The sequence below is a fragment of the Lissotriton vulgaris genome, chromosome 2_1 (assembly GCF_964263255.1).
Source record: "Lissotriton vulgaris chromosome 2_1, aLisVul1.2, whole genome shotgun sequence".
NCBI lineage: Eukaryota > Metazoa > Chordata > Amphibia > Caudata > Salamandridae > Lissotriton > Lissotriton vulgaris.
The window spans coordinates 689,552,893-689,624,981 of record NC_141687.1 but is presented as its reverse complement, the minus strand read 5'-3'; the positions used below and the strand labels follow the sequence as shown (position 1 = coordinate 689,624,981).

The window sequence follows — 72,089 nt, the reverse complement described above, 5'->3', positions numbered from 1 at the left end:
AGAGGATCACCCTGTTCATGCTCACAGAGGCAGAGATCCTACAGAGGTACAGGCTGGACTCAGACACCATTCTGGAGCTCATCAGGGACCTCAAACCACTGTTGGACCACCCCACCCCAAGGGCACACGCCATCCCAGCGCACGTCCAGGTGCTATGCAGCTTACACCTGCTTGCGTCTGGCAGCTATCAAAGTGGAGTTGCAGCGGTAGGAGAGGTGACCCAGAGCAGCCTGTCAAGGTTCTTACACACATTCCTTGACGCCATGATACACAGGATGGACCAATACATCTCTTTCCCTGCAACCCACGCAGAACTGCTACAAACTAAAGCTGACTTCTACCAGATGGCACAATTTCCCCAAATCATTGGCTGCATAGATGGCACGCACATTCCGATTTGCCCACCAGCTGACACAGAATACATATACCGCAATCGGAAGTCTACGCACACCATCAACGTTCAGGTGATCTGCAATGCGAAGTGCACCATCACAGACCTGGTAGCAAAATTTCCAAGGAGTACCCATGACTCCTCCATTTGAGACACATCATCAGATCCCCATAACACAAAGTAGCAAAGTGTAATTCATGTATGCATGTGAGTAATGTTACCCCTTTTCCTTCCAGGGGACAGTGCATATGGCCTCCGCTCTTTCATACTCACCCCCTACCTCAACCCCTCCACACCCAGCCAAAGGAGGTATAACCGGGCCCACAAAAGCACAAGGAATGTAGTTGAACGGACCTTTGGCATCTGGAAAAGTAGATTCAGATGCCTGCACAAGAGTGGAGGCGCAAGGCAGTATACCCCCATCACCTGCTGTAAGATCATAGCTGTCTGTGCAATGTTGCACAACCTTGCGGTGAAGAAGGGCACTGAGGTCGAGTTGTCTGACTACGAGGACCATGACGACGACAATGCTGTGCCACTAACACAGCCTGCTGGGGTGTCTACGCCAAGTGATGGCAGATACAGACGTGAGGAGATTACAGAAAACTATTTCTGAGTGAGTACAGATGCACAGACAGGTAAATGGTTGTGGGGAAAAGCAAATTTTAATAATGTTGCAACACCGTTACTGCACTGATGTGCAACAAAATAGAATGTAAAAGTAAAGAAAACAAATGTCTAAGGTCCGGGTTGCCTCACCCGCCCTGGCAAGCCTACTTCTTGGAGCGCTTGGCAGCCCCACTGGGGTGTGCCTCACCCCCTTCCGCATGTCCTGTGGCTTCTGCGGAGCACCTGGTGCTCCGGCGCGGCTCCGACGCAGCACTGGCCGGGCTGCTGCGGCTGCTGCTGTCCCCAGCATCCCCGAGGTCCAGGGCTGGATTGGCCGCAGTATTGGAAATTATCATTGCCTCCATGGCTGTTGTAATGCGGGCCATTCCCCTGGTGACCTCTGCGGTGTTGTGTGTCAAACTTGCCTCCATATTGGCACCACGTTGACACAGTTGCGCGGTTGCAGCAGCAAGGCGGCTATTGGATCGGTTTTGCACGCGGGCATCCCGCCTGCGCGAGTGCTCGTGCTCCTCAAGTCTTCCGCATAACTGTGTAATGGCTGTGGTCAGCCTGCCAAGACCTGCAGCAACCTCCTTGTTTGTGTCAACAAATGCCTTGAACCCTTTCACCATCTCGCCCATCTGCAGGTTGTGCAGGCGGAGCTGGCGCTGGCAGGCCATGATGGACTTTGCCTGCTGGTGTTGGATTTTGACCATGCTGCCTTCAAGCCCCTGGAAGACACTGCCCTCCCGTGCCGGCGCTGCAGTGTTGGAAATGGCACGCCTCCGGGTACTGCTGCTGCCGCCCTGCTGTGTGGGCTGGGGTGCCACTGGTGTGGGTGTGGTGGTGGCCGGGGCCTGAGCCGCTGCTCCCTGGATGGGGTTGAGTGTAGCCACAACCAGACTCGTGGCAGGAGGTGTGGTAGGTGCAGGGTGGGCCGTTGTCGGAGAGGCCTCAGGGGAGAACAGCAATGGGGGTGTGCCTGACATTTGTGGGGAGTGAAGGAATGCGTAGTCAATTACCAGGTCTCCCTCTTCTCCCTGGCCAATGGTGTTGTTCTCCTCCTCCTCCTCCTCCAGGGCAGCCTGACTTGTGCTAGGCCCTGCCAGCGCACTGGTAGTTGGTGCTGGTGCTGGTGCATCAGTAGCTTGTGTTCCTCCGCCTGATGGTGCCCCTAGGTATAAAGAAGCATTTGTAAATTGATTGCCGATGTATTACAGTCACTACAATTAAAGCATTGCACATGTCCTTGCATATCCTTTGAATGTGTTCCACTGTTTTCTATTTTGTGGTTCTGCACTGCCATATTTTGGAAACTTCTGCTGACTACATTTACCATGATGCTTTTCTCTTGTATGTTGGTTACAGTACTGGGCTGGGGTTTGGCTGTGCATTGTGTCTAAAGGGGAGGTGTCTGGTAGGGTGTGTCATGATGCGCATGCTTCTTACCTGTAGCTGTAGCTCTGGCTGAGCTGTCAGGGTCCCGATTCCTGTCACACACTCCCTCTCGATGGTGGTGGACACCAGTTCCTCCAGGTCCGTGAGGGGTGGCGCCGGCTTCTTGCCCCCACCAGTCAATCCAGCTTGCCTCTGCAGCTCAGCCATCTTGCGTTTCGTCAGGCTGCGGATGTCGTAAAATCATTTTTTAAGGTCATCAAGGGTCCTGGGGGTGACACCTACTGCGTTGACCTTCTCACCTATCTCACTCCAGAGCCTCCTCTTCGTGCTGTCCGGCACAGTGAGGGACAGCCTCCCGAAGAGCTGCCTGTGCACCCTCACCACCTCCTCCACCAACACCTGCAGCTCTGTGCTGCTAAACTTGGGCTTTCTCTTCTGGCCACCCTTCTGGCTCTCACTGGTGCTTGCCATCTTGGTATCCACAGTTCTCTGCCTCCTGCTCCCACTGCTGCTCACTGTGAGTGTTCAGCTCAGGCTGGCTCTCCAGAAAGTTCTTAATGAGCTGCACCTGCCTGGGTTGCCACTCCCTGCTTGGGTGGGGGAGGGTGGATCCACCTCATTGGCTGTATCGGATTTTACCGATTCGGATTTTACCGATTCGGATTTCACCGATTCGGATTTTACCGATTCGGATTTCACCGATTCGGATTTAACCGATTCGGATTGTTCAATGCATTCCTATGGGCTTTTTGGCCATGGGGGTGTATTCCGACCTCCGAATCGGTAATTGCCGAATCGGATTTTGCCGAATCGGTAATTTCCGATTCGGTGGTAGCCGATTCGGTACTTTCCGATTCGGTCCGTGCCGAATTGGTACGTTTCGAATCACAATACCGATGCCGACCGATTCAGTATTTTTTCGGTGTTTTTTTCCTACATCTCGTTTTCCGATTTCAGAATACCGATTCGGCCCGCCTCGGTATTTTGAAATCGGAAAAACCCATTTACCTACATCGGGCCCCTAGAGCGTTATGGCCCCCGTCCTTGTGTACCATTGCAAGAGTGTTTGGGGCAGATACAGTATTAGGGGTACAAGCTTGAGCAATAGGACCTAAAGAGGAGCTCCTAGCCATGGCTAAATCTTGAGACACCCTTCTGTCCATGAGTATGATCCCTTCGTCAATTAGAGCATGGGTGCGAACGATAAACTCATCGAGGGTACCAGTCAGCTTCTTTACTCCTGCAGCTGCCATGCTTCTGGTCTCTGGACAGTTCATGACAGACCCTATAAATACCCAACAATAGAGGCAAGTCAGGGCTCCCACTGTGCTCCGGGGCCGCTGATGTTTTAAGCGCCTCCGGGCGCCTTTGCAGACGTCACAGGGAGCGCCCCCGCTATGGCTCTTGGGGGTTGTAGTCCCCCCGCTCAGCGGCCGCTCTGGTGTAGGAAGGCGGCGGCGGGGGGGACTCGGTGTCAGGCTCCCGCTTCTCCCGGTTCTCTGGTCCTGGCTGCGCAGGCACGGCAGCAAACTCCTCCGGCAGGTAGGGTAAAGGCAAGTCAGGGCTCCCACTGTGCTCCGGGGCCGCTGATGTTTTAAGCGCCTCCGGGCCCCTTTGCAGACGTCACAGGGAGCGCCCCCGCTATGGCTCTTGGGGGTTGTAGTCCCCCCGCTCAGCGGCCGCTCTGGTGTAGGAAGGCGGCGGCGGGGGGACTCGGTGTCAGGCTCCCGCTTCTCCCGGTTCTCTGGTCCTGGCTGCGCAGGCACGGCAGCAAACTCCTCCGGCAGGTAGGGTAAAGGCAAGTCAGGGCTCCCACTGTGCTCCGGGGCCGCTGATGTTTTAAGCGCCTCCGGGCGCCTTTGCAGACGTCACAGGGAGCGCCCCCGCTATGGCTCTTGGGGGTTGTAGTCCCCCCGCTCAGCGGCCGCTCTGGTGTAGGAAGGCGGCGGCGGGGGGACTCGGTGTCAGGCTCCCGCTTCTCCCGGTTCTCTGGTCCTGGCTGCGCAGGCACGGCAGCAAACTCCTCCGGCAGGTAGGGTAAAGGCAAGTCAGGGCTCCCACTGTGCTCCGGGGCCGCTGACGCTGATGTTTTAAGCGCCTCCGGGCGCCTTTGCAGACGTCACAGGGAGCGCCCCCGCTATGGCTCTTGGGGGTTGTAGTCCCCCCGCTCAGCGGCCGCTCTGGTGTAGGAAGGCGGCGGCGGGGGGAACTCGGTGCCAGGCTCCCGCTTCTCCCGGTTCTCTGGTCCTGGCTGCGCAGGCACGGCAGCAAACTCCTCCGGCAGGTAGGGTAAAGGCAAGTCAGGGCTCCCTAACACAAGTGACCTAAGTTTTTGGGATGACCTGGCAAAGCAAATTGAGACTATTCCAGATTCGGCTGTGCACTTGCTGGCTGGGGATTTCAATTTACCATTTGACCCAATTCTTGATAGAGACTCACGGTGTACTTTTAGGCCAAACAAATCACATAAAGTGTTCCTTAACTTGTGCCATCGTTTTCACCTGGTTGATACGTGGAGAATACAGAATCCTACGGATAGGGACTACACATTCTACTCCTCCCCTCATGACTCTTATTCACGTATTGACTATGGGCCATATGTAGGTGGACAATTACCGGTTGGTAACGGCCGATTTCGGCCGTTACCGACCGGTATTTGTATTTCCAGATGTAGGTGGCCTGAAATTTAGGGATTCTGTATATTTACAGAATCAGAAAATTTACCGAATCGGTAAATGTGCAGAATTGCTAATTTGGGATGTAGGTGGCACTGGAAACAGTGCCACAGGCCCTGAGAAATTCGTTATTTACCATGAAATACAATGGCATGGTAAATAACGAATTTCTGTGTACATGCACATCTGTGCATGTACACCTGTGCCATGTGACACACATACATGCCCTTAGGGCACGTATGTTAGGGCATGTATGTGTGTCACATGGCACACAAGCCAGAATCAGGGGTGCAACAGGGTGTCAAAGTGACACCCTGTCCCCCTTGACAAATCGGTAAATTTACCGAATCGGTATTTACCGATTCGGTAATTGCCATTGATTCCTATGGGCCTCAGGGCCCATAGGGATCAATGGCAATTACCGAATCGGTAAATACCGATTCGGTAATTACCGGATATTACCGATTCAGTAATTGTTTAAGAATAATTACTTACATGGCATTTACCGAATTGTAAATACCGAATCTGTAAAATTCGGTATTTACGATTCGGTAAATGCCATTTACCTACATATGGCCCCTAATCTTTATTACTCAGAATGGGGTTTCAAGGATAGAGGACACATCTATTGAACCAAGAGTCATGTCAGACCACTCATGTATTTCCCTTTCCATCTCCAACATTAAACCCTCCCCACAACAAACATTTAAATGACGAAATTTTAAATAAAGACCAACACCGGATTGCTATTCAATCCGCCATTCGTTCGTATCTAGAACTAAATGTGAGAGGGGATACTTCAGACCTTAGACGTTGGGAAGCCCTGAAAAGTACGCTCAGGGGGATATGCATCAAAATCCACTCAGCAATAAACAAAGATCACAACGCTAAACTGGAAACACTAGAGCGTGAGATATCGGAGTTAGAAAACAGGCACCAGACAGACAGGGATAACGTGACACTAAACACAATGACTAATAAGAAATATGAATACAACAAACTGGTGAGTGAAAGGGCAGGTGTATGGCTGGACAGGAAATGAAGGTTTAAGCTTTGTGAATCCAATAAGGCGGGCAAGAGCCTGGCAGCCTACCTAAAATGTAAAGTTCAGAAGAATTCGATCAATGTCATTAAGGATACATCGGGGGTGGGGCACTCAGAACCACATGAAACAGCTGAAGTATTTAAAGACTTCTATGAAACCCTATACGCCAAAAATACATCTGTAGAAGAGGGGAAGATTCAGGACTACCTGAATGAATGTGACTTACCAAAGCTCTCCTCGGAAGAATAACGGCGTCTTAATGACCCGATCACGTCGACTGAAATAGAGAAAGCGATCAAAGGCCTAAAATGTGGTAAAGCGCCTGGCCCGGATGGCTTCACTGCTAAATTCTACAAATGTTTTGTCTCCTCTCTAGTGGACCCTCTTTTCCACCTGTTTCAAGAAATATGTAGCACGGGTGAAGTAAAGGGCACCCCGGCGGAGGCAATCATCGCGGTACTCCCAAGGATGGGAAAGATCCTTCCCTCCCAAAAAACTACAGACCCATTTCCTTAATTAATCTTGACTGCAAGATCCTAGCTATGATCCTCTCAGCCCGTCTGCAGCTAGTCCTTCCCACCTTAATCCACCCGTCCCAAGCAGGATTTCTAAAAAATAGACTATCTAGTGATAATACCAGGGTGCTGGCACACGTGCTGGAGAAAGCAAAATTTCTAGATACACCAATGGCGGCAATAACGTTAGATGACGAAAAGGCTTGGATAAAGTCGATTGGGCCTTTCTCGAAGCAGTGTTGCACAAGTTCAACTTATGCGTAATATTTATGAAACTTGTAATGTCCCTCTATGCTTGTCCTACTGCAAGGGTTAGAGCAGGTGCCTCTTTCTCCTCATCTTTCTGTCTGAAACAGGGAACAAGACAGGGTTGTCCTTTTCCCCATCCTTGTTTTTACTAGCAATTGAGCCGTTTCTATATCATATAAGGCATAACGATGCAATTGCCTGTATCCCATTCAACGAATGCACCGTAAAACAAACCGCATATACGGACGATGTACTCATTATGTCAGAAAGAGCGGATGAAGCTATTCCTGCGCTAATGAGTACTATCGATGACTACTCCAGGATCTCAGGATACAAACAAAACAGGGATAAAACGGAGGTCACACTCCTGAACAACATTGGAAATAAGGACATCCTTGGAACCTCTGGCCTCACCTGGCAACCACAATGCTTTAAATATTTGGGTCTTGATTTTGGGAAGGATTTAATATCAACCTTAAAAAAAAGGAACTAACGTTAAAAAAGATTTCCACATTGTTAGACGGCTGGTCACCCAAGTTTCTCTCTTGGTGGGGCAGGGCAGAAACTCTCAAAATGATGTCCACCCCACTGGTGAATTATTTAGCTAGCATGCTTCCTATGACTTTTACGGACGACTTTATCAAGAAGGTGGATAAGCTATTTGGTGAGTTTCTGTGGCGGGGGAAGAAAGCCAGGATATCATTGGAAAAGTTGCAACTAGCAAAAGAGAAAGGCGGCCTGGGCCTTCCCTCGTTCAGGAACTACCAGTCGGCTTTCCTCTGTAAACAGGGAGCTTTCTGGCTGGTAGACTCTCCATCCTACGTCCCAGTGTGGTTAACCATTGAAAAATCTATCATTGCACATGCACCCCTACCAACCCTCCTTACTATGGATTTAGCACACTTACCTCATTCCAAATACATCCTGTTGAACACTAGACGAGCTTTGCTAAGGCTTGACCAATCCCATAAAACTAACTCCACTATCAAAAAAACCACTTTGGTGTCACTTTGGAGAAACCCCATGTTCAAGCTGGACGGCAAAACCCTCTTCTGGAATCTGTGGGCTGAAAAGGGCATTAATATGGTTAAGGACCTCTATGATGATGCACAACCCATTCCTTTCTCGACATTACAGAAGACATATAATCTGCCCCCCATAGATTTTTATCAATTCCTGAAATTGAAATCTGTCATCTCTAAACGTAACCTTGCCACTGACTCACCTTGGCTCCTGACATGCCTACCTCATCTGATTCCTGCTGGCCACTTCGTGTCTAAAGTCTACAAGCTGCTCCTCCCTCTGCCCAAAAACTCCCACAGACTGGCGGAAGGTAAATGGGAATCGGAAATTAACTCAACGGGTATAGTAATAGACTTAGATGTCATACATAAAACCGCCCTGTCCAATAAGATATCTCCAATTCTTTGCCAGACAAAATACATGTTGTTGAACAGAACTTTTTGGACCCCACATAGGCTATTTGAATGTCATCTAAGAGACACACCCACTTGCTGGAATTGTCAGACAGCGATTGGGGATCTTGCCCATATGCTTTTTTACTGCCCTATATTACAGACATTCTGGGGGAAGGTCTTTGCTTATATCCGCCAAATTTTTAAGATAGACCCTGTGAAGGACTTCATTTACGTTATATTAGGTGCACTAGACCCTCAACTGCCGGACATTCATGACCGCCTACTTCTAGATCTAATGATGACACTGGCATGCAAGGTTATCCTTTGTAAATGGAAGAGCTCATCAGAATTCAATTTTGGAATGTGGCAAGAATGGCTCTCCTTTCTGAGAGGAGCTGACAATCCAGCTCTGCAAGCGACTACATGGAAATCCTCCAGCAAGAAATTATGGAAATCTCTAGATGCATCGTCTTTTCACTATGACCCTCTGTGATGTAATACTTAATATTGTAGCCTATTCATATGTGGCTGTTTATATAGTTCTCCACCTGATCACATTGTGCACACCTTACTTTCTGATAGCTTGGATGTAGTGCACCTGATACGATTGTCTTAATTTTTCCTTTGGTTTTCTGTAGGTGTCATTTAACAACATGTTTGAATCAATCTATGTAATTGAAGCTTTATTGTATTGTCGTTCCTTTCTTTTTTCCTAAATTCTCAATAAAAACGATTTGAAAAAAAAAAAGGTCAATGCATTTGTTCAGGTTGTTCGCTTGAAGCATCCTTGACAACCCAATCAATTTATATAATACCAACAATACAAATAACTAGTCATGTACTTTTAATATTGAGCTCAGGTAGCTGGCCAATTAGATTAACATGCAAACTAGAACACTAGTGAAGAATAAACCTTCACCTAGGGGTTATGGAAAAAACTTGAGTCCACTGTTGTTCCCATAACTAAGTGTAGAATCTAGGAAGCCAAAGCTGCGCTGGGTCAGTACATAACACATAACGGGATGGTGTTTTGCAGATGCACCCACTAGGTTAGAACTGATGGGGGATGAACCCAAGCCTGTGTTATTAATGTCAAGGTCCCTCTCTGGGATGCTGACACAAAAATAATATCACAAGCTGGAGGAATTCCCAGCATATGCAGCCTGATGCTGTCAACAACTTGCAGAAGAATCTGTAGCAGCAACAATAAATTAGTGGCACAAAAGACACGGACTGTGGAAAACCCGGTCTAATATTCAAAACACTCATGATGATGGGGTTGTATGACATTACAACGCGGGCTTTTACCCCGCATGCCGTTACAACGCTGTTTTTACAACGCAAGTCGTTACAACGACTTGCGCTGTAATCGCTGGATAATGGAATAGTTTAATTTTCTATTCCAACTCCAGCCCACATTACAGTAGGGAAGGTGTTGGAATAGAAAATTAAACTATTCCTTTTCCAACAGCGCCCTCCAGCGCAAGTCGTTGAAACTACTTGCATTGTAAAAGCAGTGCCGTAATGGCAGCGTGTGGTAATGCCCACGTTGTGATGGCTGTTCACCCTCATGATGATGGTGTCCTGGAAGAGTGGCCATATTTCTGAAGTCAGCCATGCACGTAAGGCCCTCGTATGCCCAATCAGAACTTGGCAGCTTGCAAGCTCCCTTTCAAACACCAACGCAGGTGCCTTAAAGCAAGCTGACGGTATTCCCTTATATCTTCCGTCACACTAGCAAGCTGTTCAACAAGCTACTTTAAACACAAGACAAAATTACAAGGATGGAATTTCATTTGGAGCGCCCAGAGCTTAGATGGCCCTAGGCCAGGCCAGTGGGCTGGAGCCCTCCTGCCCTGGTGGAAGGCATCAGAGGAGAAGAGCCAGGTCTTGCCCCTGTGCCATCAAAGAGACTCATGCGACACCCACAGGGGGTGCACGCGTAGAAGCCAGAGCGGGCCAAGAGTGGCTTCCCCTCCTGCCCCCTGAACATTTTTTAATGGCTTTGAAGGGCACGGCATCTCTGCCAAGAGGCGTTAGGTTTCCCCTGTGGGTCCTGATCCTTCTTATCCAGGCTGCCCTGCTAGCGAAGCTGGGCAGCACCTTAGTGACTCGAAACCCAAGGGGGCAGGGATCTAGCGGAGGAGGGTCCAGGTGGCATGACCTTTGGAAGGGTTCAAGCACAGGGAAGCACTGCATTTTGGTGTTCTTCAGGGTCATGCTGGGGGAGTGTGGGTTCTGTCTTGTGCGGGCTTTCTGTCGCATTGTCCCAGAGGGGCTGGAGTTTGCCCACCCGGTCCCTTTGGGTCCTCCTGGGCAGTGAAGCCTATCCCATGCCTGGTACTCACCCAATCATCCAGCAATCGCAGACCTCTCTGCTGGCTTGGGCACGTAAGGGGAGGGCTAAGCCCCGTGCCCGAATTTCCGTTTGGGGTACAGACAAGGATTCGGGCGCTCAGGCCGCTCCTACGTTAATTATCCTTCTGTAGGTTCACGTGCTGAAATCTTGTTATGCCTTTTACTTCCTCTAGACTGGCAAGTTTGATTGTCTTCTGGGCGCTTCTCTAGGGCTGATGTTGACCCCGGCGGAGCAGACCCGAGGACCTCACAAAACCATTGAATCTTTAGTAGCAATAAGTGTCGTGTACAAAGGACAGGGACTTAATCAATACAAGCTTATGACACACACTTACTGGGGAATTCTCGTTCATGGGAAATAGTTGCAATCCCCAATAGCTATCACAAGTGGGGATCAACAGATTACCCACAACTGTGTGCAAAGTAATGACACATGTAACTAGTTAGTATGGAGAAGTCTCACCTGTTAAATAAACATAAATCGTGTCACCAGCTATGAACGGCCATGCACTACCAGCCACAGACTGGAGAAAGAACTATCATTCTGTCAATCTTTTTCATGTCTGGACCAGTGATGTGTTGAGTGCATTTTTTCATTTATGGTCAGAACTATGACAGTATCTGATACTCTTCCAACCTACAACTTTTATGCTTGAATAACAAAAGTATTCTTGGCAAATGCTTTTGCTTTGGTTCGTTTGGAGAGGGAGAAGCAACATAGTTCACTCGCAAATCGCTCTGTCAATGTACAGAAAATTACCGCAATTTCTTCCAGGTCTTGAGGCCTCCAGTATGGGGTCTGCCTCGCGTCAGCTGGGGTTCCGTAGTCACTAATTTTCTGTACATTGACAGAGCGATTTGTGAGTGAACTACGTTGCTTCTCCCTCGCCAGGTCACAATTTAAACAAGTAACGTCGATTCATTTTGACACAAGACAATTACAGGGCGGATAACCCAGCCAAGTCTCTGCCATCTCAGGACTAAAAGCTTTTCGAGCTGTAATTTTGGAAACAGCAGCCTCAAAGAAAGGATGTGTATTATAGCACCTCGTCCTACGTTGCTTTGCTAAGCAATATTAGAAAATAGACAGATTATCTTCCGGATGAATTCAGAATACAATTACGAACTGCAGAGTCCCATTCATATTCAATTTAACCTAAGGGGCAATATATCAGGTCCCCTGTAATGACAGACGACTAAGAAAGGTCATGAAAAAGGTGGAATTTATCAGCCCCTACCACCGAAATGCGTCAACGCACCTCCAGTACAATTCAAGTCTCCATCACTTATGTTTATATACAAATATTGTAACGATAAAACATAGGTGCTAGTATCTGGGAGCCACGAATGTACAAATTGTATTTAACAATTTTTATGTTTTACAGTTTATGTCTGTCTTTTCAACTGTGCAGGTCATAGTTGACTGTGTAACTTTTAACCATTTATTTAGGTTTTTGTCTAGTATAGTTATTAACTGTTTTTAATTCTTCATGTAAAATAAATGATTTGTACTCTATTCATTTGTGTTTATAATACAATTAATGTAACTGTGAATAAGTAGGCTTTGTGTTAGCTAATTCCTGTGACACTCTCAAGGGAATCCATTGCTTGACTGGTTTGATAACCTCATTTTCCTTGAGTTCTTTAAGGGGTACCTCTCACTTATATATACTCAGTTCTGAAAAACCAAAAAATAGACCTGGAGTCCTATGCCTATTCCTATTCCATTATTCCTACCTAAAGTATTCTAATGACCCACCTACTTTGAAAACTAATTTATTCACAATCAGTGCTTTGGAGCACCTAGGAGACTCAGTCAAGAGCATTAAGGGGGTGCCAAGAGGCAGAGACTGAGACAGGCAGTAGCTCACCTTTTGGCAGACCAACAGCACAATCCCAAGAGGCAACAATAGGCTTTTTAACTCCAGAAACTTTAATATACACTATTGGAGCTGGAATTACGGTGGATGTTAGACTTGCCCTCCAATGGACCCTCCTTAAAGGATTTAAAGTGTAATCATTTCCATTACAGGGCCTCAAAAGCGTCCTTTATCGTTATTTTAATCAGTACCACAAGTTGGAAGTAGGTAATTTGCACGCTTGCTGCTTTCCTGGGATTTGGAAGTTCGTTCTCAGGCTGCCTCTCTGGAATCTAACCCTGATTCTTCATTACGCATAGTCACCCTGGTATGCAGAGAAAGTATCATTGAAAGTTAATAGGGCATACATCTGAATGTATCGTGACTGGGACATGCCACAGGCCTGAGGTAATCTAGAGTCAGCAAAGCAGCTGGGCGAACCGATATTGGTCTTAATTTAATAAATGCAAGCTTCCTTGAAGGTCAGCACTCGTCGGCATGTATTAGCTCTAGAATTATGACAGTTATCCAAGTAAGATGAAGTGATCAAAGGAAACATAATTGACTTAATGAGCTATTCACAGTTTTACTGTTCAGCCATGTGTATTTACATGTGCATGACTTTTGAGAAAACATATGCTACTGGCAAGATCAACCAGGTAGCTGCACCTGCTGGCCGAGAGGAGGAGCCTTGTGCCCATTCTGACTCAGCCTTTTCATCCTTCAGGCACCTGCTGTAGGAAGCCCTGCTTGCCAGCAGGCAACTGGGGACTTCCACTCGAGGGCCTCCTGGACCTCTGACCCGGGGCCAGGTCATAGCTTTTCCTACCGGAACGCCGCTATTCCACCAGCAGGAACCCCACTAGGCCTCACTAGGCCACACGGGACACCACTATGGGGGTTGGCCCTCGTGGTAACAGCCTGTCCCTGCACCCTAGGGCATATTTGTTTTATATATACATATCTGTTTTTCCCCTGGAGAGCAGTCACGCCCCCCCAGGTGACTAGAAAATAATTTTAAAAAAAAGTTCCAGATACATTGAAATTGCCAGGGGGTCGGCACACAGGCCGACCTCCTGTGGGAGGTAATTTCTTTTTTGCACGTGTGTGGGTTCCCTGGGGGCTGTGATCAGCCCTCCAGGGAAACTAGACATGTGCAAAAAAATCATATAAAACCTCTGACCCTGCTCACAGGCAGGTCGCTTCCCACGCCACCACACGGCTGCCAGCTGCCTCGTACCTGCTCTCTGCCGCCTGCCTGTTTTCCCGCAGTATCCCGCTCCTTCCCGACGCTGCGTCCCTGTGGCCCTGCCCCCCTGCTCCCCATTGGCTACCCCGCTCCCGCCTCCCAGCTGCTACTCCCTCCCTCTAACCCTCTTAAGGATGCCACGCAGTGGCGTAGGACCGACCTCTGACCCTGCTCGCAGGCAGGTCGCTCCCCACGCCACCACAGCCACCAGCTGCCTCGTACCTGCTCCCTGCCGCCCGCCAGTTTTCCCACTGATTCTCACTCCATCCTGCCACTGCGTCCCTGTGGCCCGCCCCCCTGCTCCCCATTTGCCACCCAGCTCCCACCTCCCAGCTGCTCCTCCATCCCTCTTGCCCTCTTAAGGAGGCCGCGCAGTGGCGTAGGAGCGACCTCTGACCCTGCTCGCAGGCAGATCGCTCCCCACACCACCACACAGCCACCAGCTGCCTCGTACCTGCTTCCTGCTGCCCGCCTGTTTTCCTGCTGATTCTGACTCCTTCCTGCTGCTGCGTTGCTGCGGCCCCGCCCCCCTGCTCCCCATTTGCCACCCGGCTCCCACCTCCCAGCTGCTCCTTCCTCCCTATCCCCTTCTTATGGAGAATGTGCAGCGGATGTGCAGCGGACGCGCACAGCAGGCACGCCAAAGGCAAGCCCGTCTGTGCCCATCCGCGCCTGGCCCGCGCCCAGCGCCAGAACCCCTGGACCCCGCGAACACCACAACACCAGACTCCGCTACGACGCCAGCACCCTCTACGCACTCAACGCCGGCCGAAACCACACCTGCTTCCAAGCCGCCCCGGAACAGACTCAGGGACCTTTCTCCTGCCACACCTGCAGCTTCACCTGTGACAGAACCACCAAACCTCCAAGGACTGGACCCAACCCCCTCCGCTGCATTTTCCTCAACAAATGCTCCACACGCAATCACACTGTTGAGCTCTGGGATCTGCTCGGCACCTCCACCCCAGACGTGGCCTTCCTGACCGAGACCTGGTGGATCGACTCCTCGGCGCCCAACATCGCCATAGCCATCCCGGACGGCTACAAGATCACCCACAGGGATCGCACCAACGGAATCGGAGGAGGAATAGCCATCGTCCACAAGTCCAACCTCAAGGTCGCCACCCACGCAGACGACACCCTCAACACTGCCAAACACCTGCATTTCCGGATCCACATTAACACCAACACTACCCTCAGAGCAACACTCATCTACAGACCCCCCAGACCCCGAGCTCAAATCAGCGACTCCATCGCCGACCTCGCCACCACCCACGCACTCGCCTCCATAGACTACATCCTCCTCTGGAACCTGAATTTCCACCTCGAGAACAACAACGACGCCAACTCTGCCACCCCGATCCACAATCTTGCCGACTTCAGCCTCAGACAACTCGTCACCGAACCCACCCACCCCGCTGGCCACACGCTGGACTCCGTCTTCTCCAAAGGCACCCACGTCCCCTTCGACCACACCACTGAACTCCACTGGACCGACCACCGCTGCATCCATTTCACCTTCAATAAACCAACCACGAACCACCGCACCCAACAGCTACCTCGCCGCTGCTGGAGCAAAGTCACCGAAGACCAGCTGATCACCACCCTCGCCCAAAACCCACCCACCGACCCCACCAACCCAGACACCGCAGCCCGCAACCTCAGACAGTGGATCGACGACTGAGCCAACACCCTCGCCCCACTCAAGAAACCCTCCAACAACACGCCAGCAAGAGAGCCACCTGGTTCACCGACGAGTAACTGGAGAAGATATGGCTCCACAAACACACTCCAGACAACCACGCAGCCCACAAGGACGCCACCAGCAGACATCACCACCTCATCATATTAGCCAAGAGATCCTCCTTCAAAGACCGCCTGGATAACAACGCACATGACAGCAAAAAAGCTTTTCAGCATCGTAAAGGAACTCTCCAACCCCAGCGCCAACGCCAACGACATACCGCCCTCACAAGAACTATCCAACTCACTGGCCATCTTCTTCCACCACAAGATCGCTGATATCCATGACAGCTTCAACACCATGACCACCCCGACTACCCCAGACCCCACCTCCCCTGTGAACACCACCAGCGCCAACCGCCTGACCTCCTGGTCTAACATTAACGACAATGAGACATGCAAGGTCATGAACTCCATCCACTCAGGATCTCCGTCAGACCTGTGCCCACACCACCTATTCAACAAAGCAGACGCTGCCATCGCACCCCAATTACGGAAGGTCATCAACATCTCCTTCGAAACAGCAACATTCCCGGAAAGCTGGAAACACGCTGAAATCAACGCCCTCCTCAAGAAGCACAAGGCGGACCTCATGGGCCTCAAGAACATCTGGCCCATCTTCCTTCTCCCGTTCCCGGCGAAGGTCATCGAGAAAATCATCAACATGCAACTGGCCCACCACCTGGAAGACAACAACATCTTGGACCCGTCCCAGTCCGGGTTCAGACAAAACCACAGCACAGAGACAGCCCTCATCGCCGCCACAGACGACATCAGGCCCCAATTAGACAAAGGGCAAAACATCAGCCCTCATCCTCCTGGACCTGTCAGCCGCCTTCGACACGGTCTGCCTCCCACTCTAAAGACACGCCTCCTAGAAGCCAGAATCCAAGAGAAGGCCCTTGACTGGACCTCGTCCTTCCTCTCCCACAGAACCCAGAGAGTCTGCCTCCCGCCCTTCCGATCCGAGGCCACCGACACCATCTGCGGCGTCCCGCAGGGCTCATCCCTCAGCCCAACGCTGTTCAACTTCTACATGGCCCCCCTCACGCATGTGGCCCGCCAACACGACCTCAATATCATCTCCTACGCTGACGACACCCAGCTCATTCTCTCCCTCACCAAGGACCCGCATACCGCCAAAACCAACCTCCACAAGGGAATGAAGGCCATTGCCAGCTAGATGAGGAACAGCCGTCTCAAGCTGAACTCAGACAAGACAGAGGTACTCATCCTCGGACCCACCCCTTCAGCCTGGGACGACTCCTGGTGGCCGACCACACTGGGAACAGCACCAACACCCACCGACCATGCACGCAACCTAGGATTCATCCTCAACTCCTCCCTTTCCATGACGCCGTCTCCTCCTCCTGCAACAACACCCTCCGCATGCTCCGCAGGATCTAAAAGTGGATCCCGACCGAAACAAGAAGAACGGTGGCACAGGCCCTCGTCAGCAGCAGACTGGACTACGGTAACGCACTCTACGCAGGAATCTCAGCCAAACACCTACGACGACTACAACGCATGCAAAACGCCTCCACCCGACTGATTGTCAACGTCCCCCGCCGCAGCCACATCACCCCCCACCTGAGAGACGTACACTGGCTCCCCGTCGACAACAGGATCCCTTTCAAGGTCCTCACCTACGCACACAAAGCACTCCACAACCACGGACCAGCCTACCTGAACAGCAGACTAAGCTTCTACACCCCACCCGCCAGCTCCGCTCCGCCAGCCTCGCCCTCGCTGCTGTTTCCCTTATCCAAAGAACAACCTCCGGTGGCAGATCCTTCTCCTACCTCGCCGCCAAGACCTGGAACACCCTCCCTAACCACCTACGGCAGTCCCAAGACCTACTCGCCTTCAGAAGACTCCTCAAGACCTGGCTCTTCGAGCAGTAGCGGCACTCCTTCCCCTCAGCGCCGTGAGACACTCACGGGTAAGTGGCGCACTTTACAAGTACTCTGATTGATTGATTGATTGATAAAACTGTTAGACCTGGTATCATTGGTGTGAATCTCCCTACCATTTTGACAGATTGCCTCCTCTGTTTTTGATATGTTTTGATGGTTATATGATTTCGACACTGTGCCACTGCCATTCAGTGCCACAGTGCAGAGCCTATGTGCAGGCTAGTACTGCCATGTCAACTGGGTAAGTGCACCCACTTGCCAGTCCCTAAACCTTCCCTTTTCTTCATATCAGACACCCCTATGCTAGGCCCAAGGGCAGGGTGCATTGTAAGGATAAGCTAGGACATGCCCTGGGGTGTGTGTGGTATGTCCTAATCGTGAATTACAGCCATTTTCGTTTTTCACTATGGCAAGGCTACCTGTTCTCCATAGGCCAGAATGCGCAGTTTGATTACTACACCTTATAATCCTAACTGACCCAGGGAACATGGTGGAAATTCGAATTTAGTATGCCTGAACTCAGAATGATAAAATACATCTTTTAAAAAAGTTGCTTTTAACATTCTGTGTTTGAAAATACCACTTTTAGAAAGTAGGTATTTTCTTGTCTAACTATCCAAGCCTGCCTCTGCCAGGTTGTGTATTCCTTGTCTGGAGTTTAAGTGACAGAGGATGGGGGATTCCAGGAGACAGGGTGAGTCAGCACAGTGCTGAATAGAGAGATCTGCCTGTAGATGGATGGGAGGAATTGCACCTGGGACCTGAATAGGGCTGTGCCTTCCCTCCACATTGCTGGCTCGACCTCCTGTGGTGTGTCCGATGTCCCTGGCCTACACTGTGAAAGGAAAGAAGGAGCCTTGTCAACAAAGTGCTCTCGGACTGACCTTTTGCCAAGGAGAAGAACAACCAAGGAAGCTTCAGGAGTTTGGACTGCCCCTCTGCCAGTGTGCTGTTTGCAGGGTTGGCCTGCAGTAATTTCTTTATTGCCAAGGAAAGGAGAAGGAAATTTCAAAGAACTTTCATCATCTTGCAGAATATTACTCCAAGGGCTTGAACTTGTGCTTGCCTCCTGCTCAAGTCTCATGGACAAGACTTCAAGTCCAGCTCCCCTCAGAGTTTCCTTGCTGGGAATTATGTCTACAAAAGCCTGCATGTCGCTGGGAGCTGGAAGCGCGACCCATCAAGAGAAGCGTGTCACAGTCGCAGCTGTTGCCGTCGCATCACCGGAGAAGCGTGTCGCCGCCACAGAGGTTGCCACCGCATCACCAGAGAAGCGTGCCTTCGTCAAAGCTGTTACCCTATGCATCACTGGAGAAGCGTGTCACCGTCGCAGTATCACCGTCGCATCACCAGAGAAGCGTGTCGCAGGGCCTGTCACGGCTCCAAAGCTACAGAGTTTGTCGCACGGCCGCCGGGCGTGCACGCATCGTCTTCACGTCGTCACATCAAGGGAGCCATCTTATCGCATTGCACCAGGATTGTCGCACCGCATCGAGGAGCCATCTTGCAAATCGCAACCGGGCCGCAGGACAAGAATCTACGCATCACCTTCTCTCCGGTAAGGATCAAGATACATCCCCTACTCTGCGCAAGCCTTGAGGCATGAAGCATCATCTCCCCCCGAAGAAAGGAACCAATGCATCTCCCACTCTGTGAGCCTTTTGTTTGTTTTGCATTATGCATCCAGGTACTTTTGTGAGAACTTTGTCGCATTTATCATCAACTTGAACTAAGCAACTTCTACCATCTTTAAGTCAATTTTAAGTAGAGTATTGTGGATTTTTGTCATTTCTGGTCTTGTGTTAAGTCTATAGAAAGAATACTTCTTTTTATAAAACCTGTGTTGTGTCCATCTGTAGTGTTTTCACTGTATTACTGTGTATATTCACAAATGCTTAACACACTGCCTCTGAGATAAGCCTGTCTGCTCATGCCAAGCTACCAAGGGGGGAAGCAGGGGTTATCCAGTAGTGTAAACCCCTTTCCCTGACTTAGAAGCAAGGGTCCCTACTTGGTCAAAGGTGTACACCATTGCCAACTAGAGACCCCCAGTTCTAAAAAAAACTAATTAAATGTATGTGCGAGAGGGGCTTTGGATAGATGAGGGTCACTTTTGCTGGGTGGTAGTGAGGGAATCCAATAAGGTCATGGGGTGTGGGACTGCAAAAATGATTGTCGCACTTGGTGCAAACAGCGTTAAAGGCAGTGATGATAGGTATGTGGCAAGGTGAAGTTGTACTGTGTCTTCTTTATTATTATTTTTTTGTTTGTGTTTTTGGAGAAACTGCTGATAAAGGGAAGAGGACTAGTTAAGGTGACCGGAGTGATTTGCTGTTGCACACATCACTTGCACACTCACCCACCAACAGTGTTAGAACAACCTATCTCCCTTCTACATAAGATAATGTTTTAGAAGCATGGTTTTAGCCGGTAGCAGAGATGGTGTCTCGGTGGATGACTGCTTCTCATGCCTTAAATTGGGTTCTGGAGTCCAGCTCTAAAGCAGGATCAGAGACTGATAGGGGCGTGGCTTGACTGGCCATGATGGCGGACGCGTTCCGTTGAGGCTCCGAGCGCGGGCCCCGACAAGTGCCAACCATCTGCAGTGGCCGGGACCAGAGAGGCGACTAAAGGGCTCATGGCGATTCCCTGAATACCGGCGGCATCAAATGAATAATCATGGGGTGGAGGCAAGAGTCAGAAGTGGGCACTCCGAAGCTGCGGCAAGGCCGGGTGTCTGACTCAAAAATGGTGCCCGCCAAGTGATTTCCGGAGTTCAGCCCACATCTCCACGAGACTCCGGAACAGAGACACTCTGGAGTGAGTGACAAGTGTGGAGAGGGCAGACCATTAACAAAGTCACAGTGCTGGCAGAAGAGTTGTGCGGGCTCGGCTATAGCGGATCTCAGAACTGTGGCTCCGCCGAGAGGCCCCGGAAAGAGGAGGAGGTAGAAAAGAACATGAAAGTGGTGGCCCCCTGTGCATCACAAACTCCCATACTGCTCTCAGCCCCGCAAGCGGAGTACAGTAAAAAACAAAAGGCATCCCGAAAGAGAGAAGAACGGGGCCCTCCTGACAGCGTTGAGCGACCCAGGGACTCGAAGGGCGCAGAGAGCGACATAAAGAGGGAGCTGTGACCCGGGACAAAAGTAATTAACCGGTGGGTCTACACTTCCCTCTCTCATCCAGCTGGCCTACCTTTCCAGCGTATCCAACGACCCTCCAATACCCTGAATGTGGGGCACCAGATAATCACACGAGTGGACCCTTATGGTAATGGGCGAGAGGGGCTTGGTAAGATCGGAAGGATGAAACGGAGCCCACAACCCTGGTGTTCCAACCCACCCCTGCTGCCCCGAGAAATATACCATTGCCAGTGACAGGGGTACTACCTCTGGAGCGAGACACCAAGCAACTGGGGGCTGGGGGGGAGGACGGCGACCACAAGCAAGGAGACCCGCATCACCCCATAACTGCGACTAGTGTGGGACCTGGAGGGCTGGATCACGGTTGCTAACCGAGATGGAGGGCCTGAAGTGTGCAAGTAACTATTGTGATTGGAGGAGGGACCTCCCGCCCCTGGGCCCTGAGCTGTGGGAGAGTCTCGATACCCATATGGCCCACTATGGCCCGGAATCAAGAGACATCCCAACATACCCTGCGGAGTTGGCCACTAACGATACCACAGCTCCCGCAGTTGCCGGAGAGCCAACGGGTAGAGACAGGTGGGGCCGAGGGGGGCCAGGAAAACGCACCGATTGACGTGCCGAGTGGGGAAAAGGGGAGATCACCAGTGTTCATTGGGGCAAACTACCTAGAGGACCACCAACTGTTCGGAAGGGCTCCCGGATCTAACCGAGCCAAAGCCAAGATGACAGGGACCACCCCACCCCCTGGTTCACACAGCAATAAAAAGGGAGGCCAATCGCTTACTACACTGCCCGAAAAAATGGCACGCCTCTAGACGACCGCGGGTCCTCAGACCTCTCAACAAGCAAGATCGACATCCCTAACTCACGTAGGCTCAAAGACAGACACAAACTCTAATGCCACCATGTCATAAAAATTAGATAAAGTCCTGGCAACAATAGAGCACTCGCGTGTCACCATGGAAGAGCACTTCAGGAACCTAGCCACGGACCTCAGCCTGCTGCGGGATGACCATCTGAAGCTAGGGGATAAGGTGGCAGAAGGGGGGAAAACATTAGCAATGATGGAGCCGCAAACCAAAGCACAACACAACTCTATGGAAGACCTACAAGCCCGAATTACAACTCAGGAGGAGAGAATAGGTGATTTTGAAGGTCGCTCCAGGAGGAGCAGCTTACGAATATTGAATCTGCCAGAGGGTGTGGAGGGAAGAGACCCCATTGAATACACTGAGTCCTGGCTCCAGTCTTTTATGCCACAAGAAAAATGTACCACTTATTTCTCAATTGAAAGGGCGCACAGAGTACCGGCACAATGTCCTCCTCCGGGCTCGCTTCCTCGTCCCATGCTGGTAAAGCTACTCCACTTCCGGGACAGGGATACCATACCTCGAGCTGCCAGACAGAACAACCCCATCATGATGGAGGGCAAACATATCATGCTCTTCCCAGATTATTCCACAGCAGTGCAGCGAAAGTGAGCGTTATTCCTCGAGATAAAGATACTACTCCGAAGCCAGAACATTCAATATTTTCTGCTGTTCCCTGCACGGCTCAAAATCGTTAACAAGTACACTACAATATTCTTCATAGACCCGCAAGAAGCAACAAACTGGATGGAACGGAACTTGCAAATTGCTCCACTGCCAAGGAAGAAGAGAACACCGAGACCCAAGACGCCCAGGCCGCCAAGGCGCCGTAATAAGAGTGCCCGGAGCCACTCAGACATGCTGTCACTTCATAAATCGCTGACATTGCCAGACCTGGAACAGATCATAACAGAGCACCAGAAAGCAATACAGGCAGCGGTGGAATTGGAAACAAACCCCTCCACATCGGACCACGAAGACACTCCGCAAATCTTCACCCCGGAAGAGGACCCTAACGACTCCAGTGACTCTGGCGAAAATTCTGGTACCCTACCAACGGTCACACCACAGACAGCTGACACACTCATATGAAGTTCCCGAAAGCTGATAGTAATATTGACCATAGATGCCAAAGTAACCTCACTTGCTAGCTCCACACCACATATTGCGCCCCACGATGGTAAAAACCCCAAACCCACCAGCGCAAGGCGACCCCACATTCTATACACACAACGTTATGGGATCCGTTTGAGGATCTTGGGAGCGTGCGAGAGGCAGATGGATCGCCCCATATGTTTTGTTAATGGGTACACGGTTGTACTGGTTTGGATGTGCTGTACATCACAGCAGGTCCCCTGTATTCGGTCTCCAACCCCACGGTATTCTGGTTCAACCCCTTACCATACCATGACCTTACACCCATCCCGTCACAAAGGGCAGAGACACTCACTAACATATCTACACCTCACACCAGGTACGATCAATGTACACCAGAGTGCTGACAAAGGGACTGCTGGGACCACCTTCCATAGTCGCACGACCAATAAATCACCAGGAGTCCGGCGAAAGATATTACATTTCTCACTCTAAATGAATGAAGTATACTTACAGCTAGAAAACACTACACCATCTACGCGTATATCACACGTCAGCAAGCACAGGTCATTTTAATACAAAAGAGTCACCTGGCTAAGGGGGAACTAGACAAGCTCCAAAAGAAATGGCGGGGCACCTTTTGTATAAACGAAAAGGTTTTCCTTTCTGTGTTATTCACTATAAATAGACTCAAGACCTTGTCATACAGTTTAGATAAACCCTTAAGCATATATCTCCACACACAAATTTTCATATGTTACCTTGATTTTATTTAAAAGCTGGCATTTGATGCCTAAGTTCATAGTTTTTTATACAATCAATACAATGTTCATAATATATCCAAAATTGTCAAAATTTAACAAAACACACAATGTACATTTATTAAAAACAAGTTGCAATTTAAAAGAAGTCCTTTTGCCGACGCGTTTCGGTGTCTTGTTCTTATTTTGTAAACACCTTCCTCAGGACAGGTCAATATTTAAAAAAAACATCAAATCTGAAAACAAATACATGCAATTAATGTTTGGAAGATTTATGTGGATTTTCCTATACTTCATCTAGATTTTATAAGTATCATGACAAGATCAAGAGGGTCTTACTTTAAAACGTATGTATCAAATTTTTCAAGTTATCATTCGAAGTTGACCAGTAATAAACTTTTGGCCCTTCTTCCAGGGGTTCAGCGGGACATCCTCCTGTATTTAAAAATAGCATAGATAGGCTCTTGAATATGGGCCATCTATTGGTAAGAGTCACTCATCCCTGTTACTCTTTTTCCCAACAAGTGACTAGTTAGACTACTTACGTTTGTATCAGTATTTTCACCACATGGTATTTTTCTAATGCAGGAGCATATTCTTTGATACTTTTGCTCCTGTGGGGAAACGATTCTTCCTTGGCTATTTTTTCTGAATCCGCCCTTATTTTTATGGTGCCACCTTTCAATCCTCGGTGTACATAATTAGAAATGCACCTACAGTTAAAGAAAAGGTTTCATCAGTCCTTCTATATATCCTTCATTTCGTTTTTAGTTAAAAAGCTAAGCATCCAGATTAAGTGTCCATAAACCCTTTTTATTTTTACACTATACTCTCTTAAATTATACTTCAAAGTTTGGGTGTGCTGACAGGCTTATTCCTCCCTCTATACCCATTTTACTTATGGATAGATTTGGATCGTCTATCGTTTCAAAACCGTTAAAAAACAGGCTTCTTGCTACCCATGTTGATTAGGGATAGATTTCGATAGTCTAATGCTTAAAAACCGTTGAAACCATTTTCTAGTAAGGGGCTCCAATACAAATAGTTCAGGTTGTAAACCTAACTAAAAGCGCACACATGCCTAAGCTGATTACAGTCTCCCGAGCGTGTTGGCGTATTCCTTACCTGGAGTTTAAAGTGATCGTCCGCGTCGGCCACCTCCTGGGTTCCTTAATGGCATGACTGCGGGATCCTCACCACGCCTATATATATCCCCGCCTAGTCTTTTAATTGAATAATTATACTAATTAATTGTATAATCGGTTGTCGTTCTCATCTTCGTAATCGCGCTTCCGCATCACGTGATTTGGCAACGTGCGCGCGCATCACAGGATTTTGATGTATTTTTGAATGAAGGTTTAATTCTTTCTAGAATGAACCAATTTAAATCCATTCATGAGCACGTTAATTGCAGGACTGCAAATGTAGTGTATCTGATCATCTGTCCTTGCTCCAAGGGATACATAGGAGAAACAGGACGCGAAATGCGTTTGTGACTGACCGAAAATAGATCAGCCCTAAAAAAATCACAAAAAGAATGCTCCCCTGGTAGAACATTGGACTAATAGTAAACATGGAATAGAGGACTTAAATTGGTTAATTCTAGAAAGAATTAAACCTTGATTCAGAGGTGGCGACATGGATAAGAAACGGAAACAAAGAGAGCAATTTTACATGTCAAAATTTAAAACTTACCACCAAGGTCTAAATAGTAGGGAAGAGTGGGAAAGGATGATCAGATAATGCTTAGCGAAGTATATAAAGAAATAATATCTGTACATATCTGTATTAAGGTTCCGCAGTCCTACGAGACCTTTAAAAAATGTGTTTCTTATAACAATAATGTTCTGTGATTTTGATGTCTGTTGACATTTTGTACATTGCATAAGAAGCAATGGAGGGAATGTAAATAGTATGAGCATCGCGCAAATAAGGACTCTCACACAACTCTGAATATAGTATAAAAGGTCACCTTTATTACCAGGACAGCCAAAGACAGACCCGCAACATAACTTTTCCAACAAAACTTTATCTTTCTTTTTTCTCCAAACCTTTTTCATATAACCATTTCCTTTTTCCAATTCTTTCTTTTCCGATAACATAACTTGTTTTGATACCATCCTTGAGTTTTCCTTCTTCTTTTTCCATCTCTTCCCCACCTACCCTCCCAAGCCCTCCCCCTTAGAGAAAGGATGAATCCGCTCTAGATTATCCAATCCCCATCACACACGCTGACAAAACAACAAAAGAATCTACCTGAGTGGTCCTAAGGTGACATCTTGACACTTTGACCTGAATCAAGAGGTAGGCATGCATGCCTGACTTTATTATCAAGCTGTGAAACCCTCCATTGCAGCTTGTTTTTTTTTTTTTTTTTTATAACTAAACAACATAAAGACGCGACAGACAACAAAAAACACCTACCTTTGATTTTTTTAAATCAGGGTGGGTGGGTGGGTCAAAAACGACTCCACCGTTCCTCTCACTCGCTCAGAGTGACGTCAACCCTCCCTCCCCACCCAATCAGGTCGCGTGAGGTCGTCCCTCGCGCGAAATCCCCCAGGGGGACATTGGCTTTGCCAAGTGCCCCTGGGGGCCCATCGCGCAATTAAGGACTCTCACACAACTCTGAATATAGTATAAAAGGTCACCTTTATTACCAGGACAGCCAAAGACAGACCCGCAACATAACTTTTCCAACAAAACTTTATCTTTATTTTTTCTCCAAACCTTTTTCATATAACCATTTCCTTTTTCCAATTCTTTCTTTTCCGATAACATAACTTGTTTTGATACCATCCTTGAGTTTTCCTTCTTCTTTTTCCATCTCTTCCCCACCTACCCTCCCAAGCCATCCCCCTTAGAGAAAGGATGAATCCGCTCTAGATTATCCAATCCCCATCACACACGCCACCCAGGAAAACCCTTGAGTTTTCCTGCCCCACCCACACAAACCCTCCCCTAATGCAGAAATAGTCCGCTCAAGACGATACCTAATGTATGTGAAGGAAAACTTTTATCTTCAAATTCTTCCCCTTCACTTCTTTGGTTTGGAGCACCACAAATCGACACACCAAAGATGGGCCAAAGTATCTCTGAGTTCCATCAAATAATAGGACTGCCCCATTTGTGAGAGATGAACCCCATCCTCCCTTAACAAGTGCAGCATTTCGCCGTTAAAATGCTCATGGGCAATGACCGTAATGCCCATTGCCACGCAGTATGTCTTCAATGCTTTATTAACTTTCTTGTGGGCCCTCTCAACAGCTGCATGAACCCTAGCACCCTTCCACTGGCTCCTGTACAGAAATTCTGTCCACACAACCCTGGCCCCGTGCCATCTGTCCTTAATCACAGCCAAATCCAGCTTCATCTGTTTGATTAAAGCAAGACCTGAACACTCCACCAAGTCATTTTCACCCAAATGTAGGATCAACAGATCTGGGATGCCCCACACCTCAGCCATTTTGTTTAGGACCGAGAACAACTCTCCCCATTTCATCCCCCCTAAGCCCTTCCAAATCACCTCATGGTCATTGCCATATAGTCCCAGCCCTCTCCCACACAGCTGCTGTTCGGCAAAGTTCGCCGCCCACTTCACTATAGAATGGCCGACAATCCAGGTCCTCTTTTTTCGAGGAAAATCCGCCACTCGACCTGTGATGGAAAAAGTAACATTAACTAACTGACTTCTGCAATGAGTCTAACCTTTTTTTTTTTTTTTTTTTTATAACCGAACATATTTAAAACAACAATTTGATTTCCATCGACCAATTCGCTGCAACTCCTCTGCCCCCCAACCCAACTTCGCCGCTTCTGTAGCCGCACCTATTCTGAATGAATGCGTCCCAAAACAGTGCGAATTTTCACCCACAAAAGTCAATGCCTTCCGTAAGACCGCTAAGAATTGGAAACAAGTTAACTGTGTTTTGGTTTTATGGCAAAATATCCCACCCTCTCGAAATACCCCTGAAACCACAAATGCCTCCCACTCCCCAACCGGGCAGCAACCCTTCACCCCACTCCTGCCCAGACGCACCACATCCCTTTCCCTGCCTGGTCTGTCTTTAACCTTCTCAATGTGATTTGCAACACACCATTGCCCAGAAGAACAATATCAGATGAACAGATCCCTTCCTGATTTCGTAACCCCAATAATTCTGATATCCGAAATGCACCGAAAAACAACCATATCATGCATAACTTGAACCGAAACCATTCCCACTCATCATAACAGCAGGAGGGCAACACACCCAACAATTTTTGTAACAAGTTGAACGTAATGGGGTCCCTCAACTTCTTTGCCTGCCCAAAGGACCTCCCAAAACCCTTCAGCATTTTCTGCAAACGAAAGCCCTTCTGCACCTCACACCCCAACTCTAGTTGACTATAAAATGAAATGCCTGCCAACTTGCCTGAAATGGTTGAAGGCGACAAACCTTTGCCTATTAAACTCAGAACAAAATTCCACATAAACTTTTCATCCCGCACTGCCGTACCATCTTTGCCGTGCTGTGCAGTATAACTCAAAAAACCAGACCATGCCAGCTGATAGCTGCGTCGCGTGGATTCAGATAAGGACTGCTCCGCAAACTCTGCCATTCTCAATTCCCCAGGTCCCACATGTTCGGCGGAATCGGTGTTCTGCAATGGTCCGCTCCAGGTGCCAAATCCCGAAACCTCTGCCACTGGCAACGAGACAAAGCGTCGGCAATTGAATTGTTGACACCAGGGATGTGTTGGGCTTTAAACACAATATTCAGCTGCAGAACACGCAACATGAAGGCCCGTAACAATTGTAACACCTTTAAGTCCTTTGCCCGCTACCCGTTCACCAGACAAACCACCGCCATGTTGTCGATATGAAACAACACACAGCGGTCTCTGAACTCTTCACCCCAAATCTGCAGCGCCACCAACAAGGGAAAGAATTCTAAAAAAGCAATGCTGCGGCCCTGCTGCAACCACTGTGCCGGTCATTGCTCTGCGCACCACCTTCCGTCCCAGAACACGCCGAAACCTAAGGCCCCAGCCGCGTCCGAGAATATCTGCACTGGCCAGACCGTGTCTTCTGACACAAAATTGATGGACACACCATTGAAGTCGTCCAAAAATCGCAGCCAAATGCTCAAATCCTCCTTGATTTTTGCTGTCAAACGTATGTGGTGGTGTGGCAAGTACGCCCCAGCCATAGCAAAGCCCAGCCGCCTGCAAAACGTCCTGCCTGCTCTGACAACTCGACAAGCAAAGTTCAAATAGCCCAGAAGCCTCTGTACTTGCCTCAGCTGCACTCTTTTAGCTCCCAGAATTTCCTGCAAAAAAGACCTGATCTCTTGTACTTTTGGTCTGGGCAAACGGGCCACCATCTCTATTGTGTCTATTTCTATGCCCAGGAAGGTCAACCTAGGCGTTGGACCTTCCGTTTTATCCTCCTCCAAAGGCACACCAAATTCTTTAGCCAAGTCCTGGAAACAAGCCAAGACTTTAGTACATTGCTCCGTACCCGCTTTGCCCACAAACAAAAAATCATCCAGGTAATGGCATACAGCTGCATGATCTGAGCGCTGGACTACACACCACTCCAAAAATGTACTAAAAGTTTCGAAAAGTGAGCAAGAGATAGCACAGCCCATAGGTAACACCCGGTCCACGTAATATTCTCCTGCAAAGTACATACCCAGCAAACCAAAATCGGCCGGATGAATAGGCAAAAGGCGAAAAGCGGCCTGTATGTCACATTTTGCAAGGTCAGCTCCTACACCCGCCTTGCGCACCAATTCCAAAGCGTCATCCACTGACGCATATGTCACTGCCGAATCGGAAGTAGAAATGAAGTCGTTCACTGAAAGCCCCTCCGGCCAAGACAGATGATGTATCAGGCGGAACTCACCCTTTGCCTTCTTCGGGATAACACCGAGGGGCGACACAATTAGGTTTGGCAAGGGGCAAAACTCGAAAGGGCCAACTACTCTGCCTAATTCCACTTCCTTTTGCAACTTCACCTCTACCACCGACGCCATCTCCTTTGCTGACTTCAGGTTATCAGCCCAACGTGAAACTCTGGGGCCTTGATAACCAATCCCAAAGCAGAGCCGAAACCCCCAAAACAACTTGGCCGCTCCTTCCACATCAGGGTAAGCTTCCAATGCGCTCAACATGGCCTGTAACCTAATTGGAGTAGGCGCCTTTTGGCATAAGAGGCGGCACAGATCCTCTCCCCCCCCTCTGACCCCTACCGTGATCTCCCGGGTGTTGGTTGGGGAAGCACTGAAAGACAGCATGTCTGCCCCCACACTGGGAGCATTCATGTTTAAATTTACAATACTGGCGCACGCAGGAACCTCTGTTGAAGCTCCAACATGCTCCAGTTGTGGGCAACTGTCCCCGTCCGACGCCACTTGCCCCTTGTGTGGCGGGACGCTGAGAAAAGGGCCGGTAAGGAATCGGCAACCCACTGGCTGTATGGATCGTGTTGGCAGAAGAATGACCTGACATCCACTGCAACCACAACTCCTGATCAACCTCCCCCCATGGCTTATCGTGGAATTAACTCATTCGCGCCCAAAACTCTTCATCGTAGTTCAGCCACGCGTAACCCCCTGCCTGCAAATGTGCCCTTCTAATGACATCTAAATATTTGAACAGCGAAACCGCCCTCTCAGGGTATCTTTCACTATATACGCTGGCATATATCAAAAAGGCCGCTGTCCAGTTTTCTATTGTTTTAGGTACTTTGGGACGGCGGGACAATTCAGCCTCCTCCTCCTTAGAACCTTCCTTTGCTTGCAGTTCCCTATGAAGGAGCCTGAACACATCTACATATTCATGGTCCCAAATACGCTGCCTAGTTCTGGTTGACAAATGTATGCCCAATGGCATTGATACTCCCATGTAAGGCAGTCTCGTACCACTCACTCTAGGCGACTCACTCTGCTCTGAACTAGTAACCGATGAACCTGGGCTGTCATACCCCGGCCTCCCCCCATTCCCTGATACTGCCTTTACATTTTCACTTTGCTTTGAACCCGAGCCGTCCCCAACCTCCACCCTTACCTGACCACCCTCTGCAGGCGCCCCACCTGAAAAACCAGCCAACGGCCGTGTCCAAGCAGCCCACCAGTCTGTCTTACCTGCTGGTAACTGCGCAGCCCGTTGTCGAAAGTCTTCCAGACCGTCACGCCGATGACGTCCGCCTTGCATCCCGTGTGCCGGTGAGAGAACCGCTCCAGAACTCTGTAACACACTGGCAGAAGTTAATCTCCTCTCCCCCCTCCCAGCCCCAGCTCTACCACCATGAGACAGACCACCTCTTGTCCCATAATCATTCTCCTTATCATAATCACCTTCATCACCTTCAAGGTGCTGTTCATTTTCCGACCTTGCCAAACTCATACCTGGCCTATTGCCAGACGCCAAGTTAGTAAAAGCACTTTGAAACTCAGACTCAGGCCTCCGTGCAAAGCGCCCAGTCGCTGATGTTAAATCCGCACCAGATCCGCCTCTCAAATTCACCCCCCCCCCTAGACACCGCGCTCTGCGGCGCCGCCTGAGAATAGCAGAACTGCTCATCTGGTACCAGACCAGCAGCTTCAGAAAGGTACTCGCCGCTCGAGCGAGGGCCCACACCATACTTACCTGCCACCTGAGTAGATGAAGTACCCGCCCTGTCTGGCACAGGCAGCTCTGTATGTTCCACCCACACCCATTGGCCTTGCGGAATTGCAGACCCCATGTTATGAATCACCTCAGAACACCCAGGCGGGGGCCTGGCATTTGGGAACATTGTAATGGCTTCCTGCACCTGCCTGCCTTCACCCCTGTCACCCATGCCCCCCCACCTCCCACCCTTGAACTGCCTTGCTCGAGGTTTCCATCTCAAACCACCCAAACCCTGCTCATCCTGCAAAACCTGAAAATCACATGTTAAATCTACATTACAATCTTCTTCCACCAATTGTCTCGGGGGGCCCCTAGGCCGAGGAACCAGAATGTTCTGGCAGTCCACGAACTCAACCAGCTGGTGTTGCTCATCGACGTCAGATGCGCCTCCCTCGACCTCCTCGCCTTCCTCAACTCCAGAAAGCTCATACTCCTCAGCCTCGCTATCACTGGAATAGTCCACTAACATTTGACTCCGCCTGGCAGCATCTAAATCTGGCGCTATATCGATTTTCTTGCCACTCGCCTGCTGCCCTGCTGCCCTCATATGTAGACTTGAAGCAGCCCTCATGCTGGGTCGTGGCGCCGCCTCACAAGGCTCCTGGGACGTCGACGCGATCTGCACCTCAAACTCCCTGTCAGCCTCTCTTTCAATCAGCTGAACCTGTGACACGCGCGTGTCAAAACTACCACCAGCGCTGCCTCCGCGCCTGCCAGCTCTACGTCGTAGTGTTGCCACACCGACATTACGGCCCCCCCTGAACTCACTTGGGGCTGATGGCGAGCGCGGGGGCGGCTGCTTCTTACCCCGACTTCCTCGGCTCGTCGAGCGCGCTCTCCTGATCCTCGCCGCTGGCGTCCTCATGACGCTGTCCTCCTCCTGGCGATCGCTACGAGCTGACTGACAGGCCGCCACCGCTCGTGACACCCCTTCTGCTGCCAAGCGACGTGGACGCTTCACCACAGATGTATCGTCAAAAGCGCCGGGCCTCAGTAAGTCGCTCCGCCCTACCGCCACCAAAGCTCGCACTGCCTCAAGGGCAATCTCTTCAGATGACATTATTTGTTTGGTGACAGGAAATTCCGTCGAAAATCACCCACAACAGTGAATGACAGCTCTGACAGGATCGAAACAGCAGCGCCTCAAAAACGACTCCTCTCACTCGCTCAGAGTGACGTCAACCCTCCCTCCCCACCCTTCCCTTGACCCTAACCCCTCCCACCTCCCAATCAGGTCGCGTGAGGTCGTCCCTCGCGCGAAATCCCCCAGGGGGACATTGGCTTTGCCAAGTGCCCCTGGGGGCCCAATGTTAATGTAATTGATTTACCGTGAAAAAACCATATAGGTATGGGTCTTGTAAATATGATTTATGGCATGGCATTGAATTTGAATCTATCATTGATATATAGATACTAAATATGCCTTTCGGTTTTGAAGACTGTTGAACCTATGCACTACTATTCAATTCATGAAGAACAATGTTAGATTATATAATCCATGTATAAGGTTCTTGATGCGTGGTAATGTAGTGAATTGTGAAAAGGCTAATTAGTACACTGTGTTATGAAAAAAATTCCATCTGCATAAAAGCGTTTTCATACTTTATACACATGTTTGAAAAAGTTCACTAGTGGATATCATGCAAATTTAATACACAGGGGACTTTGCTTGTTATTTAAGAGCTGCATTGTACGTGCTTAACAAACCCGAAATCGAATTGAAAAGTTGTAGTTTAAACAATACTGGCGAAGTCCAGAATGTGAGTGATTGAACTAATAACACCACTATCGCACACATTGGGGTGCTTTTATTACTATAATATGACAATACCGTCATTAAATGGACTTAGAACTACTAAAATGGCGGGCGCAATTAAAAAATACATCAACATCCGGTGATGCGCGCGCACGTTGCCAAATCACGTGATGCAGAAGCGCAATTACGAAGATGAGAACGACAACCGATTATACAATTAATTAGTATAATTATTCAATTAAAAGACTAGGCGGGGGATATATAGGCGTGGTGAGGATCCCGCAGTCATGCCATTAAGGAACCCAGTAGGTGGCCGACGCGGACGATCACTTTAAACGCCAGGTAAGGAATACGCCAACACGCTCGGGAGACTGTAATCAGCTTAGGCGTGTGTGGGCTTTTAGTTAGGTTTACAACCTGAACTATTTGTATTGGAGCCCCTTACTAGAAAATGGTTTCAACGGTTTTTAAGCATTAGACTATCAAAATCTATCCCTAATCAACATGGGTAGCAAGAAGCCTGTTTTTTAACGGTTTTGAAATGCTAGACGATCCAAATCTATCCATAAGTAAAATGGGTATAGAGGGAGGAATAAGCCTGTCAGCACACCCAAGCTTTAAACTATAAATTAAGAAAGTTACAGTGTAAAAATAAAAAGGGTTTATGGACACTTAGGGGCCAATTATGATGGCGGACGGACCTGAGTCCGTCCGCCACCATAGAGTAGGAGGGAACCTCCGCATGGCATGCGGAGTTCCCTCCTGTGCAATTAGGATGTGACCGCCACCCTGGCGGTCACATCCTCTATTTTTACCATTGCGGCGGGTGCGGCTTCTAGCTGCATCCACCGCAATGGTAAAAATGCTTACATTGCATTTGTATGCAGAAAGCGGCAGGCACCGTGTAGTGCCTGCCGATTTCTGCATACAAATGCAAGGGGGTACCATAGGTACTCCCCATGTGCACCCCCCACCCCCCTTCACCCAGTTGTAAGCCAACCGCGGCGGAAAAGCTGCGGACGGAAACCAAGACCCACCAGCCATCCTAATGTGGCGGTGGGTTTTTGGTGGGTCCGCAGAGGGTTTTCCGCATCTACAGGGCCGGCGGTGGGTTCCGCCGGCCCGGAGGATGCGGAAAATCCTCCATCCTAACAAGCCCCTTAATCTGGATGCTTAGCTTTTTAACTAAAAACAAAATGAAGGATATATAGAAGGACTGATGAAACCTTTTCTTTAACTGTAGGTGCGTTTCTAATTATGTACACCGAGGATTGAAAGGTGGCACCATAAAAATAAGGGCAAATTCAGAAAAAATAGCCAAGGAAGAATCGTTTCCCCACAGGAGCAAAAGTATCAAAGAATATGCTCCTGCATTAGAAAAATACCATGTGGTGAAAATACTGATACAAACGTAAGTAGTCTAACTAGTCACTAGTTGGGAAAAAGAGTAACAGGGATGAGTGACTCTTACCAATAGAGGGCCCATATTCAAGAGCCTATCTATGCTATTTTTAAATACAGGAGGATGTCCCGCTGAACCCCTGGAAGAAGGACCAAAAGTTTATTACTGGTCACCTTCGAATGATAACTTGAAAAAGTTGATACATACGTTTTAAAGTAAGACCCTCTTGATCTTGTCATGATACTTATAAAATCTAGATGAAGTATAGGAAAATCCACATAAATCTTCCAAACATTAATTGTATGTATTTGTTTTCAGATTTGATTTTTTTTTTAATTATTGACCTGTCCTGAGGAAGGTGTTTACAAAATAAGAACAAGACACCGAAACGCGTCGACAAAAGGACTTCTTTTTAATTGCAACTTGTTTTTAATAAATGTACATTGTGTGTTTTGTTAAATTTTGACAATTTTGGATATATTATGAACATTGTATTGATTGTATAAAAAACTATGAACTTAGGTATCAAATGCCAGCTTTTAAATAAAATCAAGGTAACATATGAAAATGTGTGTGGAGATATATGCTTAAGGGTTTATCTAAACTGTATGACAAGGTCTTGAGTCTATTTATAGTGAATAACACAGAAAGGAAAACCTTTTCGTTTATACTGTTTGTATTTCCCAGTCCTTTCTGGTTTATGGGAAACTCTCTTTTTTTAAAAGAAGGGGCACCTTTTGTGCCACGTCATAATCAGCATATGCACAGGGAGCCCTAGTCTGTCTTGGACTGGGGATCCCCTTTCTAGAGACCGGCAGGAAGATAGATTCTGAAGGGAGATATGTGTTATTGGAGGATTTACTAGATGGTCAGCCAATACTAGTAGGCCGTATATACACCCCCAATACAGAACAAACAATATTCTGGGAGACCCTGTTGAGCAGCTTGGCTCAATTCACATCTTCCCCAAGGGTCTTAGGAGGGGATTATAATTGCTCTTTAGATCTCGCCATAGATAGATCCCAACCCCCCACCAAAACATCACAAGCCCACGCGCAAACAGCCTGATTTCAAGCCTGGACAAACCAATGGTCGTTGACGGACGCTTAGCGACATGCACATCCAACAACCAAACTCTATTCCTTCCATTCTATCCCATAATTTGAGAGTACAGCTAGACTGATTCATGTGCACACAGACGATCCTTTCCCTAACTCAACATTCAGACTACATAGGCAGGGTGATATTGGACCACGATGCACACGTCATGTCTCTCAGATCGGGATCCCCTGATTAGGTCGCTGAATCCACCTATCCCCCTGCTAACTGCGGACTGCAAAATACTCGGGGAGATCCTAGCAGATTAAATCACAGGAGTGCTCCCCCCCTGTTACACCCTGACAAATGTGGTTTCGTGCCATGGAGGAACACCTCACAAAATACACGTTGGTTGTTTCAGGTCCAAGATAGCATACAGGGCAGGTTCCCATGCGCCATGTGCCTTGTACTAGACTTTGTACAAGGCCTTCGGTACCCTAGTATGGTAGTACTTATTCTGAGGCACATTTCAAATTGTTGTACACCGGTCTGACCACCTGGGTCCGAATAAGCAGGCATATCTCCCCCCTATCCCGGTAACATGTGTAACACGTCAGGGGTGTCCTCTATCCCCGTTACTATTTGCCCTTGCAACAGAGCCGCTGGCGATAGGACTAAGGAAGGAGGGCAAACTGTGGGGTATAGCGCTCAAGGGACAAACACACAATGTGTCCCTATACGCAGACGACCTCCTAATATACATCAGGGACATCACAGAGGACCTCACTCCTCTTTGGGCCACACTCGAGTTTGGGAAGGCAACGGGTTTAAAAGTGAATTGGGCCAAATCCACTATCTACCCCCTTCACTCAGAGACACCCCATTGGAAGATCAGTGTAGGAGAGGCCAAATTGTCATGGAAGGGCAACGCCCTAAGATGTTTAGGAATTAGACTATATCACACACCAAGGGATCTCCTTGAGGGTAACCATTACAGAGCCCTATGAGGGATAAAAACCCAGGTCAACTTCTGGTGTACGTTGCCCTTTGCCACCATAGGAATGGTAGCTTTATCTAAAATGATAATGTTGCCCTGTCTTTTGTACTATTTTGTAAATGTCCCGGTGATTCCCCAGTGACCTTTCTTTCGAGAACTAAACTCCATACTGATATCGCTGATTTGGGGTAAAGGCGTCCGCAGAGTAGCCTTGACGACATTGCAGCTGCCACGAGACAGGGAAGGGCTTGGTGCCCCATCCTTCGAGGCCTACTTCCTCTCAGCGAGGCAGCAATGGCTCTCGAGCTGGACAGCAGGAAATCACCTAGAGGAGACGGAAACACAGGCGGGGACTCTTTTGACCCCAGAAATGACCTGGATGCTCCTTCCAGGCACCAAACCTAATCCGGCACACTCCCTGCTAGCGAAGGTGGCCAGACCCGGCCCATTATGAATCCATTGCCTCTCTAGAGCGGCACCAATGTACTCCCCAATTTAACCACTAGTGGGTCTCCCTAAAGGATGTGGGCACTACACAACCAGAGAATTACTAATGTGGACAGAACATGCACTCACCGAGGTGGAACCCCTCTTCACCAAAGGCCGGTTATCCTCGTTCAAGGGCCTGGCAGAGGAGAGCGGGCTACCAGCCGGACAGTTCCTTTTTCACAGGCAACTCGTAGCCGACTGTAGGAAGACGTGGGACGGAAGGTGAACCCAAAACGCACCCAGTACTGCACACACTATTAAATATGGGAGCAGGGAGACACCTTATCACTTGGATATACAAATCTGTCATGGAACTTACATGTGCGCCACTAACTCAACTAAATTGGAAGGAGGAATTTAGTTGACCGCTTCACGATAACGAATGACTCATTGCACTGGAACACCACAAAAAAGTATCAAGTAACAAGAGCATCAAAAACATCCAATTCAACATACAGCACTTATCTCACACTGGAGCGGCTCAAGTGTTTTTCCCTGCAACGCAGTATGACTATCCACTGTGTCATACACTAGATGCCACATTCATCCATATGTTATGGGCCATTTCCCAGACTACAATCCTTTTGGACGAGAGTACACAACACAATACTGACAGTCACAGGCCTGATAGGACTTACCACATGGGAAGCTAGAGCCCTAGGGATATTTAAGCGACATAGACAGAATAAGGTGGAAACCTGATTTGCGATACTAGCCATACTTCTAGCAAAACAAAGAATTACACTACACTGGTGTTCATCAGATAGTCCCCTGATAGCAGCGTGGAGGGGGCAGTCAAGAAATGGGGCACTGCTGAGGAGGACGCAATCAGACAGGAGGAGGCACGTGGAACACGGTGACGTCCCATATCCATGTAGTGGTTGATGCTCCTACATAGCTTCAAGCAAGGACTAGACGCCCCCACAGAAACCCCAACTGCCACCCAGCGGGGCTTAGCCCAGTTATACCCCGTACCACAGAAGAATCTCCTGAGCAGGTCTATCTCGCCCCTGCCCCAAGTGGAATGCCGCATTTATCCCAGTGAGAGATCACCTCTTGGAGTTATTAGACCAGCCGAGATCAATGCCCTTATCCCTAGCCCCATTTTCCCCAAGTTATGTCTTCCCAGTTAGGTTGTACAAACAGATTTTTTCTTTCCAGTGACACATGCGTATAGTAAGGGTGCACCAGTCAAACCCAAGAACTAAACAGTCCAACATGAAACCCACTTCCCGCAAAAAGGCATATACTTCCACACACCACATACACTAGGACAAATAATTATCCTGTTGACATGGTTTTGTCCTGCTAATGTGTGCAATGTATGTTAAGCAACAATTACTGATATTGATTGATGTATACCTTGTATGAAAGATGCAAAATCCAATGAATAGGTTAATTAAAAAAAGCAGGAACAGAGAATGAGACTGCAGATATGGAGACAGCTACTGAGGGAGAGGACAATAGAGCAGAATCTGGGAGGGGTTTTTCAGTCTGCGCAGTTCTATCTGATCAGTCATCTTCCAGAGATTCTCATTGATGATGACAGTTTTTCTGTCCATTTGCAAGCACAGCCGGACAACAGTAGCAGGTTAGAGCAACCCAGAGAGCAGGCACGTACGTCAGCAAACACTGATGGAGTGCTCTCCTAGCAGCCCCCAATTTAGTTCAGCCCCAAATTCTGCCTTTCACTGGTGACGCTAGATGTAAAGTTGACACAGCCAATTTTTTGCCAATTGACTACATCTATCTCTTTTTTGATGTTGACTTCCTTGAGCAAATTATGTAGCAAACAAATTTGTGTGCCGAACAATTTCCGAGGGAGCATGGAATTGCTCTCAGGCCTCATTCTATAGAACACAAGTGGACTCCCATGTCATTAGGGGAGTTGACGATATTTGTGGGACTTACACTCAAAATGAGGGTACAGCATAAACCACTCTTGCTGACCTGCTAGTCTACTCGCATGGTTTGGTTGATTCCCATTTTCACACAGAGCGTGAGAAGAGATTATTTTTGCTATTGCTGCATTTCATTGACAATTCTGTTTCATTGCCCTGAGACCGTCCAGACTATGACAGGTTGTTTAAAATGTTGCCTTTTGGAAATTCGGTCAATTTCGGAACATTGGTCTGCCAGGTTTCTAGAGGTTTATACTCCTGGAAGGAATACTGCTATTGATGAGCCCTTGATCCTTGTTCAGGCAGTACATTGCGAGCAAAAGAGCACATTATGGCATCAAGCTGTACGTGCTATGTGAGAGCTCGAATGGCTATGAGTACAGCTTGAGAGTGTACACAGGGAAGACCTCCACTCTCAACCCTGTAGGTTGCCCTCCCATGCTAGGAGTAACCGGGAAGTTTGTATGGGAGGTTGTCTATCAATCAATCAATCAATCAATCAATGAGTCAGATTTATATAGCGCGCTACTCACCCGCTAGGGTCTCAAGCCGCTGGGGGGGAGGGGTCCGTTACTGCTCGAAAAGCCAGGTCTTGAGTTGCTTCCTGAAGGAGAGATGGTCCTGGGTCAGCCGTAGGTGGATGGGGAGGGTGTTCCATGTCTTGGCCACCAGGTAGGAGAAGGATCTTCCTCTGGCAGTGGCTACGCGAATGCATAGTACGGTGGCGAGGGCGAGGCTGGTCGATCGCAGCTGGTGAGTGGGCGTGTAGAAAGTGAGACGGTTGTTGAGGTATTTGGGGCCCATGTCATGGAGAGCCTTGTGTGCGTGGGTGAGAAGCCTGAACGTGATCCTCTTGCTGATGGGGAGCCAGTGCAGGTCTCTCAGATGGGCAGAGATGTGCTTGTGGTGGGGATGTCCAGGACGAGTCGTGCGGAGGCGTTCTGTATGCGCTGGAGTCTTTTCTGTAGTTTGACTGTGGTTCCAGCGTTGAGGGTATTCCCGTAGTCCAGTCGGCTGGTGACAAGGGCCTGGGAGACCGTCTTCCTGGTTTCAGTGGGGATCCATCAAAAGATCTTTCGGAGTCTGCGCAGGGTGTTGAAACAGGATGACGAGACGGCGTTGACTTGTTTGGTCATCGAGAGGGAGGAGTCCAGGATGAAGCCCAGGTTACGTGCATGGTCCGTTGGCTTGGGGGTGGTGCCCAGGGCAGGGGGCCACCAGGAGTCGTCCCAGGCGGAGGGGAATGATCCCAGGATGCGGACTTCCGTCTTGTCTGAGTTCAGTTTCAGGTGGCTGTTCTTCATCCACTCGGCGACGTCTTTCATTCCTTCGTGTAGGCTGGCTCTGGCGGTGTCTGGGTCATTGGTGAGGGAGAGGATCAGCTGGGTGCCGTCGGCGTAGGAAATGATGTTAAGGTTGTGTTGGCGTGCGATGGCTGCGAGGGGGCTCATGTAGACGTTGAAGAGGGTGGGGCTGAGCGAGGATCCTTGAGGTACGCCAAAGATGACTTTGGTGGCTGCGGGGGGAGGCGGACTCTCTGAGTTCTTCCGGCGAGGTACGAGATGATCCACTCCAGTGCCTTCTCTTGAATTCCAGTGTTGCTGAGGCGCTGTATAAGTGTGCGGTGGCAAACTGTGTCGAACGCTGCAGAGAGGTCCAGGAGGATGAGGGTGGCGGTTTCCCCGTTGTCTAGCAGGGATCTGATGTCGTCGGTGGCTGCGATGAGGGCGGTCTCGGTGCTGTGGTTGGCTCGGAAACCGGACTGTGAGGGGTCGAGGCATCCTTTCGTCTCGAGGAAGGCGGCGAGCTGTTTTTTGACGGTTCTCGACGACTTTGGCAGGAAAAGGGAGGAGCGAGATGGGGCGGAGGTTTTTGAGGTCGGTGGGGTCCGCTGTCGGTTTCTTCAGGAGGGCGCTGAGCTCGGCATGCTTCCAGCTCTCCGGGAAGGTGGCGGTGGTGAAGGAGATGTTGATGATGTCCCGGAGTTGGGGTGCGATGATGGAGTCGGCCTTGTTGAAGACGTGGTAGGGGCAGGGGTCGGTTGGGGATCCGGAGTGGATGGTGTTCATCGTGCGGGTGGTGTCTTCGGTGCTGACCGGGGTCCAGTTGAAGAGGGTGGTGGTGGGGGGCATTGGTTCAGTGGTTGGGTGCGTGGTCTGTCCGCCGAAGCTGTTGCGTATGTCGGCGATCTTGCGGTGGAAGAATGAGGCGAGCGAGTCGTAGAGGTCTTGCGAGGGTGTGATGTCGTTGTTTCCGGCGCTGGGGTTGGAGAGCTCTTTGACGATGCTGAAGAGTTCCTTGCTGTTGTGGGTGTTGTTGTCCAGTCTACTTTGAATGTTGTCCTTTTGGTGGTGCGGATCAGCTGGTGGTGTGTGCTGGTGGCGTTCTTGAGGGCTGTCATGTTTTCTGTGGTCTGGTCGTGGCGCCTGGCTTTTTCGAGGGTGCGGCAGGTTTTCTTGGAGGTTTTGAGTTTGTTGGTGAATCACAAGGCTTTCTTGCTGCCAGGTCTGCTGGGTGGGTTCTTCAGAGGTGCGAGTTCACCGGCGCAGTTGGTGAGCCACTGTGTGAAGTTGCGGGCTGCTTCGTTGGGGTCCGCTGTGTTGGCGGAGGGTTCTGGCTAAGGGAGGTGGTGAGGTGGTGAGCTGGTCGGTGGTGATCTTGCTCCAGCTCCTGCAGGGAACCTGTTGCGAGTGGTGGTGCGTCGTGGTTCTCCTGAAGTTGAAGTGGATGCAGCTGTGATCAGTCCAATGAAGTCCGGTGGAGTGGCTGAAGGAGATGTGCTTGCTGGAGGAGAAGACGGGGTCAAGCGTGTGGCCGGCGTAGTGGGTGGGGGTGTTCACCAGTTGCTTGAGTCCGAGGTTGGCGAGGTTGTCCAGCAGGGTGGTGGTGTTGCTGTCATTGTTGTTCTCCAGGTGGAAGTTGAGGTCCCCATGGAGGATGTAGTCTGGGGAGGTGAGGGCGTGCGGGCTGATGAAGTCTGCGATGGCTTCGCTGAATTGTGTGCGTGGTCCCGGGGGTCTGTAGATGAGAGTGCCTCTGAGGGTGGTCTTGGGGTCGGTGTGTATCTGGAAGTGAAGGTGCTCTGCGGCGGTGAAGGTGTCGTCGGAGTTGGTCGTGATGCGGATGGTGTTTCTGTGGACGATGGCGATGCCTCCTCCTGTATGGTTGACGCGGTCCCTCCGGGTGATCTTGTATCCGTCCGGGATGGCTATGGCGATGTTGGGCGCTGAGAAGGCATTCATGGAGGTTTCCATGAGGAAGGCGACGTCTGGTGATGTTGTGTCGAGCAGGTTCCAGAGTTCGACGGCGTGTCTGTGGACGGAGCGGGTGTTGAGCAGGATGCACTTGAGGTGGTTGTTGCTGGAGCCTGGCCTTTCGGGTGCAGTGCCGGTCCGGAGGCAGATGAAATTGCAGGCTTGGCAGGTGAAGGGTCCATGGGTGCGTTTGGGGGTGGCTCGGTAGCAGGCGGGGTTCCGACCGGGTTTGAGTGCGTTGAGGGTGGCGGCATCGTAGGTCCGTCGTGTGGGCTGGCAGCGTCAAGGCCAGGGGTCCTGGCGCTGGGCGCAGTCCAGGCGCTGACGGGCACAGACGGGCTTGCCTTTGGCGCGCCTTCGGCGCACAATCGGCCCGCCCGCTGCGCGTACACGCGGTCCCCGCCATATATGGCGAAGTGGGAGGGAGGGACTAAAGGTGGTGGTGTTGGACGGAGCATCTGAATCAATCAAACACTCACACCCAGTCAAAAGATCTGGGTTTAATCCATCACCGTTCTTTAGCCCACTCTGCCACCCCAGTTCAGACAGTTCGGGCTGGACTGTTCCCATGAGGCACAAGGTCAGACTGATTTGCATATAGCCATGTCTGAACTGGGGTGGCAGAGTGGGCTAAAGAACGGTGATGGATCAAACCCAGATCTTTTGACTGGGTGTGAGTGTTTGATTGATTCAAATGCTCCGTCCATCACCACCCCTTTTGTACCGCTTTTGGCTGCCATAAGTGTGGCAGGGTATGCTCAGACGTGAGTCCCTTGCTCACTGTGCCACTGGATTCAGGCAAGCCGGGCTGAAGACGGCTGGAATGCCAGAAACCGGTCCTCGGAAGCTTGTTTCCGGTCCAGGGAAGACATGGCTTGGCAGTTCGGGCTGGACTGTTCCCATGAGGCACAGGGTCAGACTGATTTGCATATAGCCATGTCTGAACTGGGGTGGCAGAGTGGGCTAAAGAACGGTGATGGATCAAACACAGATCTTTTGACTGGGTGTGAGTGTTTGATTGATTCAGATGCTCCGTCCATCATCACCCCCTTTTGTACCGCTTTTGGCCGCCATAAGTGTGGCAGGGTATGCTCAGACGTGAGTCCCTTGCTCACTTTGCCACTGGATTCAGGAAAGCCGGGCTGAAGACGGCTGGAATGCCAGAAACCGGTCCTCGGAAGCTTGTTTCCGGTCCAGGGAAGACATGGCTTGGCAGTTCGGGCTGGACTGTTCCCATGAGGCACAGGGTCAGACTGATTTGCATATAGCCATGTCTGAACTGGGGTGGCAGAGTGGGCTAAAGAACGGTGATGGATCAAACACAGATCTTTTGACTGGGTGTGAGTGTTTGATTGATTCAGATGCTCCGTCCATCACCACCCCCTTTTGTACCGCTTTTGGCCGCCATAAGTGTGGCAGGGTATGCTCAGACGTGAGTCCCTTGCTCACTTTGCCACTGGATTCAGGCAAGCCGGGCTGAAGACGGCTGGAATGCCAGAAACCGGTCCTCCGAAGCTTGTTTCCGGTCCAGGGAAGACATGGCTTGGCAGTTCGGGCTGTACTGTTCCCATGAGGCACAGGGTCAGACTGATTTGCATATAGCCATGTCTGAACTGGGGTGGCAGAGTGGGCTAAAGAACGGTGATGGATCAAACCCAGATCTTTTGACTGGGTGTGAGTGTTTAATTGATTCAGATGCTCCGTCCATCACCACCCCCTTTTGGACCGAAGTGGGAGGGAGGAACAGCTGGGAGGCGGGAGCGGGGTGGCGAATGGGGACCGGGGAGAAGAAAGGGGGCGGGGCCGCAGAGGAGCGGCGGCGGTGAGCTGGAAGGACAAGGGTGGCAAAAAAGCAGACACGGAGGGATCGGCGGGAAAAAACAAACACAGGAAGCGGCGAGGGGGCAAGCCTGAGGGCGGGAGCCCAGGCAGCAGGAGGCAGCGATAGAAGGCAGCAGCGGTGACCAGGGCACACGGGGGCCGTCCAGTGAGTGGGGTGACCGGGTCTAGCCACTCCTTCACAAAGATTATAACCTTTTTGTGGAAAATTTGTATGTGGGAGTAGAGTTGTTCAGTGAGCTGTACAAAGCTGGCACTGTGGCCTGTGATACAGTTCATTGTTGCTGCAAAGGATTCCAGTAGGAGCGTGTTTTTAAGAAGCTCCAGAAATCCCAGACCACAGCATTGCAATCGAGCAAACAGCTCGCAGTCAAGTTCTTAATTAGGCATTATGTGTATGTGTTCACTACAATTCATGATGAGAGAACTTCCCTGTCACAGTTTAGGGACAGATGGCCGAAGTTCACAAGCCCACCTGCATACTTTATTACAAAAATTACATGGGTGGAGTGGATAAGAATGACTAGGTTCTTTAGCTATACAATATGAGTCATAAAACACCCATTTGGTACAAGAAACTGTTTACCCTCCTCATTGAGATGGCAACATTCAATGCATATGTTGTTCACTGTCAGACAACCACAGGATGGATCATGTCTTTCCTTGACTTTCTGTTGTCTGTCACTGAAAGTCTTACTGCTACAGAAGAAGCAGCCTCCACTTCCTATGCTCTGGAGGACATAGAAATGCTGCAGGAGCAACACTTTGCTAATTGCATTACTGCAACTGCTAAAAAGCCTCGACCATCTTGTCATAGTAAAGTCTGCTCTTGACATGGAAGAGGCAGGAGAGTAATATTTACTGCCCCCAGTGCCTATCTCACCCAGTTCTGTGTTTTCCTGATTGCTTTATATTGTACCATACAAAAATGAGGTATTTGGAAACTGACTGAGGTGGAACTTCTGTTAAGTAAACATTTCAATGGTGGTGCAAGGATAACCTACTTCCATAGGCAACTCATTTTGACTAGCAAGCTGCTTTAGAATTCTTGTACCTCTACTTGAGAAAATTATGGACATTCTTATGGCCTTCTTGACACCTTTCTCCGCTGACAGAATGTGGTTGGTGTTCTGTTCGTCGATTTACAAGTACACTATAGTCCCCACACTTCACATAGTGGTGGATGGAACATAAGCCACTTTGTCACGGAGTACCCTGTGTGCCAAAATTGTAAATGCTTCAACTGTGAAACCAGTGGGTCACTGGTTCCATCCTTATGTGCACACTATCATTCCTCCCACAAAACAGAGGATTCGTTGTCTGTAATATGTATCCAAATATTTGTTGTTTTTATTCGGCAAGTACTTTGCAAAAAAATATATTCCACATTTAACATTTGATAATCAGTCTTTTTTTCATCATTTTCAACATGTGACAAAGTCCTTCAAACAGATCCAATGCATTTCGGGCCAATAGTTGTGCCCTTCATCAGGGAAAAGACACTATGAAAGTAAAACATAAATAAACAAACTGTCAATGAATCTCCTATATAATCTATGATTGATGGGGGTGTGATGATCTCATCATGGTGGACCGTGATAGTAATATGTGGATGGTTAGGGTGTCACCTAGTACAGGAATTGGGATGCGAGGACAGTTTTTAATTCACACTCAAACGTTATCACTGCACACTCATTCACCACGAAACTTGCAGGAGTTGAAGCACACCGGGGCATATTCCGCGCCACCGGGTGGAGCCCCAAGATGAAGCATGCCACCAACTAGGTTGGTGGCTTAGGGCTTTCAAAAGAAATAATATTTCTTTCTTCCGAACAAAAACATTATCCCTATGCCCTTTGAGGCTAATTCCCATTGATAATACATATATTTCAGGGGAAGGGAACTAGCCTTGCTGTTCCTCCCTCTCCCCTTGATACCTGATAGTTTCTGTGAATAGGCATACCTGACAGGTACGGGGACTGTTTCCTCATAGCGCTACCTCAACCACAACACAGGAAGGCAATTACCATCTCACTCCAAAAGAGCCCTCAGGGGTCAGCACGACCAGTGCCACGGAGGGACAGTCCCCAACCCAAATGATTACATAACCGGACTCACCCATTCATCTGACCTCCAGTGAGGTGAAGGAATTTCAATGAAATAATGAGCACAACAAGAAACTGAGACTGCCGTCTTGGAATCTTGCAGGACTTCGGTCTAAGATCACTTGTGAGCCGATAGACAGCTCCGATATTTGCCTCTTCCAGGAGACATAGGCCGTTGATAAAATACACAGAGTGGGATTCACTAAACATAGCATAGAAGCCACACCATCAAAAAAGGGCCGCCCGATAGGTGGAATAATAATCTGGACAAAGGAGGAGGAGCTTCGCGCGGTTCCAAGATGGACGCGTGAGCAAAGGGCTCCTGAGACCCTCATCGCCTCCCGCATCTATCCTGCCACAAATCCTGATTTGAACGACGGGTACTTATTGCTTATGCCCTGCTGATCCTGAGAACTTTTTTCGGAAATTAAATCGGACGCCGAAAACTGGACTTGCTGCCTCCTGAAGTTTGCGGCCTACATCGTAGACCATCCTCGGACTTGAGTCCCCGAGGTACCCAGGTGGCAACTCAACAACAACGGCCAGTGTGACACGCCCACAGCCCCTGTGGTACTTTCGGTTTCGCTTTGGGTCATTGTTGACGGCGCTCTATGGCCACCCCAGTTGACTTCTCGTTCCTGCGACAGATCCTACGCTTGCTTGGGATCTTAGCCCTTTTGCCCTTGGGGATCATCGAGAGCAAGATCATTTTGACCAGATCCCACCGGCTCCGTGGGAGTTCATCGCCCACTATGGCGGGCAAAGCAGATGCCGAGAAGCGGAACACCAAGGGCACGCATCGTGGCGGTGTTATTCAAACTCAAACTATAGAGCGCTACACTCGCCCAAAGGGATCCATAGGTGGAGCGAGCAAGGCTCTCGAGAGGACCGGAGATGGTACTCCTTCAACGGAGGAGCCGACACTGAAGGACATCATGGGCGCCATCGCCAGTGTTCGGACGGCTATGGGCGAACAATATGAAACCCTCACTGTGAAGATCGACACGGTGGTGATCGAGGTTAACCTCATTAGGGCGGACCTGGGTAAGACGAACGAACCGGTCAAGTCCCTGGACATCAAAACTGCGAACTTGACCACTGATGTCTCGGACCTCCAGGCTGAGGTTCGCACTCTCCGTACCTCCAACGACCAGTTTGCCAGCCGGCTGGAGGATTTCGAGAGCCGGGCCAGGCGCAATAACATCCGCATCGTGGGGGTTCCGGAGAGCTCTGCAGATGTATCCACGGACCTTCTGGTGGAGGATCTGGTCCTGAAACATCTTGTGCCTAAGGGCCTCAGCAACCTTTTTACCGTGGAGCGAGCGCATAGAGTTCCCGGTGGGAAGCCCAAGCTGGGGGCCGCACCAAGGCCTATCATCGCCAGGATCTTTAATTTTCGAGACCGGGACGCTATCCTGCAAGCGTCACGTACTACAGGTCCCACTAAATTTGACAATGCCTCAGTCAGTTTCTACCCAGACTTCACTCAGGCGGTACAGAAGCAACGCATGGGTTTCACCGGGGTGAAGAGACGGCTTAGAAATGGGACTGAAGTATGCCATGCTTTTTCCAGCCCAACTGAGGATCGAGTATGAGGAGCGGGCGTTTTTCTTTGATCGCCCCGAAGTGGTCAGTGACTGGTTGGACACATTGCCATCAAACCGCACCGACAGCGAGAGCTTGAGAGGTGCCGAGGGGGGCCTGGCTGGACAGGAGTAGTGAGTCTGCATCGGCGAACCGGTTACTATGGACTTATAGCAGTGGCTTTATCTTGGTCTTGCTTTATAATGTGGATACCCGGGGGTGATAGGAATCGGGCCTCTTCTTCCTCCTCTGGGGGCTTTCTCTCTCTTCTTGTAGGTTAGTTTAATGGGGCGACAGGCACACTGCAAGTTGTGGTGGCTTTTTGGTCTAACGCAGGGGTGCAGGGTGGGGGGTGTGTTTTTCAGGGTTCCTTGGGGGTGGTGGGGGGGTCTTTTCCTTTTTGTTTTGTTCGATGCTGCGCTATGTTCTGTCTTTTCTTCTGTGTGCTTGTTCCCGGGCGGGGGGGGGGTGGGTGCCCAGTGCGGGGATGGGGGGGGGGAATTTAGGGTGCTAAGTTGGAACGTTAACGGTCTTGGTGATAGGATAAAGCGGGGAATTGTAGTGCAATATTTGAAACGCTGTACCCCAGATGTGATTTTACTCCAGGAGACGCACTTGGTTGGAAATGCATGCCACGCACTGAACAGACGGGGCTACCGTTTGGTGGCCAACTCGGGGTTTACCTCCGGGTCGAGAGGGGTGGGGGTCCTGGTAAGAACTTCCCTCCCCCTGGAGATAGATGACGTAGTCTTGGATGACAGGGTCCGCTATGCGGCTATTACGGGTCGGTGGGAAGGGAAAACGATTTCCATTTTGTCTGTATATGTCCCCCCGGGCCTACAGGCCACCACATTTGCTTATTTGGGTGATGTGATCCTGGGGTTCCTCGACGGTATACTGGTAGTGGGTGGCGATTTTAATTCTGTAGTTAGTGGGGATGAAGACCGTAGCCCCCCAAGAGCCTTGCCTGCGGCACAGCTTTGGCTCGGGAAGCTCCTGGACACGCCTGGTCTCGTCGATTGTTGGAGGCAACTGCACCCTGGACAGCTTCAATATACTTTCTATTCGGGAGCCCACGGGAGTCTATCGAGATTGGACTATATTCTTGTGCCAGCAGCACAGATGGTCTCTGTACGGGAAATTAGGCATTTGGTAAGGGGGATCTCTGACCACTCTCCGCTTTGGCTTATAGTCGACATACAGTTGGGTGCCGAGGGCCGGATCGCTCCGATCAACCCCTGGCACCTTCGTAATCCTAAGATCAGGTCGGAGGTGGTGAAGTGTATGGACTACTATTTCGCTGAGAATGAGGGATCGGTACCCTCCCCTGTTACACTGTGGGAGGCCTATAAGCCAGTGATTTGTGGTCAAGTCTTGTCCCTCATTTCCAGCGAAAGGAGGCGTAAGAATGCTGCGGTGGTGGATCTGGAAAATGAAATCACTGACTTAGAAAGGCAGATGGAGTCCGGGGTCACTCCGGAGATTGCATTCTCTGGCCCTGAAACAATCTGACTACAAGGCACTGGTCACTGATGCGGCCAAGGTGATGCACCGTGAGCAACAGGGGCGTTTGTATGATGTTGGTGATAAGGTGGGAAAGTTGATTGCATGGTTGGACAAAAAGGATAGATTGAACCGGGTGGTGCCTGTTGTTGAACGGATGGATGGTATGCGTGTCGTGGACCCGATTGATATAGTCCAAGTATTTGCCCAGCACTTTCAGGCGGTGTATGCGCCGGTCTCTGATAGGCCGGAAGAGGACTCGCATTTATTGCTTCGAGATAATGCCCTGCCCAGCACTTTCAGGCGGTGTATGCGCCGGTCTCTGATAGGCCGGAAGAGGACTCGCATTTATTGCTTCGAGATAATGCCCTGCCTAGCCTGTCGGATTCGGACAAGGAGCTTATGGAGGCGGATTTTTCCACCAATGAAGTAGCGCTCGCTATCCGTTCTTCGTTCCGGGAAGGCCTCGGGCCCGAATGGGATACCGGTGGAATTATACAAACTATGCCCCGACAAAATGGCACCGTATCTCCGTTGGATGTTCCTGTCATCGCGAGATCTCGGATCTCTTCCCTGTGATCAGAGATTGGCATCTATTGTAGTCATCCACAAAGATGGCAAGCCCCGTGATCATTGCTCATCGTATCGGCCAATTTTGCTTTTGAATGTTGAGCCCAAAATTCTCGCCAAACTTTTGGCAAATTGGCTGATTATGGTTATTGCTGACTTGATCCATCCGGACCAATCTGGATTTATACCGCACCGTAACACAGCTCTCAATTTACGTCGCCTCCATGGCGTCTTAGCAAGGGTGGGGTCTCTTGGAGAGCCGGCCATCTTGGTTTCCCTTGATGCCTCGATGGCCTTCGACACGATGGAGTGTCCATATTTGTGTGCTGCCCTTGCTAAGTTTGGTTTTGGCCCTAAATTCATTGAGTGGATTAAGCTTTTGTATGAGCAGCCGCTGGCACAGGTGGTGGTTAATGGCAGGGCTTCGGCGACCTTCCCCCTCGGACGCGGAACGAGACAAGGGTGCCCTTGTCACCGCTCCTCTTTGCGCTTGCCCTTGAGCCCCAGGCTGCATGGCTACATTGGAAACCGTCGCTTAAGGGCATCCGTTGGTCACCTGACTTCGAGGACCGGATATCGCTCTATGGCGATGATATATTGTTGTATCTTACCTCTCCTCGTAAGTCGTTGGGTGTCCTGTTTGATGTGCTACGCTCCTTTGGGAGGAATTCCGGTTTGGTCATTAACTGGGCCAATTCCTGTATTTATCCACTTACGGATGAGGTGCCTCTTCTCCCCCGCATCTGTCCGATACCGGTTTCTAGAGTTGGCTTTAAATACTTGGGATCTACATTTCACTGGACCCCAAAGCCCGCTATCAGCGGAATTTGTTGCCTCCGCTTTCCCGGCTTCGGTCGGATGTTGCGGCGTGGTGTGGCTTGCCACTCTCCCCTTTGGGAAGGGCGGCCCTGTTCAAAATGATCTCTCTCCCCCGCTTCCTGTATGCCATTCAAAATACACTTGATTTGGTACCTGCTAGCTATTTTCGGGAGATCGAGGGCTTGCAGAGGAAGTTGATGTGGGGTGGGCGACCGCGTATCGCATTGACGAAATTGACTTTGCCATGGTATGATGGAGGTATTGCGTTGCCCGACATCAAGCTCTATTACTGGGCCTCCCAGTTGAGTGCTGTGAACCACGCTATGTACGGCCCTGTCCCGAACCCCGCGTTTGAGATGGACAGATGGCAACTGCCCGGGGGGGGATTACAATCGAGCGCTCTATTCTAGAGCTGACCGGAAGCACCTCACAGGCCCTACTGCTGTTGCGGTGCGTGTTTGGGGAAGTGCGACTGCCGCCACGGGATGGACAGATAAACTGAAGAAATCGACCCCACTGTACGCCGCGGAAGCGCTAGGTGGCCTGTGGACGTCGAAGGGTTTTGACAGATGGGATCTCATCGGTATCAGCAGGGTGGGCGACCTTTGGGCCAAGGGCACAGTTAAGACCTTCGAGGTGCTCCAGCGGGAATATAAACTGAGCGATAGGGAATATTACCGGTACCTTCAAGTCAGCCATGCGCTTAACTCGGTTTTCCCGGCTGGTACTGCGATCCCGGAGTCCTCTCCTCTTGAGGATAGAGTGCTTGACGGATACGTCCCCGACAGCACTATATCTCTTATCTATAAGAAACTGATCAACGATCGCTCGGATCTCCTTCTACAATTGAGGAATGCTTGGACCAGTGACGGGCTAGAACTGGACGATGAAGATTGGCAGGCGGCGATATCTTCCCCCAAGGAGGTCGCGATTCCGGCACGCCTTAGGCTGGTGCAACTTAAAATATTGCATCGGGTGTATGTCACGGGCTCGCGACTGGTACATATGGGTTTCTCTGTGGATGGGTTGTGTAGGCGTGGATGTGGTATGTTGGCTACATTTTTGCATATCCTCTGGGAATGTCCGGAGGTGGTGACGTTTTGGCGCCGAGTGCATGCGGTTATGGGTGAGGTGACGGGTGTTGTGTTATTGCCTGAGGCCAGACGCTGTCTGTTGAATGTTTGGGAGCCGAATGACTGTACTGTTGCTCAAACTCAATGGGTCACATTGGGGAATATGGTTGCTAAACGAGATATAGCCCAGCTGTGGGGTTCTCAGAGGCCGCCATCACTCCTAGCATGGAAAGAAAACATGGACTGGTCCATGTTCAGGGAAAAAACTGTGTATGTCTCCCGTGGCAGACCTAAGAAATGGGGTAGGGTCTGGGGTCAATGGAATGCGTATCATGGAGAGATTTGCACTCCCCCATTCACCGACATTCCAGATCCGCTTCTTCTCCCTTGACTGTGCGTTCCCAATGCTTAGCTTTTGTTGACTGCATTGTATTGTTTTGCCCCTGGGTCCCCCCCTACCCTCCCCAGTATTTCTCCTCTTTCATATTGTAGCATGTCTTCCACCCGTCTTTCACTGTCATAAGGGACAGCCAATCTATCACACAGTAATGCCTCAATCTCTTTTTTGTGTCTTGTTTGTTGTTTATTTATATAAAATATAAAATGTGAAACCTTTCACTAATCCTTTTTATACCACATGCTTTTATAAGATCACGAGGTATCGCTGCCGTACCCCCGGGTTGTCGGCTGAAGAGCTGTGTATTTTGAAGTTGATACTGTTGTGTGCGACTGACCAGCCTCCGTGGTTGTAGGTCTGTAACTGTCTCTTTCTTTATATAATAAAGGTTTAAAAAAAAAAAATCTGGACAAAAATCAATATGGGGATTTCTATAAAAAAAATGTATCTAGGTAGCTCTAACCTACAGGCCCTGATTATCAAAGATACCATCAACAACAGGTCAGTTTTGTTAGGGAACAATTATAATAAGTTTGCTTCTCAACACTATGACTCTTCAACAACCATACACCTAGATAAAGTCCTAGAAAATGAAAGGGCATCATACTATATAGTTATTGCGGGGGACCTCAATATAACTTTTGAGCCCCTCGAAGTAAACAAAAGCATTACTGATGAAGAGGATGCAGAACTAGGCATTCTGCCCCTGAGTAATGGGAAGCCAGCTCAGAATGTGAAAGCAGCACTCCAAGTTGCTTCCCTCACCTATAAGCATGGGTTGAGAGCTGTAAATGGTCGCTCCACTTCTGACCATAGATGATACCACACATATAAGAGGGTGAACTGTAAAACCAGAATTGACTACTTTTGGCTCGCTGTACAACTATGGTCAAGCCTAACTGACATGTGGGTAATAGAGAGATACAATTGCGACCATAACACTCTCTCTCTGGAACTAATAGAAGTATTCAGCAAACCCCCTAATCTAATTCATCTATGGTACACACAAGTGAGGTACAATTTTGTTTTCTTTTTTTAAGTATATATTTTTTGTTTTTCTTGACAGGATACAAATAAACAATTAAAGCAATAGAGCAATTCGCTGTTTCATTTGATATACATGTTACATAAAAGCGTTTTGTATATGGTTGTTGGATGGCTGATTAAAATGTCCCGATGGGCTGGCCGTCTTTATGGCTTGGTTGCAAAGGACCCCTTATTTTTTGCCTAGTTTTTAAACATATAACATATACATATAACATACATGTGTTTGGCGGCTGGTTGATTGGGAGACTTGTGGAAGCACCGAAGCACCGAATAGTAAAACATTTTTGATTACCAATTGGATTTTCTGATTCAGCTCTGCATGTTCCTGAAAGCTGACTAGATGGTGAATTTAGTACAAAAAAGGAACGTGGATGCCATTTTAAAGGGAGTAAGGGGGGAGGGGGTGGGGTGGAGAGACACTTTTATCTGAAGCACTTTTTCCTTATTTGTTTTTTTCTAAGCTCAACATTTAGCTATATTTTGCCTTTATAATCCCAAAGCTCTTTGAAAAAAAAGACACAAATTTGGCGTGGATGCCTTATCTATAAGAAAAGTTATGGGCCAGAAACTCGAACTATCCCAAATTAGCCCAAAAAGGGCTCAGCACCTGGGAGGTGGAGAAGCCTAGCAGTTAAAGGGTTAATTGGCACGTTTGCACAACATGAGCAACAAGGGATGATGCATTCCAGTACAAACGTTACAGAACTTCCGTGTTACAAAAGAATGTCACATTTTAGTTCAGAATTCATTATAAAAGACAAAAACAAGGCAATTAACAAAAAGGTGCGTGCCACAGCTCCTTTGGCTGACGAGAGCATGCTCGTGCCACACGTTCTATTCTCGTACCTGCTGCCCCAGATTTGCAGCATTGCTAATTGCACTATTCCCCAAATGATGATGAAAGGCTGCGCTGGCCACCCTGCGAGCTGGAGGTTACACGAAGGTCTCAGTAACAAGAGCCAAACGCTCATTTGTGATACAGAAACCCTCTTTGTGATCCTTGGAAATACGTTTTTTCCAGTGCTGCAGCTAAAAACAATCCCATGGTGAAGAAAGGATCCATGGAGAACCCCAGATAGTAGAACCAAGGGCCTGGTACGTAATTCTGCGTCACTAGGCAGGATAACAACAATATGTGAGGGACTTTGGGAATACCGCTTATGAGCACAGTCAAAGGTACCTCGAGGGAGGCGCACAGTGAAACCAGCTGAAGGGCATGTGCGTAAAATGTCTGACTACACCCATGTTTTATTAAAGAGACAGACATATAAGGACTGCCTGTGCTACTGCTTGAGCTGTTTAAATATGCAGGAAACTGTTGCAACAAGAAGAAGTAACTGTGCTCTAACTGATAATGCATTTACCAAGCTTTTTAGGCTTTTGTGGGCAAGAGGCTCGCATATGGAGAAAATATAAAGTATCGGTACAAGAATTTGCGGAGTGCACTGTGGACTTCCAAATACTAAAATGCTAGGGGTCAATCAATCAATCAAATAAACTTTATTCGGTTTTTGTTTGTAAAACCATAAAAGTTACACAACAGATGATTAAAACAGTTCAAAGGGAATTGATACCTAGTTTAAAACAAATTTTATGGCAAGACCGGAGGCTCCTATTATGCTTTCTTATCTTGCTTTATTTTATACAGCAGCCAAGATAAGTAAATAACTACAGTTCCCAGAGGGCCAGAGGGCAAACTGGGCCATGGGAACGAAAAAACGTGAGAGTACAGTAACCAATCACCATGAGCCTAACAGATAAAGGTCCTAACTGACTGCGCAGCTTCCTCTTTTCTTGCTGCTCGCAGTCAGATAAGTACCTTTTATCTCTGCTCACAGTGTATTATTGGTTTTTTGAAGTGTATTGTGCCCGCTTTTCATTGCTTATTTAATTTATTGCAGGCGCGACCTCGCGCTAATGTTTGTGCGCTATACGCGCGTATCTCTGGGCATTACGAGTTGTTTTTCCCTCGCTCTCCCACCCCTCCCCTGCCGCCACGCGTTGGTAGCTCCCTTCCTCGCGCTGCTTCGCGCGTCTTCCCCGTCCTCTCCTCACCTCGTCTGAAGCCTCCGGTCACCAGCGCTCAGTTCGCCTGCATTCCGGTTCTGTTCCCTGGCTTCCTTCGAGCGTCACGCCTCCCGGCCCGCCTCTAACACGCCCCTGCAATTTCATTAACCCTCGCCTACCTCAGAATTCTCTATTCTTTTCTCCTGTGCATATTTGGTGATTTTGCAACAGCCTGGTCATGGAACGCGATAGTTCCTCGGAGGAGGTCCCTTCTCAGGACTCTCAATCCTTCAAAAAGGACTTAAATAAATTTATTAATAACTCTGTGGAAACGGCTGTGGAAGTCTCTATGAAGAGAATGTCCAAAAACATGGAAAATTCAATGTTGAGCATCATGTCCAAATTATTGGCCCAGTCTGCGGGGGAAAGCAGACAGAAAAAGGTGGATTTCTCTGCTCAATCTCGTCCCCATAAAAAAGCGTCTTTGATCAGCGAGGCTTCCTCGCACTTGACTGAGGACTCAGTTCCTCCCAGGCCTCCTTCCAAGGAGGGGTTTGTTGCCTCCGAAGGCAAACGTAAGCAAAAAGAGAAACATGCAGAGTCTCCTAGGAGAAAATTGGTAATTTCCACCATTTTGGACACGGACGATGATGATGATGATGCTAATTTTGATGACGCTGACCAATTGATTGACCTTTTTGATTACACTGACCCCCCCCCCCCTGCTAAATCCCCAAAATTGGATTCTTTTTCTTTTGAACCCGTGTTTGACTCTGAGGGTTTTCCCATGTTTGATCCCTCCACTATCCGTCACCCTAATTCTACCGAGTGGTTCCCTTCCCACCATGTGGGAGAGTACATCTCCGCCAGGTTACGTCTCCCTTTAGAAGCTCCGGTACGAGCCAGGCTTAAATCAGAATGCCCTAAGCCTTCTCTTCCCGACAAAATCACTATGGTCCCTTCCATCGACCAACCACTCCTCACCTTTTTCTCCAAATTCGGCAAGGACCCTCGCAGAGGGGTTGATAAAGCTTGGACCACTTGCCAAGACAAGTTGTTGGACATTGTGGGCCCCCTCGCCCGCATCTTTGATTTAGCGGAAGCTTCCCGCTTAGAAGGTTCTGAGCTTTCTGCTGAAGATATCTCTAAGTGGGCTCAACGTGCCTTCTGTCTTCTTGGAAATGCCAACTCCGCAATTACTCACGAGCGCCGTAAAGGTCTCCTAATCAAGTTGGATCCTAAACTTTCTAATCTGGCACCCATGGATCCTGGCCCCAAGGCAAATGGTCTCCTCTTTGGAGAAAATTTAGTCCGTGACCTTAGTAGATTTGTTTCTACCTTTGCATCCTTGGACAAGGCCCAACAAACAGTCAAAAAAGTTTTCGCCCCTCGGGTTTTTGGACGGGCCGGCAGAGGCAGGGGCCGCTCTTCCGGCCGTCCTTACAACCAAGGCTCCAGAGGCTCCTTCAACAACAACCAAGACTACAAGCCTCAATTCTATCCCCAACGTGGCCGTGGTTTCAAAGGCAAAGGTCAACGACAATATCGTCAAAACTCCAATCAACAAGGTAAGCCCTTCTTCTTCCCCTCCTGTGGGGGGTCGCCTAAATCTGTTTCTTCAAAAGTGGTGCACTCTCAGTTCAGACCCGTGGGTCTTAAGCACAGTACAAGGTTACCTAATAGAATTCCTTTCCCCTCCTGTCCAGTCGTCTCTTCCTCCCCCTCTCGTCTTTTCCACTCTCATGACATCTCAAATCTCCAACGAGATCGAAGCTCTTCTCCTCAAAAGAGCGATTCAGGTTTTTCCCTTCGACTCCTCAGGCTTTCTAAGCTCCATTTTTCTTGTTCAAAAGAAAAACAAGAAACTCCGCGCGGTCATCAACCTAAAATGGTTCAACCAATTTGTGGTTTACCGCCATTTCAAAATGGAGACCATCTTACACCTGAGGGACACTCTTCGCCCCAACGACTGGATGGTCCGGTTGGACCTTCAGGATGCATACCTCACGGTTCCCATTCATCACTCCCATTGGAAATTTCTTCAGTTCCAGTGGTCAGGGATCAACTATTGTTTCACCTCTCTTCCCTTTGGCCTATCATCCGCGCCCTGGTGCTTCACAAAACTCTTGAAACCAGTGGTCGCTTATCTTCGATCTCTTGGCATAAGACTGATTATTTATCTGGACGATATCCTTCTCATGAATTCAGACAAACAATCTCTCCTCTCCGACCTGTCGTTAACTCAGTCCCTTCTTTTAGATCTGGGTTTCCTCATCAACGTAGACAAGTCATCTCTGACTCCATCTCAAAACACGGAATTTCTGGGTTTCTTGGTGGACTCTGTTGCAGCGTCCCTGCGCCTACCCCTTTCCAAAGTCTCCAAGATCAAAGCGGAGATCTTATCTGTTCTTCAGTCCTCTCTTTTATCCCTTCGATCTCTTGCTCGGATCGTCGGTCTTCTCTCCTCCTCCATTCAGGCCATCTTCCCGGGCCCTCTCCATTATCGCGCTCTCCAACGCCTGAAGATTCGTCACCTTCGACAAGGCCTCGCATATTCAGATCTCGTGGCTCTAGACCCCGAGTCCCGCACCGAACTTCAATGGTGGATAGACCATTTGGATGCGTGGAACGGGCGCACTATCTTCGCCACGGCCCCAGATCTAGTCTTAGAATCAGATGCAAGCCTGTCGGGCTGGGGCGCCCGTTGTGGACCAATCTCGACTGGAGGTTCATGGTCCGCCGAGGAGTCCAGGTTGCACATCAACTGTTTAGAGATGCTTGCAGGTTCCTTTGCGATCAAAAGCCTTTCCAAAAACAGGATTCACTGTTCTATTCTCCTCCGCATGGACAATGTTTCTGCGGTCCGCTACATCAACCATCTTGGCGGAACAAGGTCCAAACCTCTAGCGGATTTGGCAAAGAGTCTATGGGAGTTTTGTCTCGCCCATCATCTTTCTCTGACAGCAGAGTATCTTCCTGGAGATCTCAACAGCGTGGCGGATTGGCACTCGAGATTTCTTCGAGATTCCAGCGATTGGAAGCTTTGTCCATCCGTCTTCCTCTCTCTTTCCCGTCTTTGGGGCCCTTTCTCTATCGATCTCTTTGCTTCCCGTCTCAATACCCAATTACCCCAGTTCTACAGTTGGCGCCCGGATCCCCTGGCTGTGGCGACAGACGCCTTCCTGCAAGATTGGTCTCGTCATCTCCATTATGCCTTTCCTCCTTTCCTGATGATCAACAGGGTTCTTTCTCAGGTCCGCCGCCAATCTTCGTCCCTGGTTCTTGTTGCTCCCTTCTGGCAGGCCCAAGTTTGGTTTCCGACTCTTCTAGAAATGGCAGTGGACTTCCCGGTCCTACTTCCCTCCTTCGGGGATCTTCTCCTCAACCCTCAAGGCGAACAGCACAGTCTCATTCTCGACTCCTCCCTGCAACTCTCGGCCTGGAAAGTTTCCGGCCTTCCTCTTCTGACGTCCTCATTTCACAAGAGGCTTCGATCTTCATCAGCCAGGCTTGGGCTCCAGGAACCTCCAAGGCATACAGATCCGCCTGGTCTCTTTGGACAAGCTGGTGTTTGGAAAGGGACCTCGATCCCATTTCAGCCTCTCTGAATTTCATAATTAATTTTTTTGGTTCTCAGGCCAGTGCCGGTAAGGCTTACCGCACCATCAATCTCTACCGTTCTGCCATCTCCCTCTTCCATTCCCAAATCGATGGTAAACCAGTTGGCGCTCACCCTATGATTTGTCGTCTTCTCAAAGGTGTACGTTGTGCAAAACCACCGTTGGCTAAGTATACCTTTTTATGGGACGTTACAGTAATATTTAAATTGTTTTCTAGTTGGCCAGACAATGCTGTTCTTTCACTTAAAATGCTATCTGCTAAACTTACCATGTTATTATGTCTAGTTTCAATCAAGCGAGTTTCTGATGTTAAGGCTCTAGATGTTTCTACTCGCCAATATTCTCCTTCAGGTGTGATGTTTCAGATACGCAGACGTACCAAGACTAATTTGGATTCAGTGTTTTACCCCTACTTTCCAGATCATCCTAAACTGTGTGTGGGACAATGTTTAAAAGTGTACGAACACCGTACTGCTGATCTCAGAACGCCCTCTCATTCTCAACTCCTTATTTCTTTTATTAAACCCCATCTCCCTGTCTCTTCCCTTACCCTTGCCCGTTGGGTCCGTTGGGTCATGTCTCTTGCCGGTATTGACGTCTCCGTTTTCGGAGCTCATTCGGCCAGGGGAGCCATGGCTTCTACAGCCTTTTGGTCTGGCTCTCGTCTGGAAGACATTCTGAGATCAGCAGACTGGTCAAATGACAGTATATTTCGCATGTTCTATTGCAAACCTGTTCATACTGTGGCTTCTGATGTTGTTAATATGCTTTAAACAAGCATAATAGGAGCCTCCGGTCTTGCCATAAAATGTAGATTTTTCTAGTATTCATGACGGAAAATCTTAATTTTATTAAAGACACGGAGGCGAGTATTATCCCGCCGCAACTTCTTAACATCTGTTCTCCCTCCCTACAGCGAATCCAGCCCTGCCACCGGCTTCATCTTAGAAGATCTACCCTTCGAATTCTTCGATCTTCTCCTTCGAGTCCTCCAATTCCAGCGCTCCTGGATCCTCCTCCTGGACTTCTGTTTGGTCTTCTTCCTTGGATTCCCTTGATGCAAGACTTATGTTCCTGGACTTTGGCTATATCCTTAATTTTATTCATTTTTCCTTTGTTTAATGACTATACTTGATCTGCTCGCCAGCGAAAAGAGGAAGCTGCGCAGTCAGTTAGGACCTTTATCTGTTAGGCTCATGGTGATTGGTTACTGTACTCTCACGTTTTTTCGTTCCCATGGCCCAGTTTGCCCTCTGGCCCTCTGGGAACTGTAGTTATTTACTTATCTTGGCTGCTGTATAAAATAAAGCAAGATAAGAAAGCATAATACTCGCCTCCGTGTCTTTAATAAAATTAAGATTTTCCGTCATGAATACTAGAAAAATCTACATTTTCTGTACTGCTAGAGAATCAGCTGGAATAATAAACATGCCTAATTGTACCAACATTACACATCCATACAGGTCCTGGATTTCAGAGAAGCTTTTAAAAACAGTACTATATAAAAGATACAGTCTTCTTTCAAAAGTTGGAGATACAGAAGGGCCAGGCGAGCCTGCTTAAAATTCATTCGTTTTAAAATGGGAACCAGGAAGTGCGTTCAAGGAATTTCATACAATTTGCATAAAAACAAAAAGTGCAGCAAATCCTGCGGAGAAGACCGTCCTGGCGGCAGGGAGCTAGCACTTGACCACTACTAAAACCCTTAGGTCTAGCTAACAAAAAGTGGAAGAGGTTCATCCGGAACCTAGTTTGCAAAAAACTTCTCATGTGAGGACAGAGACCCCAAAAGATAATTCTGCGTCATTAAGCAGGATAACAAAAATATGTGAGGGACTTTGGGGACACCCGCTTATGAGCACAGTCAAAGGTACCTCGAGGGAGGCGCACAGTGAAACCAGCTGAAGGGCATCTGCGTGAAATGTCTGAGACTACACCCATGTTTTATTAAAGAGGCAGACTGACTGTGCTACTGCTTGAGCTGTTTAAATATGCAGGAAACTGTTGCAACAAGAAGCAGTAACTGTGCTCTAACTGATAATGCATTTGCAATGCTTTTTAGGCTTTTGCGGGCAAGAGGCTCGCTTATGGAGAAAATATAAAGTATCGGTACAGGAATTTTCGGAATGCACTGTGGACTTCTAATTACCAAAATGCCAGGGGTTGTCGTAGTAGTGCCACGTGACATCCTTTGAGCCCCCGATGACATCACGTGACTGACCCCCGTTTCCCACCATTCGGCCCTATTCAGCTGCTATGAATCCAGGATATGAACAAAGAGTGAAAAAAATAAGCTTTAAGGAGGATGGGGGCCCTGGGCCAAATGTATTCTGGGGGCCCCTGTTGAGAACAGCTTAAAATGTATCATCTAATTTCAGTTCCTCGATGCCCTCTGTGGCCAGGTCACTCACAGTTCACAGGTGCACTCATGCAAATCAAATATTCACGGATAGTGACGTGGGACTGTAATATTCTACCACAGCAGCAGGTCCCTAATATTTCTACAAATAATGTCTGACACCGTCACATTTCTTTTATGTGTGGGCCTGTTTTCATCTATCAGAACTTTTTTATGGATGTTGCATGAAACATAAAGATAACATTTCTCTGCAAAATGTCTGTAATAGACTCTGACTCATCACCCACACATCAAAATAAATTAAAGGGAAGCGGTATTTAAAACAATCTGTTTAAGAATGGATCAAGGTCATTGAGGCAACGCTCTCTGCAGGACAGGGCTGGCCTATCAGAGGGCTCCTTGAAGAGCTGGAATCCTGGGCAGGAGACCACTTTGCCCAGGCCTTAAAACGCCTCCGTAAGCAGGGCTCCTCAATGCTCGCCGTGTGATATCGGCGGTTCACCTGGTGGCCGAGTGAAGAGTGCTGGCAGCACGTGGAACAAGTTGGCTTCGAGTATCCTGGCAGGTCTGGGTGTGAGAAGAGAAAACCGATCCCGCAAAGTCGGGTATTATGGGTTTAATGGGGAACTTTGCCTTCCCTGATTGTACCTGAGGCAAGTTTTTGCTTTACCTGACCCTATTTTCTACATCATGGTCAGGATATCAAAGTACAGGGGATTGTGTTTCCCATTGTCAATGAGTGGCAGCAGGGCACCACAATGGCCCTCTCCCAGCTTGGCATCATTCCCTCTCATCAGCAGCTGGAAGAACAACGGGACTTCAGCAGTGAGAATATGCGGTGTAACTCCACAACAGCCAAGCAGCTGCCAAACGCAAGCTTGCAGCTGTGCGCGCCAGTGGCCATGATTCCACTGCAGGGCTATTCTCTTCCCCTAACATTTGCTGTGACCTTGTCCAGCGTCACAGCTCGGGGGTCTTGCCCTCTTTGTTGTCAGTGAGGATCCTGAGAACGAGGCCGGGGTGTGTGCCTTGTGGACAAATGCCAAACATCCATGGGAACGACGCGGCCAGTTTGCTCATTTCCTCCCCATGCTTCAGTGTCGAGTCAGACACGGTATGGATGGCATGGCTCCCATGTGACCCCTGCCTACCTATCGTTTGTGATCTCTTACAGGTGTCCCAGACCCAGCTATTGTGTATGCATTACTGATGCTGACGGGTTGGCGTTCTCCTCTTCCCTGCTTCAGTGAAAGCCTTTTCTTTTTTACTGAATCCCAGAGGCATTACTGCCATGAAACATATGACTTTGCGGTCCGGGCGTTGCGACTGAGCACAGCACGGATTAGCAGCTAAGAGGCTTGGCTCGGGCGCAGGTCAAGGTCCCTTTGGAGCCTCAGGTGGGCGTTCATGGGAGGCGGTGAGACCCAATGGAGGCAGCTGCCGGCCATGTAACACAGGGAACAAGGTCTGGGCCCTGACTTGCCGCTGCATCCCGATAATCTCGGTCAAGTCTCCTTGTGCTGAAAAACAAACGTGATGAAGTCTCCAAATGTTGTGAGCCACTTTTATTTATGTCCTTACGCGAGGTTTGTGCTATGTAATGCTGCTAAAAATAAAATGTGAATTATGTCCGCCACCAGGCTCCAATCTCCTCCTCCAAGAATGAAGGTCAGATCATTGACATTTGATGTCAGCAAGAACTACACAGTGTGAAAATGGAAAATCTGGGATCAATCCTGGCTTCCCTGCGTGGCCACATTGTGTGATTATAGGCAAACGTTTTATTTCACGAGCCTCCTTTTTGTTCATTATCACATTCAAATGTGAGTTCAGGACGTGTGTTGTACAAAAAACTCTTTTATTTGAATTAATAGGCTAACATTTTGCAACTATGCATAATACAAATCTAGCCGGCATATAGGGGTATGGAAGTTTCTCAGTCTATGTGTATAAAGTTTCACTTTTAAGAAATAATTGTCAATACAGTAATATAATTTTGTGTGTTAGGTTAAGATGGTGGAGAAGTGTGGCTAAGATAGTGTAGAAGTGTGGCTCACTGGTTAGAGCAGGCAGACCCTGAAGCAGAGGTCAGACCCGGGACCAGGGATCAATTCCCGACGCGGCAGGGTCTTGAGCTCAAATGTCCATGGACTCGATTATTCTCGCATCGGTGCCTGACCTAATCATGGGTTCACACTCTGCAACTCTGGGCATTAAGCTAGCTTAATCTCCACCACGCCCCCCCCCCCCCGGGATGCCTGGCTTTCACCTTGGGGATGCCCTGTAGGGCACAGGGAAAAGCCAGGACGGGTTCCCAAGGCAAGCGCAGAGATACCCCTTCGGGGTCGATTCAGGCGCTATATAAGAAACATAATAATAATAAGATGCTTCAGCTTCTTAAATAACTTTAAAAAAATTGACCTCAGCCTCAGATTGCACATGATTGGGGCACCAGAGATGCCTTGGCCAGCCAGGGCTGACAGCATGACAAGTTACCTATCACTGCCCCGGAAATGCATCACCCTACATTAAAGCCCCACCAGCACTCATTCTCAACGTGTAATCAGGGCTGGACTGACAATTCTGCAAATTCAGCATTTTCGTGCTGGGCTGCAGGACCAGAGGCTGCTTTCTAATATGGATGGATAGCCATGCCTCTAATGTGACATTCTAGGTGTGGCCTCCTTCAATGTGGGGCTGGTTTGAACATTTTTATCAGGACTGATTTTTATTTTCTGTCTTGCAAGTCAAATTACAACTTCAGCAAGAAAATCTGGAAAACCTCTCGAGATGCAACAACATCAAAAGGGAGGGAGAGGTGTGGAGCAGCAGCCAGGGTGGCTGACTCTGGAGCGCAGAGCTCACAGTTCAATCCCACACCAGTGGCAGCTCAGCTCAGGACTATGTGACTCTGGGCAATCGCCAGGGCCGGACTGGGAACCGAAACCGGCCCTGGCAAAGTGCTCGGCCGGCCTCCCCCTCCCTCCCAGGGGGGGGGATTGGGGTGCGACCGTGCTCTTTGCCAGGGCCGACCGGGGGATTGCCCGGTGCCCGCAACGGCCAGTCCGGGGCTGGCAATCGCTCACTTAATCTACCTGATGACCCCCAGTGCCTTGAGTTCCTTGGGGTGAGTAGTTTGCGCTTTACAAATGCCTGATTTGGATTTAGAATATCAAAGTTATTTCTCAAGGTGCGAAAGTAAAATAATATCAAACAATATGTCCAGAACTTGTTCATAAGCATTTATGAGAACCCACTGGAGATCCAATCTCACCTAAACTGCACTCATAGAGTTGCCACAATTGGACACAAAAGAGAGGTCCCCCCATGTAATGTACAACAGTGAATGATGTGGAAAAACACTTCATATATTGATGCAGCACTACTCCGGAAATAATTTCTAATATCATAACACCTTTTCCCTGAAGTACAAAACCATACATATACTCGACGGTGGGGCCCATGACACAGCGAGTCACTCATAAAATAATTCCATCCTACTTCATGGATTGGTTAATTTCAAAGGAGAGCTGCTGTATCATAGTGTAGTGTCTAAACTACAACTAAATATTTACACCTGCAGTTTAAATGAGCTTACCATGGTTTTCATTTAATAACCCAAATTAGAACATTGGAATGTTGGGAGCTCCATTGAAAACAATGGCGTGCTCTGGGCTTATAATGGCTGGTATAAGCCTGGAGCTCCAACATTCCAATGTTTCTTTGTTCACAGCTCTGGCTGTGAACAAAGGCTTCAGGGAACCTGAGGGGATTCCAATCCCCTCGTGCTCCCAAAAGGCTTTGTTTTTTTTGTTAGAACATTTTGTCCTCTAATGACAGAATGTTCTAATAGCCTTATAGCCCTTCGTAGATGGGCTATACCGCTATTAAAGTCCCTCTCCCTTGTTAAAGGCCCTCGCCTTCGGCTCAGGGCCTTTAACGCTGGAGAGGGCCTGTAATAGCCGGTATAGCCCTCTACGGCGGGCTATCAGGCTGTATTAATTAGACACGCCACTACTAAGGTTGACGGATCTGCTAGTAGAAAATTAGGCGTAGGAAAACTCAAGACCAGCTTAATTCTCCATTTATCTCATTTTGATTAAGAGCAAATTCAGCATGTCTAAATAGTTATTCATTTATTTATTTTCTTTATTCAAAACGACAATTAAAGGAATAAGAGTTTATTTCAGACAATTAATTTCATTTATTTCAGAAATTTAGAAATAGACATTTTATTTCTATTTAGAAATGCAAGTATTAGTTAAAGACAGATAGTTTCCAAACTCATTTTCTCCTATTTCCCTAACTTCCCTGACTAATAGCCTCACCTAAAGTTCAGATCTCATTCAGAAGAAATAGGAAATTATTCAAAGTTTTACATCCCAGGAAAATCAGCATTCCAACAGCATCTCTTGAGGAAATCGAAAATAAGGTTTTTCTTCAATAAAATCAGCACTTTTCATACCCTTTTCACTGGCTCTATCTATGTAAAAGTTTAACTTTCAGCCTAAATTCGAGTTCTGATTGGACAATTTTGGGGTGGATGAGCATCATCTCATCATCATAATATTAGTTTTCTTTCCGCCTGCAAGTTTCTAATGGGTCCATTGTTTGGCCCAAGTCCGGCCTAGTCCTGTTCTCCATTCGCAACTTTGCTGGATATTCTCACATTCTGAACCATTGTGCTCATCATTTTGGCAGCCATCTATACTTCCAGGCCACAGTGTCCTTGAACCGCACTCACTCCAGGCACAAGCTGCTCGCATTTGGACTTGGATTATGCTCGCGCATGCATACTTCTTTTATGGCCACAATAATTGAGTGACTCCATTTTCTTTTAGGCCTCACAAGTCAAAAATTGGAACTATCATAGAAACAAACACAAATGAACGCTAATTTAAGAATTTTAGGCCTTCTGTTTACCTCCCCCCTTTCTAAGGTTTTCCCTATTAGTAGTTACCTAGTGAAATAGCCACATTTAAGCATGATATACTCACTTATCCTTGCTTTTTGCCACAAAATACGTTAACAAAAAGCACATTTATGCTGCATTCCGTTATCTTAAAGCTGCTTATTAGTTTAGGACATGACGGAATCAAAATATTAGTTAATTATGATTGCAACATAAGCATAATTAGTTTCCCACGTGTGTCTGTGTAGGTGCAACTTTTATTCTAAGTTGGTTAATTTCATGCGTCACTCAGTTAGTTCAAATTATGATTATGGCAGTATGATTTCACAAGGTTACACAAACCTTTGTTTCTCCACCTTGCTCCATCAACTCCCCACTTTGGTAATTTATCACCAAATATTTCCCAACATTTTCCCAAAATTTATCAAGACATGTTTCAAATTCTTCAGATTAGTATAGATTTATACTTTAGCATCCTTTTCTCTAGTTTCTTTAAAGACTTTTTCTCGGAAATCCTCTATTTCTATATCACCTTTTTCCCTTTCTCTTTCTCGTTTCTCTTGGATCATCTTCTTCAATGATATTCTAATATTTCTTCTATTTCTGTATATGCAACATAATCTTATCATAAAAACTACTATTACTATTACTGTTATTGGAATTAGTATCTTGCCTATAATTGAACTACCTATTTTACTAAACCAATTTTTAACTGCTGTAAAACTTCTTCCAAGTCGCTCAAGAATACCATCAACCTCCAGTGGTTCAATTTCCTTATGCAAGTCTGTAATATTTGTAATGTACTTTTCAATGTTTTGACTTTTGTCAGGAATGTAGGCGCAGCAATGCTGTACCTTAAAAATTCCACAAACTTCTCCTTCTTTTGCTTATTTTATATCACGAGCAAGACGATTTTGCATTACCATAGTCCTCATAGCAATCATTTCAGTGGTTACCATTAAGAATCCACCTGCTCAGTCCACAAGCACGCCGTCGAACTCTGGGACCTACTCGACTCAGCCTCCCCAGACGTCGCCTTCTTAAAAGAGACCTGGATGAACACCTCCTCGGCACCCGACATTGCCATTGCCGAAGCTCTAAAGTTATCAATCTGGGCTGTCTGGCACAGCATATATTTTCGATATTCTGTAAAATGGAAGATCATATACCACAGCCACTGCTGACAGCATGGGAAGCAATTGGCACTTACTGAGGGAAGAGAAGTATCAACAGTGCGTAAGAGGCTACACAAACTACAGCACCTTTTACCAATGGAAAAACTGACAGGGACTTCTAAATGTCTCCCGAGACCCAAATCGATTTCACATGCACTTCGATCCCATGCTACAACAGCTAGCAACAGAAGCTCACAGGCCACTGTTACCTTAAAGGAGCATGTATTCCCATTCCTCTAGACATGAATCAATGAAACCCACCCCCAGGTCAAGCGCTGCAGCTTCTAGGCATCCCTTGCTACCGATGACGGGCGCTCGTGGTCCTCTGATCATGCCTGGGTTGCAAGTGCTGTTTCTAGGGTGACCACCCGTCCGTAAATTTCATGGACAGTCCGTAATTTGGACCTCACGTCTGTTGTCCATGAGGATCCCTTTTACAGATGCCTTTTGGCCGTAGTTTTGGGCCTTTCAGGGAACAGAGCTGTTCCCCTGCAAAAGGTCTCAGCTCCCTGGTGCACAAGGGCAGCCCCACCCCGCCCATTGTCATTCTGTGTGGGGCTGATTGCCACATACAGAATGACAATGGGTCAGTCTGGGCTGGCACAGCATGTGGTGGCCTCCTCCAGCCTTGGTCCAGGGCAGGGCTTTCTGTCAGATGGAAGTGCAAAAACGCCCATGCTGCTGCTAGGTGAGAATCCAGTTAAACAAAGGAAGGCAGTGAAAGAAGTTCACAGGAAAGGATTATAGTTATAGTATAGCAGCCATGGTTGCTGCTTTTTTTATTTTATGCAACTAACAACTATTGACAAAGCCAATAGTTCTGGCTTGTTGTAGGTGTAACGTTACTTGTTCTAGGTGTTACGTTACTTGTTGTGTTATATATCTGGATGCAATGACAGAAGCAACCAAAATACCAGTCGGGCAGCACATTATATTAAGCACAGATTTTTAGCTTATGTGTTTTAAGCCACGCATTTTATTACATCAAACACACTTTTGGAGAGATCCACCCTAGTTTTTTCATCCCACTTAAAGCTCTGGAAACAACACCATGTCTTCCACTTTTTCAGATTGCCTATGTGCAGGGACATAGTGAACCCTGCCCCACCCCACCCCATGCTTTAGGAACTACAGCGAGGGTGGAGTTCTTGATGGGTCTCATAATTAATATGAAAATGTGAGTGAGTAAGTAAGTGAAGGGATGGGTGGATGGATGGATGGATGGCTGGATAGATGAGTGAAATGGATGGATGAGTCAAAGGGTGGATGATGGGCGAGTGAATGCGTGGATGGATGAGTGAAATGATGGATGGATTGATGAATCGATAAGTGAAAGGGTGGATTGATTAATTGATAAGTGACAGGGTGAATGGATGGACTGATGAGTGACAGGGTGGGTGTAAGGCTGGATGGGTGGATGGATGGCTGGATAGATGAGTGAAATGGATGGATGAGTGAAAGGGTGGATGATGGGCGAGTGAATGCGTGGATGGATGAGTGAAATGATGGATGGATTGATGAATTGATAAGTGAAAGGGTGGATTAATGAATTGATAAGTGACAGGGTGAATGGATGGACTGATGAGAGAAAGGGTGGGTGTAAAGCTGGATGAGTGAGTGAAAGGGTGGGTAGATGGACAAAAGGATGGATAGATGATTGAAGAAGTGAAAGGGTGGATGATGAAAGAAATGATGGATGGATGGATGAGTGAATGGGGAATTGAAAGAGAAAGGTGGATGGGTAAATGGATGACTGAACGGGTGAATGGGTGGAAGGATGAGTGATTGGATAGATGAATGAGTAAGGGAAAGGATGGCTGTATACGTAAATGGCTGGATGGATGAGTGAATGGATGAATGGATGGGTGGAAGAGTGGATGGATGAGTGTACAGATGGATAGGGTGAAAGGGTGGATGGATGGATGATGGATGAGTAAAAGGGTGGATTGAGGGATGGATGAGTGAAATGATGGATGGAAGGATACGTGATGGATAGGTTTGTAAATTGATGAATATGGACATGGATGGGCACACAGATGGAAGGACAGAATGGAGGGTGAAAGACTAAATGATGGATGAAAGTATGATTACATATTGTATGCCCCATTATCTTAAGCAACATTTCCTATACATTGACTTTCACATTTATATGAGTGATTGTCTCTATATAATATGTGTCTGTTGTAGCGCACTCCAACACACTGCCCCACATACTTGGAATGAGTAGCAATATAGAAGAAATTAAATACACATGAGAAAAGGTCTATGTGAAGTTGAAGGGCGCCATTGGAGGGTGGAAGCAAGGCCAGACTGGCCGGACTGGGCATCAAGTGTTTTCTCTGGGAGTTGGAATGGTGGGGGCAGTTTTGTTACCACAAAAAGACCTGCACATTTGCTTAAAGCTGCGCGCATACTGACAAACCATGAAGTGCACAATTGTCTCAGCCTAATATAAACTTATTTTCACTTGTACTTTAGTGGTTGTCTATTTACTTACTTATGTACTATAGCGCAACCTTCTCTGATGTGTCTGTAAAGCGTACCTTTTGTTCTGAGTTTTTGTCCTGAATTTTGGCCCTTTGTCCTCAATTTCTACACTCACTGTCCTGAATTTGCACCTATGCCAGTTGGTCACCCTAGCTGTTTCCCCTTTGTGCTGACCCACTGTCAGCCTTAACTTTTTGCCCTCTAATGTCCATGCCATAAGGCATCCTAAGGACATAGTTCGAACGGCTCTTCTTTCTGCCCCTCTTTGTTTATCATTGGCATTCATATGGTGGTGTCTCTGCCTACCAGTTGCCCTGCCCACCCATACGTGGCTGTGACACCCACCTTCGGGGTTCGGGTGGGATGATCTCTACAACAATGCTTCTTTCTTTATAACAGCTAGTTGCCCCCACCCATTTGCATCCCATAGGTTGCTTCAAAACATGCTGGTCAATGCTGTGCAATTTTTTCCCGGACCCCACGGGCAGCCTGTCCCTGCAGCTTGCTGCCCTCAGGGTGAGTTAGGTGCAGTCCCGTCTAGGGTCTGGCTTAGCCTTCCCAGCCCGTGCTTCAACCTACCCCAGATGGGTGAGCATCTCTTCCAGGTCTCCAGATGTCTACTTCAAACCCTTCCTTTCAAAAAGAGGGACACAGATCTTCTTTGGTGTGTAAATGGCCGCAGTTTCTTAAATATTTTAAAACCATGCATGGTCATAAGTCATTACGAAACATCGGTTATTAATATGAACCCTTTAGCATGCATTAATTAGAACCTAGACTAATAGAACAATCAATACATGTATCAGTTCAGGTTTGGTCATAAATCATCCTACAGCCATAAATCACTCCTTGTTTCACTATAATCACGTTAGTCAATCATCATAAATCATCATGCTGACAGCCCCTATGGCTTGCAAGCCCCTGGCATCAAGTACAGCGGCTTCTAGGCTTCCCTTGCTACTGACGTCGTTCTTCTTGGCCTCTGACTGAGTTCAAATAGCTCTTCTTTCTGCCCCTCTTTGTTTATCGCTGGAGTTCATTGGTGCGGTCTCTGCCATGCTGCCGGTGGTTACTCAAATGCTGTCAGCCCCCCCCCTCTCCTGCTGCTGCCATGCCTAAGAGAAACCTAATAGTTCAAGTGCCCTATTATGTTCAGGCGGAACATGTCCATCCCTACCCTAGATAAGTGAACCCCATCCCCTGCGTAGTTGCTTGAGAATTGATGAATTCCCAGCCCATACCCTTGCAGAACTTGCTCATCAAGATATTTAATTTCCAACTGGATCTCTCCACTGCCCCATGGTTGAGTGCCCCCTCCATTTGAACCTTGCTTTTAATACCGACCAGATGATGTCAGTGGGACGGAGTAGCCTGGCCACTGCAAAAAGTTCCGCTTTCATTGCCACCAAGAGTTTGCATCTCCCTCGCTCGGCAAGGTAATTAGCACCAAAGTGTAAGAGGACTGCGTCCAACTTGCCGCGCAACTGCAAGGCTTCTCCACTTTTGGCAACAGGTGAGTCCACTTCATATTCGGTTTGCCCGTCCACACCACCGTGATGTTTTGCAGCCAGGCACCCTTATAGTCCTTCCGTGCCGCCGACCAGCGACGTGCCCTTAAGATGTAAGAGTGTCCCAGAATCCAGACCATCCATTTACCCGGTGCGTTTCTGCAAGAAAAAATGCTTTGCCTTAATTTCATTTCATTTTTTTCTTTATTTCGGCGTTATTTTGCCATAAAAGATTGTATCAATAACATTTCATTTAAAACCATCCAAAATCCATTTAACACACTGTAATATAGGTGATATTAACATTTTTAAAAACTACATGTATTTAAAAGTCATAAAATATTACTACATAGCTATCTGACTAAATCAGTTCTTAACAACATGCAACGTCCCATAGCTTTACAACTTTAAGCCTTTTTTCTTACGAATAAAAAAAATACAGTGGAGGTATCTGCTGACTCTGAATACAAAAGTCTGTGCTGTGTCAGTTTTAATTATTCTAAATGGCGTCATACATGACCTGGTTCCTAAGAGTTTACACAGAGGTTGAATCCGCTTTCTTCTGGCCAGAATATATGCTGGGCAGAAGAAAAGGATATGCATGTCGTCCTCCCTGTGATTACCCTCACACAAAGAACATGTATTTCCTACAGTTGGAGTATCGTTAGCATTTTTTCTAGACCAACGTGCAAGAGTTGTATTAGTCATAAGGTTGCCATACTTGAATTTCAAGAAAAGGGTTTTTGCAAGTGGGGGCTCAATTTCATCAAGAAAGCTCTCAAATAGGGGTACATCCTTAAAGGTTAAAAAGGTACTAACCAGTGACCCACTGTTATTGCCGTTAAATACTTGCTTATTTATAAAGCCCCAAAAAGCCTTTTGTACCACATTTTTACAATTCGGCGGCAACCCTTCAGGACTTTTCCAAAAATGGGGAAGGCTTATTCTAGTGAACCATGTTCTCATGTGTTTTAGCCAAACGTTGGAATTAGATACATCTAAACACAATAACTCTTTTAACCCATTCCTGTAGTCAAGCAATTCTGGAGTCTGCCATAATCTGACCCAGAACATCAGCGGCCGTACAATAGTATAGTGGTCGGTCCTCCTAAAATCCAAATCTAGTTGGAGGGGAACCAACGGCGTACCTTTCGGGGCTCTTACAATACTACGCATGAATTTATTGTCCAAAATGTCAAAGGCATCCTTTGACATTGGCCCCCATATTTCGGCACCATAGAGGGCTGCTGGTATGTTTGATGATACTTGTAAAGCGCACTGTTACCCCA

At 48.3% G+C, this 72,089-nt stretch overlaps 1 pseudogene; it reads right to left on the bottom strand.

Annotated features, from left to right (window-relative positions):
- Positions 1–29,467: 29,467 nt before the first annotated feature.
- Positions 29,468–30,691, bottom strand: LOC147730984 (uncharacterized; annotated as a pseudogene).
- Positions 30,692–72,089: the final 41,398 nt, after the last annotated feature.